This window comes from Aphelocoma coerulescens, chromosome 3 (assembly GCF_041296385.1).
Source record: "Aphelocoma coerulescens isolate FSJ_1873_10779 chromosome 3, UR_Acoe_1.0, whole genome shotgun sequence".
Taxonomy (NCBI): Eukaryota; Metazoa; Chordata; class Aves; order Passeriformes; family Corvidae; genus Aphelocoma; species Aphelocoma coerulescens.
This window is the reverse complement of record NC_091016.1, coordinates 101,316,670-101,388,589: the sequence shown is the minus strand read 5'-3', so window position 1 is coordinate 101,388,589 and position 71,920 is coordinate 101,316,670. Positions and strand designations below refer to the sequence as shown.

The window sequence follows — 71,920 nt, the reverse complement described above, 5'->3', positions numbered from 1 at the left end:
CTGCCTGTCCCTAATCCTGCAGATCACCTCCTGAAGCACAAGTGTTTATGTCTCCTATTAATTTCTTTTTCTGTCGTAGAGGTGGAGGTTTTTACAAATGTTGATCAAAGTTTCCTTCTTTGAGGTAATGATCTGAAAAATCATCATAAAGCATGCTGAGTTGGAATTAGTGTGGGAGAAACTCACTGACTAAAAAAAGTTTGGAGAGTTGACTTTCATGTACAATAGTACACTATTATTTTGTGATCTACATTTAGATTTTTTTCCACTTAAATCATTATGCACCCCATTTCACAAATTCCAGTAAACATTTTGAAATGCTCTATAAATACAATTCATTCTTGTCTTGTAAATGTCTCTGAACTACACCCTTCACCAGGAGAGTGGTTTCCCTAGCAACTAATCTATTCCAAAATCTTAAAAAAAGAAAAGAGAGAATTTAAAAGGGTAAAAAATAGCACCAAAAAAAAAAAAAAAAAGCATGGTAAGACTGAACCTATTTGATGAACACAAGATACATCCCATTCTGAGGTACTGTGAAGTTTTTATTGCCACTTGTTTTTTAATGCTGTCCTCCCAGACTCATCCCACTGAAAGGTTTATTTCTCCTCACATCTCTGGGGCATGACTTGCTCCCCAGGCAAGGCAGGGCATGGTTACAGCTGGGCAGCCGCTGGAGCCGAGGCTTTCTACCTTTGGTGGTTAAAGGAACCAGCCCTTACATGTGGCTCCATACATGACATCGCTCAGCTCTTCCTTGCAGCAGGGGTATGTGTCAGTGCCTGCCTCTGCAGGGGAGGTTGGTGGCCCCTGAAACCCAGTCCAGAGAGCAGCAGAGGCCAGTCATGCAGATTGCAGTTATGGGAAAAGGTAAAGGAGTCTTTGCCAAAGGTGTCTGAGCCACTAAGTTCAGGCAAGGAAATTCCTATTTGGCACCCTAGTTTTTTAAACAAATGTAGAGAACTGATGGGTTCTGCTGAAATACAGCTTATGGTAGGGGTCAGCAAAAGGGGTGATGTGTGGAATGGATGCTGAAGTTTTGTTTACAGTCTGCAATGAAAGAAATGAAAAGCAGCTGGAAAAAGCAGCAAGGCATCTTGAATATATACATGAAACTGGGCCCAGCCCTGCAGACAAGGACTTAGGCAGTTGGTGTATTGGACACAATCTGGCAGTGTGCATATGCAGCTCAGAAGGCCAACTTTATCCTGGCTGCATCAAAAGAAATGTGGCCACAGGTGGAGGAGGAGGATTCTTCCCATCTACTCCATTCTCATGAGATCCCATGTGAAGTGCTGCATCCAGCTCTATATAACACGTGTGCAAGGCTGGTGCAGTGGAGGGACTTAGGTCTGAAGAGGGACTGACTGAAGAAGCTGGAAGAGTGCAGAAGGTTGCACCATGAGGGTTGTGGTCCTTGAGGTCATCCATCTACACCTTCCGCAGTCCCACAGGCTTGAACAAGCTGTGTATCAAGGAGGGTTGAAATGCTACTAAACCAGAATGGCAGCGAGGCAATCTGCAAGAGGAGCTGATACCTTTTATTAGTTCCATGAAACAGTGGGGGGGAATATGACTGTTAAATAAAAAGGAACAAAGACAAGCCCCCCCTTCCTGGGGCCTGCAAGAGGAGCTAAAGCGAGACCTGTTGTGGTAGAACATTCACGTCTCTGTTGCCACAGGGATGGAGAACTGGACCCATTGCCAGAGGAAGGGCCAGCAGGGGTGTTTAAACCCAGTCACCGTAGTGGGTACAGGTTAAAAAACATGTCGTTGTTGCAGTAGTTGAGACACACTTGGTGGCCTCCCCCGCCTCTGTCTCCTTCGCTTCCCCTTGGAGGCACCGAGAGCTGTCGGTGGGGTTGTGCCTCGCTCGCCATGGGGCAGGGGCTGCCCTGAGGTGCGGGGTAGGGCGGCAGGGAGAGGCAGCTGCCACTGTAGGTCAGTGGGGATTTTTCCCCACAGGATCCATCTCCCAAAGGGCCCATGTTAGACCTGAAGGGGTTGTGGCCACCCTTTGTTATGGGCAGGATGTGCTGGGTGCTGAGGTGGGCGCACTGCTGAGGGGAAGGGCCTGTGCAGGGCACAGCAGGGACACTGCACAGCCTCTCGGCTCTGGGGGTCCTCCCGAGGGAAAGGCTTCGGCTCCAGGTTGGTGCCTCTCCGGAGGCCCCATCCTCCCTGGCTGTCCTTGGGTATGGCAGACGCCCAGAGCAGCTGCTCAGTGCTGGCTCCTGGAAGCTTTTGCTTAAATGTCCCGTGAAATTAGCAGGTGACATGTGAGCATCCAGCTTGGAAAGAACCAAAGGCAAAGCCTCCTGTGTCGGCACTGCACCTGTCAGAGACTTGGGAAAGCAAGGCATGGGTTAGTAAAACAAGGTGTGATGTAGCACCTCTTCTCTGTGAGATGCTTACAAAGGCACTCAACTAATGTGATGGTTGGACTTGATGATCTTAGACTCCTCTTCCAACCTTGACCATTCTGTGGTTCTAGGAACACAGGTAACAAAGCAGATGGCATAGCAGAACCTCCCCCACCATAGAGGGGGTGCCCATGGGCTGTAGGGGCAAACTAAACAAGGCTCCCAGCTCATGGCTCTGCATTTGTTTCACCAGTTTTTGCCCAAAGCCTGTTTTACACTGAAAGAATTGTTTAGACCTTGCATTGACAGCCCTTGGGATCCACTGCCAACATATACTGAAGAAGGACCTAAAAATGAAATTATGCCAATACATTAGACACCACAGAATTTATTTTTTTTCTATGGAGTTTGGAAAAGCTAAGTATGATTTTTTAAACTGATTGTTTTGAAGTGATCTTTTCACTACAATAATATTCTGCTTCAGCTTTTCTAGAGTCTATTTCTAACTAATAAATTTTCCTTTCTTTACATTTTTTACCCCAGACACAGAAATTTCATTCAGAGAGGGATCAGCACACAAGAATTATTCTTCTGGGTCTTTTGTTCTGGATATTTCACAACTTCTTTAATTGCCCCAATTATTGGATTATAATTATGGAAACATGAATTCCTTTCAGAACATTCATTTCTGATGAGCACCTGCAGGTCTCTCTTCTTTATAATTCTGTGTTTTCATCCATTTAATTATAGTGATTTTGCAGACTGCTGGAGCAGCAAACCTCCTTTCAGCTGTTCTCTGCTCACTATGAGAAAAAATTCCAGCAGTCTGGTGTAGGACCCAGCCCACCTTCAGCTACAGACCCGATGATGCTATAGAGAGAACTTCCTATATATCACTTGCTCTATTTTGGGCTCATACCTTTTTCTAAAGTTCTCCTCCCTCATCTTTCATGAGCACATTAAAACTGAATCTTTTCAGAATATATTTTTGCAGATTCAGCGACACAGGTTCTGTGTGACAAACCAGACTCCTGAGTTAGTTGTATCATAGCTAGTTTTGGCAAAACGCAAATATGATGCGTAATTCCCAAGGAAAACCGGCTGGAGAGCCATGAACTGGAAAGCCAGCTGTGGGTAAATGGTCTGACTGTACAGAGTCAGAACAGCCAAATTGCAGGCTCTACTATTAGACATTTGTGACATCTTTAGTCTGTTTCTACTCCCACACAACTGAAAGTGAAAGCCTCAGGAAGATGTTTTAGGAAGGGAAAGATGAAGGCATGTCTACAGGGGACTTGACCTAAGCAAGCAGGCTGACCAGGAGGCTGAGTTATACAAGAAACAAAGAAGCCAGTGGCTCAGTAATATTTCCTAGGTGAAAACTATTTCAGCGTTCATGGAGACAGAACTAAATGAGTTATAGGAAAAGCATTGTTGCTATATTTGTTAGACATTTAAACAGCTCAGCTATTTTTTGTTACGTTTTTGTTCCCATGCACTTGTGTCAAGATATTCTGGTTTTTAGTGTCCTCCTGAGTATTTCCAGTAGAAATAGCTGCAGCTTCTAAATTCACATTCTATTCAAATGGCTTTAACTTCCTGTGCACTTCCTATCTACTTTTTGGGTTCCCAGACCCCCTTGCTTCTCCATGTCATCCATTTAAGAAATCTGTCCCCACCCAGACCAATTATCCCTTCTGTCTGTGGCTGAAGGGGTGTGGATTACTGTCCCTAATACCGGGATGGTGGAATGCACCATATCAAAAGTCAAACTGCATGTGAATACTGGTGATGACAATTGAGTGTAACACAGCCTTTGCCAGTAAGGCCACTGGAGGCAGCCTCACCACTCAGCCTGATTTCCCCATCAGGCCTGCAGCAGTCCCAGGGATCTCTGGAGATGCTTTCACAAGTGTTTCCACACCCATCAGAGCTGATGTTTTAACATCAATGCTTCAAAAAGTCCTTCAAAGCACTCTTCTGCCTTCAAAGCCCTGCTGGACACCCAGGGAGCAAAGAGGGCAAACCAGGTATGGGTGATGCACCTTCCCCTTCTTAACCGTGGCAAAATGGAAGGGGAATAAACAGGGGCGGAGGATGCCTTCGTTTTTCTCGGTGGTGCCAAGAAATAGGACAAGAGGCAATGGGCAGAAACTGATGCACAGGAAGTTCCACATGCATGGTGATGAAACTTAGCCTGCCCTGCAGCCCTGCTTTGTTTACCAGCGTAGATGTAATCTCCTGCTGCCACCAGGCACAAATTTGCTCTGGAGAGGGGGTGCTGTGGATGACAGTGCTAAGGACAGCAGGATGCTCAGGACAGCCCTGGTCCTTCTTGTCTTGATCATGAGCATACAGAACGTGGAGATGTAAAGCCTGCTCCCATCCAGACCCAAAGCCCAGATAGCCTCCACCATGCCTTGAACCACATATTGTTTGACCAAAATTTCATTGACCAATAGCAAGGGTTACCTCAATCTCCTGGATTCTTTTTAATCTTAGAGAAGATGGAGAGAAAGCTGTCTTTGCTTTTTGGATTGATCTTCTTGCTTCTGCTTCTAGTTTTGTTTCTGGACGTGGGTGGTCATGAGCTCCTTTGGACTTCAGAAAGAATTATGATGTGTTAAAGGTAGAAGAAACCTTGTTAATAATCTTAAGGGAGCAGAATTTATAGCACAGGCCAAACCCCACACATTATTACCTAATTTAATGCTTTGTATTTAACAGGATTTAGTTACTGTGAACTCAAATAATGAACATATCCCAGATGACGTGGGATGGGGTAGGAACTCTCTGAAATCATAAAATCAGGGCCCCACATTTATTTGGAGAAGATGGTCCCCACAATAGAGCCCCAGCTGAAGCTATGAGGTCTTCTGCAGTTTGGCTACAGTGTCCCTGAAGTCACTTTCATTCTTCTCAGGGTTTAGATGTTTATCAGAACATTAATTTCCATTAGCTTCCACAGAGAATTAATTTTATTTAGCCTGCACGTAAGTAAAAGACTGGAAAGCAGGAAAGTGGTTATGTTACTAAACTAGGACTACAGCTTCCAGAAACAGTGCCCATTATTTAAACACTTGCATACACTGTGTTCCAGATTAAGTTACATATAATACACAGATGGCATTTTCCATAGACAGCCCCTATGGAGGAGAGGACATAACGTGGTATTTCTGACTTCTGAGGATTTGTTGGTTCCTATGTACCTGAGGCAAAATGCTTCAAAATCAACAGGTTTCACAGAAGCCTAAATAAAAAATATACTATGCTGTAAAATCACAGTAGCATAGGCTAACTGAGGCTGGAAGGGCCTTCTAGCTCAGCCTTCTGCTCAGGAAAGACTACCTTCAGAGTTAGATCAGGTTGCTAGGACCTTATGAAAATTTTTCTCCTTACAGTCATTTGACCTTGCCATATTCAATAACTCCTATTTGTTGGAAGAAAAAATTTGCTGAATAAAACTTAAAATATCCGTCTTTAAGATTAACTTGCATAACATTAGGTAATTTTATACCAACCTGGAAAAATATGAACTGGCCTTCATGCCTCCAGAAGTTGGTAACTGGGTAACCACCATGGCCTCGGCAGGAAAGGAGTCGCAGCGGTCCATTGCAGTTTGGACAGCATCTCCCTGGAGCAAAGATAGAGGGAAACATTTTCTGAGCAGCACTGATTAGATGAATCCCATGTGATACAATGGTTCATTGGTGGCAGATTGCCACTTCTGGTTTGGTGCTCAGAAATTACACTGAGCGAAACTTCATGCAGAAAACTTCCAAACATAAGCAAGTTCAATATAAACAAACTAATCATTGCCTTTATTCCGTCCATTATGAAATATAACTTTAAAAAATTATTTCTATTACAATGTTATTACAATTTTATCATTTATTATAATGGTCAGTTTTAGATTTTCTCTTGTCAGTGTTTGGAATGTCATATGTATACTCATCTTGACTTTTCTAGAGAACGTTGTTCTGGCCTCAGTGAGCGCTTGAGTAATACCTTTCTTTAGCCAGAATGTACATCAGATCCAGAAATCAGTATGTGCTAGCTCTACTGAGCAAGCACAATTGCTTGGAATGGTCTTGTTAAAAATGTGCCTGCAGCTCATGTTCTCTATTTGCATTGTCTTGCTCCAGTGACGTGACTAGAGGCAGATTTCCAGTCATCACAGTTTATGAGCAACTTCTTTCCTGCAAGACTTGCCTCCTGAGTTACTCTTGGGCCAGTGCAATATGAACGCTCAGGTGGGCAGAAACAGCAGGGCAGGAAGCTGCCTGCACTGCACAGCTTTCTCAGTACCCTCACTCATGGGCCCGAGAAGGCTGAGAACCCATCCCTAACCAGCAGAAACAGAGATGAAAAGATGATTAGGAAAAAAAAGAAAATAAACAAGCAGATGGCTGCATCCCAGCAGTAAGAAGTGTAAAATGCATTGTTCCAAATCAAGAGTTGCTTTGGAGTATAAGGAATGGCAGAAGGAAGGCTGGATAATCCAAAGGGTATCCTATACTTTGATTTCTGCTCTGTTGTGTTCACTTATGAACTGCCATATGATGAACTGCCATGTCTGTACTCACGCTGTTGTTTTTGCCTGGCTTTATCACATATGGCTGGTCTTAGGTAGATCTTCCTCCCGTCCAAGGTCGAGCAGTCGTTACCACAAACCACTACCCCAAGGCAGGACTTTTTTAAGATGCGAGAGTTGTGGTTGTTGGTGTTTCTCATTGCCCAGCTGCTGTGGTGCCTCTGAGCATTTTTATCCTCTGAGCTATAGATATGTTTTACATAGGAATCTGGCCATTCTTGAAACCAGTCTGTCTGGCTTACATGCTGTGGAAAGAACAAAGCAAGCCACATTTTAGGCTGGGGAAGAGAAGAGCTTGTCCAGGAGCTGAGCAGAGCTGGACCTCTGCTGGGTGTCCTCTAGCCTAGCTGACTCCAGGTGATGCTGGTTGTCAGGAGGGAGCAGTAGAGATAAGGCAGGGAAAACCCAGATCTCTGTGGCTCCCCATGAACACCAGAGCATCAAGAAGGCCTGGCCATGAGCTTGTTCTCACTCATCCAACCAAACAAACAAAAAGAATAAAAACCACCAAAAAACTCCCCCTAACAAGCACTAAACCTCAAGGACAGCACAGTAAGGAGCAATAAAAATAAAACTTGGAAAAAAACCCCAAAGGCCCAAGCACACATCACATCAGTACCTCAGCGTACATCAGTGGGTACAATCAATACAGTAAAATGTAGTAAGCTGTAAAGCATCTACCACACCCTATGATGGTTTTGAGGGAAAAGTTCTTGTAAGGCATACAGAAGCTCAGTAGAAATTTCCTTTAAATTGCTAATCCCAGGATGGAGAGCCATGACAGCACATCAACCAAGAAGAGAAAAACTCCCATGCCCCCCTGGTAGCCACTGGATAGTGTAGGGAAGGGTGTCAATGAAGCCTCCAAAATGAAATGCAGGTGAAGGGGACCTTGGGGTGAAGGGCAGGGAAGGGGACATCCTGGAACACAGAGGCTTTGGGCAAACAGCACTGTCACAGTAGGGAAGAGGCTGGGATCCAGTAATAAGGCAGGGTTGGGAGGTGAAAGGCAGAGCTGGATGCTGAAGGACTGCAGCAGGAGGAATCTGGCAGAACTATGCAGAGGTGAGGGACAGGGAGGTGACATTGGTGTGCGGGGTGTGTGGGCTTTCAGTGGACAGCATGGTTGAAACTTCTAGCTAAGAGAACTAGAAAAGCACAGAGGGAAGGGAAGATCACTGTTGTGCCTCTCAGCAAATCTGCAAACATGAAGTGAGGGAAATTTCCCTAGGTGCTCGTGAAAAGACTTGCCTCCATGTGGGAAGACAGCCCTGGAGCTGGAGCCCAATCTGCAGCAAGACTGAGCACCCACAGTTGCAAGGCAGTTGTGGGTGCTGCGCTCCCCTCTCATAAAGCACCACCCAGGGCAAAAAGCAATTCCTGGACAGCTCTAATTAAGTGCCTGTCACAGCAGGAGGCACCTTTTTTCCCTCTGCTTTCTCTGCACCTAATCCACCAGTGAAAACAATGCTTCTGAAATGTCAATATTTTCTCAACATTTTCTAGCAAAACACTCCCCCATAACTTGAGGTGACAAAGAGAATAAAGGCAAGGAGGCGCAGATGACTGAGAAAGCATTTAAGATCAGTGGTGGAGATGACTGGTCAGAACTAAAAGAATTTCTAAGATCCAGATACATACCTGGGGAAGTTTGATGTCATTGATATCCCAACTCGTCATTTCTCCATGTCGGGAAGCAGAGTCCTCCTGCTCCATAACAGATTCATCTGCACCTTTCAGCATTTTTGAATTCCTTCCCAAAGTTAGGAAGAAAGTCGCTCCTGGCTGCTTTTGAAGTTGCCTGGCTGTCAGCAGTCTGAAGCAGTTTACAACCAGGAAGCTGTTTCCTGAAGCTAAATGATAGAGAGGCTGCTTATTAAAGATAAAAATCAGTGTTCTTCTGCCAGAAAAACTTGTTCCATTAAAAGTTTTGCAAGCCAGCAAGGCAGTGGAAAATATAGCTTAGAGATAGCCTGTGATGTTACAGAGACATCTCTAACAGCAAGCAAATCGTGCTTGTGGCATCTGATTTGCTTTGCTCAATCTCCTCTCATACCAAGTTTATAGCCATGTAACTCTGCTCACAGGCTCTTTGTACATCTGATGCAACTCTGGCTCTATATTCCCAGAGCCAAAATGATTGAACAGCTCAGCAGCTGTTAAGGGGTCTTTGAGTTGCTGCTTACCCACTAGATATCTCTTGCTCTGCATGTAACAAAGGTGAGCAAAAGAGGGGTCTGCTCCATCACTTCAGAAGAAACGGTGCTCAGCCATTTCAAACATTGCTGGTATCTCTGAGAGCTTACCAGGTGCACCAGGGCAGTATAGAAAAGGAGGTTGGGCTATCTGCATTTTCCTGTCTCAATGGCAGGCTGAAGAAAAAAGACCCACCAAGGTACGTTTGTTAAAACCAATGGGTTTCCCCTGAAATCTTTTAAAGCATGTGGCTGCCCTACTCTGAATTTCAGTACCAGCCAAGCTTAATAAAATATTGTGTTGGTTTTGTCTGGGGTAGAGTTCATTTTCTTCACAGTGGCTGGTATGGGGCTGTTCTGGATTTATTCCAAACACAGGGTTGATAATATAGAGATTTTTTTGGGGTTGATCCTCAGTGAACCCATGCATGAAAAACTTTGTTCCCTTTGCTAAGGACAGAAAAGGTGAATCAGTTTTCTCTTCCAGGAAACCAGGAAGGTTTCAATGTTTTCAGGAAGGGCACTGTAGTTATGCCAGTTAAGGATTTATTAAAGACTACTGGGTTGTGAGAGAAGTAAAATCTACCTGATACTCTATTTCATAGACTTTCGAAAGCATAATATATTTCATTGTTATTTCTGGCTCTGTGTATATGTATGGCTCTTGTAAAGTGATTTAGCCTCCATGTCCTTAGTTTACTTATTTATAAAATACCTCTGATCTTAAATTCTCATGTTATATTTTCACCTCTAAAGGAAGAGTTTGTGGCTATTTGCAGAGCACTTGAGACATTTGGCTGCGTGGTGCTCTGGCTGCATAGCCAGAGCCCCACTGCCCCATGTTGTGACTCAGACTGTGAGGGAGAAAGAAGCAAAACATCCTCCATGGCAAAAGACCCCGACAGAGGGGTGCCTGGAAGTCAGCACCAGGGCTTTCAGGAATCTGAACTGAGGGCAGACTGTACTGGGAGGGCAACCAACAGGTTCAAATGAGATGTTGGACCAGAGAAGAAGGGAACACAATAAATCAGAAATAGAAACATCTGTAAGAAACGTCAGGTCTTCATGTATTTTCCTACTGTGCTACAATGAAAATGGAGATAGTAACGTCAGGACAAACGGAATACGAGCTGCATTAGAAAACTGAGCTGAATTTGCTAAACAAAACACCCTTGACTACTGTGTGCTCTAAAACATGAGGTTTGTCACACAATTCAAAATCATGGCCTCATTGCTTTTAAAATTTCTTTTATAAATCAGATGTCTTGGCAATTGATTTTTAATTTTCTTCATTAGAGAAAATGGAGTATTTTTCTTTATACTATATTAATAGAGCTAAAACAATAATTAAATAATAATGTAAAGATTAACAAAAGACACAGATAATTTCATAATAATACACGCAAAAAATGAAGTTTGAGAGAATCACACACAACTACTTGTAGGCAAAGCTTTGTACTACTTATTTCTCTATACTCTTGTGCTACAAGGGTGTTGCTGTGATATGTCATGAAAGTTGAACACTAGGCAAGACAAAATAAAAAACGTAGGAAAGAAATATTTCAAGATCTGCTATTTAATTCTTATTTCTATATAACATCTGACATATGTTACAATACATTTAGAAAGAGTTATTAAACCATATATTTTATGACTTAACTAGCAAGGATTTGGAAGATTTCTTCAATTTTCCGTACAAGTACTTGGTGTTAAACACTTAGGAAAAGATTATGGATTTTTAAAATATATTATGTATATTACCAATTTACGTGAGCCTATAGGTTAAATTAATTCAATTTCATCTGTGAGATTTATTTGGGAGGACAGTCTGGCAGACCATAACCACAGATATATTTTAGCAGTTCTTCAGCAGCCATCTACAACAAGAGATTGATGACTGGAAAAAGGCCTGGAGTTGTAAAAGGCATTTTGCATTCACGCTCCCTCTCTGGAGGAGGCTGAGCAAACCCTGCAGAGCCGCGCCGAGGAAAGCAGCAGTCCCTGCAGGGGTTGCCCACCACTGTCCAGCTGCCAGGCTCTGCTGCAGGGCGGTGGCTGGCAGCAGGATCACATTGGGCGTCCCCTGTCACCAGGGCAGGCTCCCTTCTTGTATTGTTTTACCAGCACACAAAGAAGGTGCTTTAGTCGGTGCTGCCATCAGTCTTCCTTTTGCTCTTTGGTGTCATCTTTCAATGACGACAACCTTTAAGTGATGTCAGGTGCAGTCAGTGGAGCTTTACATGGGCTGAGTTACCTGTCTCACCAATCTCCTATGTTGCACTATCTTCCATGGCTGCCTTTGTGCCTTGCCTCAAGTTCATGATTTTCTCTGACACTGAAAGTTTCACCTTGCTGGTGGGAGCTTTCCTGCCTCTCCTTCACTGCAGCTGTTTGCCTTTGCATGCTTCTCGTTCCACTTCTACTACCACAGAGTTTCATGGTGCTGCTCCACAGGAACCAAGGAACATGCGTGCTTATAGCAAGATGCTACTGATACTCCTCAAGGAATATTGCTCCAGATTGGCCTGACTTTTTTTTTTTTTTAAATACATTCTGTAAACTTAAAAATAACAACTTTATCATCCAGTTCAGCCTTTCTATTTGATAACCGTGGCAGTAGGATGAAGCAATATGATTATCTCCCAGATGCGGAGCATAAACTCACTGCAAATAGACAAGTCATTACAATGAGTTTCTGCCTGTGGAAAAATGTGCTGGGGATGCTGCTTATTTTCAATAAGCAATGAGACAAGCTTTTGTTCTCAGATTGTCCTGACAGATCCTCAAGTTGGCTGCCTCTATATTCAACATCATTTGAAATGCTTATGATGTCTTCACCTTTCAGTATCCAAAAGTGGAAGTTTCTCCCCTGTGGTCTGGGTCTTAGAAGGAAGATGGACATATTTTGAGATGGAAGTACTTTTAAATCCTTGGTTGGTTTTGTTTATCCTTTGTTTCTCTTTAATTATTTTCTCAAAACTTATTTTTATATCCCTTGAGATCTGAACCAGCTGATGAGCTCCTATTTTTGTTCAGTTACCGTCCTTCTGAATTCTGAACTGCTGTGGATAAGAAATCAGTTGTAGGTGGTGTAGTTCTCCCAGCTTTGCTGCTTCAGTCACATTCATTGAACAACTTTTTAAAAAATGCTTTTTAAAATAAGTTTTGTTTTCCTACCTTTTCCAAACATCCTCTTTCTAGAGCGCTGTGTCAGGTGACATAGTCTGCAGGGTTGTCCCATCGCATAACTCAGACATATCTACACCATAGATTGTACACCAGACAGATTAGCACAGAGTTCACCTCAAAGCTCAAACACTGGTTAATGTCTTGGCCTCTTTTTTCTCAGGCTACAAATATGTATCTTGCATCACTCCTGCCCTCATGGGCTGCGGCCACCACTCAGAACAGACGCTCAGGATGTCTCTGCCAGAGCGCCTGGGAGGTGCTGTGTATTCCTGCCTGTACTGCACAGACCGGGGGTGGACACACAGACCATCGAAGCACCTTACTGAAGGGATATTCAAACCCTGCTGTTGGGATGGTAATTTCTTGAACTGGTCTCACTCAACAGCCTGTAACCATCTCAGTTTTTCCTCTGTGTCAATGGAAGAGTCATTTGGCTGCAATATTCTCATTTTTCATTTTCTATTTTACTTTTCTGGCTATTTCCAGCAGAGAGATGCAGTTGTGGGCATGGTTTTTCAGAGACTCTGCCACATGAGGTTCATGTCCACACACTTGTATTGCATAGAGTAAATATTTTTGCCAGGCCTCTCAGTCCCTCTTCTTGAGAAAACTGATATTCATCCATGTCTGCATTAGCTCCCAAGCAGTGTTCTCAGCTGAGAGCCTGGTAGTTGAATGATTTACTATTGAACAGAATAGTACCAGTAATTGGTTAACTTTTTTTCCCTTTTCTCCAGGACAGTGTTTTAGTATCAAATGCTAGGAATGTGTCTTTTTCTGCCACGTTAAGAACATAGTACAAGTGAAAGTTTTGAGGCCTGAGCTCATTTTAATCATTGTTTGGAATGCTTGAGTGTATGCAAATACATATTTCACTTTATTTCTTGGTATCTCTATATTAAAGCTGTGAGCTGTAATTCTTTGCCAGTGAAGTCTAGGGTTTTTATTTACTTTATTGACGCTTTTGATTTTTTTTGTCATAACACATCAGACACTGCAAAACATGTGATGTTCTACCATCACATTAACTTCCTGGGGTAAAATTAATGGTAGTTATTCCACAGAAACAAAACCACCATGGCAATATAACAGTATTCATGTTGTGATGCTGTAAAAAACTTAGGTCTGGGTAAAATTTTCATTTAATTTGTTCATCTTTCTGACCATATAAACTATCCGTCCTGTTTTGTGGGGTTTGTTGGTTGGTTTGTTTGTTTTTGTGGCTTTTTTCACTAGGATCATAAATTCACATGCTTTAGCTGGAATCACTGGTTTCTATGGACTATCTAAAATTTTAGTTGGAATGCTTTTTGTATGTCATGTTTAAAAATTACAATCTCTTAGTGACAGTGTTATCATGCAATTTAAAAATTACTTTAGTTTATGGCCATTCTGCTTTCTTATTTCACTAGTTTTCAAAGCCTAAGGTATTCATTCCTTTTGTCTCTTGATCTGATATTCCATTTCTCATCTTGCCTTTGCATCTGGTACAAATACATTTAATTTTGCAGTTCTGCCTGGCGTGAACATCACGTGCATGCAAAATCTCATTTCATGGATTGACACTCACATATTGAATGTGGTGCTTTTCTTTTCCTTACAATTCCGTGATTTTCCCTTTTGTGATTTAAAGAATGTGTAATTGCTAAATGAGTTGTCTTTCATGTCCCTCTGCTTCAGAACAGGAATTTGGTATGTCACTATGATTGCTGTTTTCCTTGTTCCCACTCTGTTGCTGCAATACGCATTCTAATTTTTGTGTTGTTGGAAGTGACTCATTTCTGATATCTCTGACAGCACGCTCTGCTTTTCTCCATGGTCAGGTGGAGTATCCTATCTACAGAATCCATCCTCAGCTGCAGGTAATTCCAAAATAAATTCCTATCAGTTAACCATGCCCTAGCTTTGAACAGACAGTTTCTGGTATAATCAGCTGCTGTGGAGATCCTGTATGTGTTCCTCTTTCTACAGACTAGGATATCTTACAGATTCAAGTGTTCAGGCAGAACTGTAAAACTTTAACTAATTTGGTCGGCCATACTTTCAAGAATGAGAGGAACTTTTCCACAGCCTGGGCGCTGAAAGGAGCACTGTGTGGGGGAAACAGGACTTTGTTCTGGTCACTTGCTTTGCAACAGAGCATAGCTTGCTTTACTCCTGAGAAATCGTAGCTACTCTTCCTCTTGAGCTGGGCTCAGTACCCAGCAGGCTGGTGGAAATTTAAACAGTGACATAAGATCAGATCTTTTACAATTTGAGGAGTGCCAGATTACACTTGATTATCTATTTGATTCCAGGTTCTATCTGTTGATTTTAGGAAAGAAGAATCCTAGCTATAAGCCTAGGTTTGGCAGTCCGGTGTAGCATCCTGACATTGTTAGTCACACCTTGGAATTTCTCAGCACCCTCCATGCCATTGGTCTCATCTGCTGCAACCCAACAAAAGCTGCTCCAATACCCTCTACTCAAAAATTTTCTCCTTGGCCTTCATAGCAGTTCCCAGGAACTATTTCTGGAGGTCATTAGCAAAACTTGTGAAGGCCAGCTGCACTTTCGCCTTATGGAAACTGGCAACAAGCCAAATCCAGACAGATATGTCCACCCACATGGGCAGTCCCTGCCTGTACTGATCAGCTGATAATTATTGCATCTTTCTTTGTCAATATTATGGCCAGCATGCTCTTTTCTCATTTGGTGTACATCTATCACACTAGTGCACATCTAAGCTATTTCTTTCTCAAGATTGGCTTGAGAAAATCTCCCTTCTTATAAGTTTTGCCTGTCCTTGCTATTGTATCTGCTCCAGAGTTTCGTGGGCTTCCGAGCTGGTCTGACACCTACAATACCCCTGTGGGTGGGAATTCACCCCCATGTTTGCCTGTGCACCCTCCCTGTATTTCCTCCTGGTTCTATCTGTAGTAGCCACTTTGCAGACCTTGTTTCACTGGCAGCATGGATTCATCTTAGGACACCTGTAACTCCAGTAATGCAATCCAATGGCACAATGCAACACCTCGTTCTCTGAAAATACTGAGGACTCTCTACTGCAGCTAAGGTCCTCACATGCTAACAGATTAATTCCCTAGAAGTGGTGACATTGCTCCCCATGTCACATTCCTTTCCTCCCTTTCTCCGTTCACACTCACCTATCCCCCAGCTACGAGGAGAGTGCACAGTACAGTGTCTACAATACCTACAGATTTCCCACGTAGTTTTTCTGGTATAGAATAAGAGTCAGCAAAACGAGTAGCCCAGGATGCCTGGTTTGTTCTTTAGCTCTGAGGCTGACCTCCCCTCTTGCCTTGCTTGAATCATGTTTGCAGAATGACTCACTAACTTTTCAGGCACTCCTGCAACCCGATCCCCCACTTCACTGAAAGTGGGTATGCCTCCATAAAGCAAGGTAGCTGGCTAGGTACTGGAAGCTGTGCAGCTGCATTACCAGGTGGCTCTGTCAAGGATACTTAGCTCTGCTGGCTCTAGTTTTCATGTCTGGCACTGTATCATGACAGTAGAATTTCTTTCTGTCTCTGCCCAATTGGACAAATGTCAGGCCAGCCTTGCTATAAAAGCCCATCCACATGAGTGGCATGGCATTGCAGGTTGTTCTCAGACTGCTCCAAACACTGCCCTCTCAGAAGATGGACCATGCCTTTGAAACTAGACACAGTACAGTTTTCAGCATATCTAATAACATGATGCAGCAGTGTTCAGGTAATCTGATGACACACTCCAGTGATTGCCTACGGATCTGCTGTCGTGCTGTGGCACAAACGGCAGCAGGAGTCTGGTAGATACCACTGGGTTTCCTTACATCTCATGCTCCTCTCAGCACAGAAGCACAAGCCTGTCTTTCATTTTCTCTGCATTTTGCTTGTCCATTTGTCCTTCAGGAAGAAGAAGCCCAGAGCTTTTTCTGCACGGCATTGAGCGAAAGTCTCTGGACTTGTATCTGTGACCCAGCGAGGGAGGGCAATGTGGTGCTGGTGCCACAGACCCAGGGATCCTGGGTCAACATCCTGTTGATGCTACCGGCATCAACACGGAACAGCAGAGACCAAGGACAGAAGTTACACCATGGTGCACCTTGACCAAAAGCAAGTTGTCGTTGACTGTCCTGAAAAGCCAGACCTTGGATTTGTGGCACCACCAGAAGCAGGAAGGCAACAAATGAGAGGCAGCAGCAGACGGGGAACATGTGTGTTTGGGCAGAAGCCTGCAGGGACACCCACAGCCTATGGCAGGAACTCCTACATATTTTATGCTGTTGTTTATACATCTTAACCTTATGGAAACAACGGACCTGTGGTGCTGTACAGCTCTCTTCAAAGCACTGAGACCAAAATAATTTTACTGCTGTTTTCTGAATTACCTTTCTTCTAGCTGCCTTTTAGCAACTTGCTTCTCTGGGGATCATCTAATTTTCTGGCAAAAATTCCTGGTTTTAATTGTTGTTGATAAACAAGTGAAAATTGCTTTTTACACCCTTCCCCCTTCCCAACTACCTTCAAAGCTGCTAAGCAGAAGTTCTTGCAAAGTGAGAAAGACAAAGAAAGTCGTTATATTCTTGTTCATTCCTTCCACAGTTTGTGCATGACTCCAATTCACCTTGGCAAAGGCAGCAAATTGATCAGGAAATGTCCATATGAAGAACTACAACTTGAAGAGTGCTGCTAAAATAGTGTCCTAGTGCTCTAACTGGCAGCAGTTTTCACACCTTCTTCAAAAGCTCACTGCCTGCACCCTGCTCAGAAACAAATTCCCACTATCCCTTCCTCACCCTCTCTCCTTTCCAGATGTATTGTCTATTGTTTAGTCCTCTGGCTTTGCAAATGATGATTTCCGTTCTTAGTTGCTGTTTACACACTTAATTTTGCTGTTCCTCCTCATTTAAAATGTAAAATACTTGAAATATCTACATTTTAAGTAGGTACAAGCAAGAGATTCTCTTATAAATCACCTTGGAGATAAAAATGGTATCTTCTAACTTTGCTGCTATTGCGCATATTTGGGCACACAAAATTTCTAACATGTATTGATCCCTTAAGGCAGTCAAATCACAGAAATGAATCCCTAGAAGATTTTTTACAGAAATATAGAGAAAGGCAACATCAAAAAAAGGGGCAATACTGGCTACTGGCATTAAGACTTGGTCATGCAGCTTCTCTGAGGCACATGTGGAAAGTGAGGATTGGGTAACTTTAATGAGTGACCATCCCAGAGGCGGAGACTGCTGCTGTCAGAAATAGCTGAACTCACCAAGGCTTTTTTTTTAAGCCATACAATTCACTTATCTACATACAAAGAGCTTGTGCAAAGGGACTTTTTGGCCATGACTATAGCAACCATTACAACATCTATTAGTCACATAACAGCAGGAAAAAAAATAGAAACATGAAACTACTTGGAATGCAAAGCTGCCTCTTTCACTTCCATTCAGCAAACTCTTCAAAAGGAAAAAAAAATTGAATCAGTCATCTCATTCAGAACAAACAACTTCTTAGGGAAAATAATAAAATAAATGGCTGGATTTGGGATAAACATCTGTTTTTCATATCATACCCACCATGTTATGAAACACAGAGGGAAAACAGTGGACAAGATGGGAAAGGGCTTTGTGCAGGTGCAGGATGCACGACGTCCTTACACATTGCTCCTGCCCATTTTCTGTCCCTGTCTTTGACAAACTGTGGAAATGGTTCACAAAATAAAGAGACTTCTAGCCACCTTCGAACCCTTCCTTGGCTGAACAGCCTCAGTAAGTATCCCCAGCTAAAATGCTGTGGGGCAGTCAGCTGCCCCTGTCAGTTTCCCTGTGTGCATTTCTCAGTACTGGCTCTGCATTAGTATGAAGCCAGAGCTTTGCTGCAGTCTACAGACAGCAGAAGACTTGGCCTGGCTTTCAGAATATTGAGAAATCAGCAGTTTCTGTAGAGATGGAACAGAGAACCATCACCACAATGCTGCGGATGCTCCAGCATAGCTCCAGGAATCACCATGTCACCTGAGCTGCACAAAGAGCAAATTCCCATTTGAGTCGTGTGGGAACTTTAAGCAACAATTCCTAAGCACAGGTTTGAAAGGGACATGTATAAGGTGCTGAAATTGTTCTGTGGACAGGCCCTGTCTGCTTGTTCTGGATGTTACTAGCTCCCATTTCATGTGTTGTGCCTCCATATTTAGCACAGATGCATGAAATTTAAAAAATGTTCCAGAATTGTAAAGTTGGGAGTAACAAACTTTAAAAGTCACCTAAACTGACTGCTTGTCTGAATTGCTTCTTTCTGCTCCAAGCTGTGTGCAGTTTGTGCCCAAATGCACTGTGGTTTTCCAGTTTTGCCTTAGGGTGGATTTTTATTTTGTTAGAGGGAATTGCTATATAGTGACCTTAATAAATAAGAAATGGACACCTGTGTTACAAAAGGTCTCAAAAATCACATTGGAAAGTTAACACCACACAGCTAAAATACCTCTCATACTCTTCAGTGGTAACTGAGTACCAGCCCTAAAACGATTGGAAAATCTCAATAACAACTTGCCAGCTATTTTCAGAGTGCTGAAATGAGTTGTACATGCTGAGATCATTAACAAGACCAAGAAAAAATGTGTTCAGTGCAGTTTCCCATCTATTAGATTACTTTGCCTCTCCAGCAGCCTCCAGAGAAAGCCTCTGGCTGTTTCTTAAGGTCACTGAATCATTTCACTACAATAAATGATCTCTCTAGCTGGAAATGTTGGAGAGGCTCCCCCGTGTCTCAGCGTTGCCGTATCAGTGAGTCACTGCAAGCCCTGTGCTCATGGGTGAACACGCACCACACCCAACCCACCCCTCCCCTGGCCTTTTTCTTCTCTTTGTCCTCTTTAGTGTAGCTCTTATTTTCCTGGCATTATTAAACTGATAGAGATCAGTATATTTTACAGTCTCTGGACAGAAAGAGAGCACAGACCAAGAAAGAAAAAAAAGGCAAAACCCCACCAAACATGATCTGGGCTCCCCAGTTTTGGGAGTCTTTGACTTTGCCACGTGTAGGCAATTACAGGATGGAGTCAGCAATGTTCCCACGGGGCTCTGGCAGAGCAGGAGGACAGAGTGTCCCAGGGCAAAAGCTGTCTTCCGCACCACTTAAAGCCTGGAGACAGCAAGTATTGAGTCAGGACATTGAGAGGCGTGCCAGTGTAAGAGTAGTTGACATGCATGGTTTGGCACACCACGTAATCAGTAACAGAAGGAACTGTAGGTCCCATCAACCATGATCCTGTCACAAAGAGCAGCACCATCTCCCAGATGCAATCCAACATAGCACTGAGGAAGACCCAACATACCATTGACAAATGCCTTTATTTCCCTCAGCAGGAGGTAGCAGGCTGTTCCTTTAGTGAAACAAATTCCAAAAAAACATCACCTGCAAGCCCTTGGCAACATTTTCTCTCCTTATCCCCAAGTGTGCAATACATTTCTCTTCCAGCTTTGTTCTCTCCTTTATCCTTATTACTTGCCTTTCTGTAAGGCTCATTCCTTTATTGGACTGAATCCTTGTAGGAGAGAGGAACAAATAAGCACCACTGGGTTACTAATGGGTAGTTCAGTAGTGCTGGTGATAAACCAGGCTGTCTCTCAGTCACTCTTGGAGTTCATCTATGCAAAGTTCATACGCTACAAAGCAGTCACCAGCCTTCCACCCCAGCAACTCCTGTTCAGGCATGCTTGGCTTAGGCTGAGTCCAAGGCACTCCATTCCACTTTTTCAGAGTAGTGAATTTATCATGGTTGCTTTGCCCCTGTAAACTAGATCTCAGATGTCTGTCTCTGTCTCTCTGCACTGCCACAATCACAGAATATTTTGGGATAAAGGGTCCCTCTGGAGAATCACCTACCTCACAGCAAGGCTAATTTCAAAGTTACAGTAAGATGCTCAGGGCCTGACCAGTTGAATATCTCCAAGGATGGAGAACAGCCTCCCTGGAAAGCCTGCATCAATATTTGACTGCTCTCATTGTGAAGGATTTTTTTTCCATACATTTAATCTGAATTTCCTTTGCTGCAACTTATGCATTTGTCCTCTCATTGCACCTGTAGGTCTTCTGGGCCCTGCCAAGAGATCTCTACTCATCCTCCTCCTTATCACCCTCAGGCAGCTGAGAACAGCAGTGAGGTGTCCCCATCTTTACTCTGCAGTTCCCTGAATCTCAATGCTCTCTGGCAGACAGAGGACCCAGAAACACATTTGCTTTGCAAATAGGCATCCTCAAAAAGTGAGGACAATTGAAAGACTTCAGACATCTTAAGTACAGACAAGCCACTTCCAAATATCTCAAATTGCCTAAAAGCCCAGTGGAGTCAGTAAAAAAGGTCACCCTTACTAAACATTGGTGGGCGGGATACACAGACTCACTCAATTAAAAGTTAAACCTGGGATGCAACTTTACATATTCAGTTCTTACACTCCTAAAGATCCGGTCAGGATTTGATCTGGGATCTTCAGTTTCAAAGGACAAAAGAGTCAAGTCAGAGTGTCCTCTAATTTTGCATCCTGCAGACTTCTTCATTTCTCCACCAGATTACATTATTTTTAGAACATGTTCAGTCTCCTTATGACCTGGTTTCTTCACGTTATACCATGAATGATTAAGGTATAACCTTTCCCTTGAGAGGATCCTGCATCGCAACAGTCAGCAAAGTTATTACACTTCTGCAACAAAAGTGCACTTCTGGTCCAATCATAAATATGTTTCTGAGCATTATTCTGAGAAAAAGTTGCTTCACTGAAGTGATTTGCTCTTTCAGCAGCTGCTGGGACAAGGCTTGCTTTTATAGATGGCTGCTTTAGTATGACAAACATCAAGCAGGCTTCACTTAAGGCTGTGTGTTCTCTTTCAAGTTATGTTTCAGTACTGCTTGGGGGAGAGTATTTTTGTGTTGTGTTTTTCTATAAATCGCTTTGACAGAAATGGAGACATGTATTTTTTTCCATAGGGAAAAAACCCATGACATTTTCAACAAAATAACTGAAAAATACCAGCTGAAATAAAAAGCAAGGAAATGTTATCTTAGGACCTCAGTGACACCTGCTGTTCAGGCAATGGATACGGTATTCCCTGGGGGAGGGTTCCCAGGGAAGTTGCCAGACCAATGCAGTAAGAGCATCTGAAGGGATAGTATGTTACTGCAGGAGCATCAGCGAGGAGAGAGACTGAAAACTCGCTCCCAGACACTGGCCATCTTCACTTCCTCAGGGGACAATCCGGCACAGCCTAGTGCTGAGGACAGCCCCAGGAAGATCAGTGGGAATGAGGGGAGGTGGAAGCCCAGCAACCATTTTCCTTCCTCTTTCACTGCCCCCATACTGCACTGTATTTTCATTTTCCTGCAGGATTGGTCTCAGCTTGTGCTGAGCTCCCACTGCCCAGGACAGAGGCCAGGTGCCAGGAGAGAGGTGTTCCCACACAACCCACAAAGCTGCACTGCCTTAAAGGCATAAAGGGTTAACCTGGCCATGAAGATCTGTGGCACTTGTTTCAACACCACTATTGGGATGCTATTCATGCTTCTCCCATGTCAACCTATTTCTCCCTCTACAGATACTTTAAATGATTCTGCTCAACAAGAGCCACCAGGACTGGAGACAAGGGCTATGAAATGCAGAGGAGCTCTCAGTAAAGAAAAACATGATCAGGTAGTCCAGTCCAGAAGGTTCTTGTAGCAAACAGCAACATCACCATATGTGGTGGGAGTGCAGCCCGAGGATTCTGTGCAGACGAGAAGAGGAGGCACAGTGTGGTGGCCAGCAGACCTGGCAATCATTACACCCAGGCTGACGTCGTGACAAACAAATTCATGCCTAGATGGGGAGCGTGGTCTTCCAACATAAGGCCAAAGGAAGAAAGGAGTAAAGACAGGGAACACATTTCTGAATGCTGCTTGAGGGAAAGCTACCCTTGCTTCGAGGCCAAGCTGTGGCTGCTCTGCAGAGAGCAGGGATGGTTTTGGGTGTTCATCAAACACCTACTGCTGAGAGAGACAGTAACTGCAGCCAGTCAGAAAACTGATCTGGTGTCGTGTTCTCATCTGTGCATAATCTCCCTTGCCTTGCTGAAAATGAGAGCAATTCAGTTCATATTCTCCAGTTTCTCTTCCTGTTCCTCTTCTCAAAACTGCCAAGAGGGCATCCTTCTTTCTTGCCTGCTAGAGCCCTCTCCTCATTAGCTCTTTTTCCTGGCATTTTGTGTGTTTTCTGCTTCCAGTATATGTTTTCCTCTGAACTGTTTCCTCATTTTTTCCAAAGTAGCCTCCTGTTACTGAGGTGTCAGAGCAGGAAGGATGCTGTCTTCTGTAAAACAGAGAAGCTGCTGTCCTAGCATCACCCTTCATGGTCTTCTTCCAAGGCCAGACATTTTGAGGTTTGCTCACTAAATTCATCTAGTATAAAGCATGATAAATACTGAGTGCTATTAAATAATTATCAATCACTTGCACGTGCTGGACAGCTGGTGATGTATTATGTTAATAAACATTACAGGCTAAGCTTTAACGAGAAAATACATTTGATTTGAGATTTGGGCTGAGTTTAATGAATTTGTTCTTTTTTTTCTTCCCTGCTTAAACACACAAATTTCACCTATAAAGTGCTCTGAAATATTCCTGTGTAGCAGGATGCACAGATCAGTATTCTGGTAATTTAAAACAAAAGAGCTCCTGCTTTTCCATGAAAGCCAGAGTTCCCAAAGTTATTTGTGCAAGCAAGGTCAGGTGCATCACAAAAGCCATTATGTAGGATATGTTTTCTTTTAATCTCCTCTCCCTTTATGGCCCCTTTTTCAACACTAGGAAATGCTCTTGATTACAAAGTCTTTGCAACAGTGAAATAAAAGACAACTCAGTAGTTTATTCTTGTATGTGGTATTCAAAAGCAGTTATACTCTGATCATCTGTACTACTACCAGGAACTACTGTGCAGATGTTTCCAACACAGGTCAGGAAGTGTTTGTCTAACACTTCCCTCTCTGCCCAGTCCTCCTCTTTTAAGAAGGGGCTAAACATGGTCTTCAAAGAATGTACTACAGTGCAATTGCAAGGAAAAAGTCTCTGGCTGTGAAACCTGTATCAATGCAAATACTGATCTGCCATCCTTGCCCGTACTAAATGCTGGCATATTTGTCACTGGTGTCAACTGCATCTTTCTATGAAGTCCTCTTGGCTCCGGGGTGCAGGAGCAGCAGCGTGTCCCCAGCTGTCCCCTCACAGGTGTCGCCAGGAGAGGGCATCGGCTCCCAGCGCATCGGCTCGGGTGCGCAGCCCCCGGGCATCCCCCACTCCCCGCTTCTGGCCCTGGGTGCTCCCCTACTTACCGGGAGTAACTCCACTGCCCCCTCTCAGCCAGCCGGGCTGACACCAGCCTTGGGTTTAACCAGACCTGACTATTGGAGGACTTGGATTAAAACCTCCGTGCTTGCTTACACCATTCTTAAACCTCCTTAAAATCATCTTCATAAGACGTAAAACACCTCTGCAGATGCTGCTTAGACCTGCTCTCTCAAATTTTGAGGCCAGAAGACAAAACTGAGCATAGCTCTGTTTGGGTTTTTTGTTTGTTGGTTTAGTTTCAGTATTATTCTGGCAATAATACTAAGGTGGATGGGGTTTGTTTGTGAGAGGCTGTGGGTGGGTATTTGTCCAGTTCATTCTGGGACCTTTTTTACTTCAAAAAGCAGAATTTCACATTGACTATAATTTAAGTGTTCTGTACAGTGGAGCCAGGTAGTTGGCTCCATAATTCTGGAGGTTTCAGAAACCTTGTATGTTGCTCTTTCTGACCAAGAGAGAGTTAGTAGTTAATTATTCCCATTTTCCTATGTTGCAAGGAAACTTTTGGCAAATACTGCATATTGCAAAAATGCCAAGAAACCAAGCAGAGCATCCACCACCAAATAGCCTGGTCTGGTTTCAGGAGTTCCCACTCATTCAAAAATCTACTTTATAACAGTGGGACTGGGCAGCAATTCTTCACATCTACTTAGTATGGAAACCAGAGTGAGATGTAAAGACTACTTCTTAGCTTATTATTCAAACTTCTGAGGACAGAAGGGTCTTTTTTATGATGATTTGCAAAAATCTGTGCAATTTTAAATGGAAACACAGCTGATAATAGTTAGTTGATAATAGTTATGCTATCTATATGCATGGGACGTATTTCCTGGTCTTTTTGGCAAACTCATCACTATTCTACTGAGCAAAAGTGCATTTGCATCAAAGATGTCTCAAGTCCTTAACAGCCCAGCACACCAAGAGCTGCTCTCACACTCCCTTCCAAACCCCAAGTGTTGTGGGAAACAAAGCAACTTGAAAAATTAACAGAAGATCTTTCAGAGAGGCAATCCTTTCTAAATATACAGAAAGGTGTTAGACTTAGAAAGGCCCTGAAGCTTTGAGATGCCATTGATTTTAAAGGAAGAAAGGCACTTAGATAACTACAAGGCTACTCTTTTCTTTTTTCTTTTCTTTTCTTTTCTTTTCTTTTCTTTTCTTTTCTTTTCTTTTCTTTTCTTTTCTTTTCTTTTCTTTTCTTTTCTCTTCTCTTCTCTTCTCTTCTCTTCTCTTCTCTTCTCTTCTCTTTTTCTTTTCTTTTCTCTTTTTTTCTTTTTGATTTTTAAATTTCTATTTTTAATTTTATTTTCATAAAGCTCTTATTTCTGGTAGGTGAGCTGAAATTCTGATTTCCTACAACAGCTGGTAAAATTGAATTAGTAGCATTTAGTAAACATTTGGCTTCCAGTGGCAGACAGAACAGCTGACAAAGATATGCTTCCTGCTTGCTAGATGGGATGAGACACCGTATGTCTAATCAATCACACAACTTCCACAATACCTCGCTTCCGTATGTGTGGAAAAATTTTCACTTCCTTTCAGTGTAAATACTTTTACCAAGCAGTTTACCACCACATAATATTACCTCTGGTGCTGGCTAATCCTAGTGGAAACACTGTGAATATCTACTTAGACAAGTCCCAGGCAGTGAAAGTGCAGCTATGCCACAGGGGTTGTACATTCTGCATTACACCAGTGCAGGAGCAGCAAGTGCACAGGCGTAAACAACCCTATGGGACTGCATTTTTATGTCAACAGATTCAGTTCACTTGAAGTTTCACCTGCTCCCAAATGAAATGTGACAATGAGTACAATTTTACATTTCTTTTAGTCACATGGCTGGACCATCCCTGTTTGAGTGGAGTTCCAGGTGCCTCTGAAAGGCGTGAGGCAATTCCTTTCATGAGGAAATTCAGGACCTTTCTTCTGAACACAAGCTTCCTTCACATGTCGTGCCACTGCAGTACTTTCCATCAGCAAACAGGAGATTCCTCCACTGCCTTTAAAAACTTTCCAAGAATTATGGGCCAGATTCCTGGAAAAGGTGTTTCTTTAACATGTATTAGATCTGGAAAAAACAATACAAATCAAAAAACGAAACAAACAAACAAAAAACAAAAGCAAAGCAATTGGTTCACTCCAGGGAGCGTGTTTTCCCAGACTACATGACTTCCAGCTGTACCATGATGGCCTTCAGGCTTTCTGGTGCCTGGTACCTCGTGGCCTTTGGCAGATCTTCCCCATGATCAAGGAAGTTGCCTTCTGCCTGACCCGCTGATTTGTAAGAGGACAAAGCAGCCATGTGGCGTGGGGTGACCTTGGCCACCTGCCAGACACCCACCCAGATGCTCTCTCCCCCTCCTCAACAGGATTAGGGGCGGAAATAAGATGAAAAGCTTGAGGTTTGAGATAAATACAGGAAGGTCACTCAGCAATAATCATCATGGCCAAAATGGATTCTGGGAAAAATACTTTATTTCCAATTAAAATAGAGTTGAATGGTGAGACACAAAGAAAAAACTAAAACACCTTATCCTTACCCCCTTCTTCCAAGGCTGTTTCACTCCTTCATTCCCACCCCCTCTACCTCCTCCATGCTCCAAGTGGCATGGGGGTGGTTGTGGTCAGTCCACAGTAGCTCCCCTCTCCTTCCTACTCATGTTCCAGTGTGGGTCGTTCCCATGGGTTGAAGTCCCTCAGGATAAACTTGCAGCATGGCTCTCCACAGGCTGCAGTTCCTTCAGGGCATGTCCACCTGCTCCACCACGTGGTCCCCCATGGGCTGCAGTGTGGATATCTGCTTTGCCATGGGCTTCCCCACAGGCTGCAGGGGAATCTGCTCCAGCCTCACCTCCTCCCTCTCCTTCTTCTCCCACCCTGGTGTCTGCAGGGCTGTTTCTCACACTTTTGTCATCACTCCTGTCTCTGCTGGGCAGTGTTTTGACCTTTCTTAGGTATACTTTCACAGAGGCACCAACAGCTGCTTTTTGCCAGAATGCAGAGCAGCACGCCGGGGAGTCCCATGCCCCGCTCTTACCAGCTCTAAAGTGGCCAGTGCCCCATCTTCAAGCAATCCCCCAGCCCTTCACACTACTTCTATGGGAAAAATGCTCCAGAGGCAGATTCCACTAACAAAGGCACTCTCCCTATTTCCAGCCTAGGAAGACTCTTGGATAGCTTGTACCCATTTGATTTGCGTCACACACTTAAAATAGCTCACTGTCCTTCATGAAAATTTGAATCTACTGTTGTGATGTCTGTTTGGCTGTGGTCACATTCATTCTCAACACTAGTCTTGTTATACATCTGTTTTGCAGGACTTACTCCATTTCTCTGACCATCCCAGTAACTCTTCTGTACAGCAGATCTTTTAAAATCAGTTTTCTTGACAGCTGCTGTATTCATCAAAAGGAAGTCCCATCAGAGCCTCATCCTCCCACACTAGCACATTCCTCCTACTAAAAATGGACCAATTAGAAAAAAGCTTTTCCCCCCAGTTTTTTCATAGTAGCAGCTCTAAGTTGTTGAAGAGATGATATGCAATGTATCTTTCCTTCTCTCCTCTTCAGTCATGTCCAACTAGAACTCCCATGGAAACAGCTGAAATTCTGTTACTGGTGCCTAAGGGGGATTTACAGTAATCCCATTTTTTAATCCAGCCATTGAGGTAGTTGCTATAGGGGATGTAATCTTCCCTGGCACTGACAGTACTTTCTAATGTTGTCATCTCCAAACATTGCTGCAAATGGTCCCATTTTTTACACCAGTGTCTCTCCTAAAACATTACTAATGGGCTCTGTTCCAGCTGAAAGCATTGACACAAACCATCTGCTCATCAGTGTGACCTTGCTTATCCATGGATCCTGTTGCTGGTCACCACACCCTCTAGTTTACATAATAATTTCCAAGATTAAAAACACTACCTGTTACAGAGGGATGGAAGATGTATTTCCTTTGTCTACACAGTATTTTTTTATTAAAAACCAATATGGGTCAATCAGATTTAATTACTTCCAGAAAAGCTGAGTTACATTTTCTCCCATTTTCTTTTTACTTCCTTGTACACATTCTTCCCATTTATTCTGAAGCCTGTCATCATACTGAAATCAGACGATGAAATCCACCACCTACCAGAGACTTTTTACATTCCTCCTACAGAAAATATAGTATCTGCTATATATCATTGAAATACAAGACACATAAGTCTCTTTCCTCCTTCTCCACCTCCCAGTTTGACTGATTTAAACATAATACACTTAAACCTAATACACTTTTTTTTTTTTTTTAAACTGGACCTTTGTTGCTCTTTTTCCTCCTTTCTGTTGAAGATTATTTTAATACCTTTGACTTAAAAACTAATGCCTCTGCTACTGTCATGTCATGGGAGGCCCTGGGGACTCCAGCTTCCCCTGCTCATACCGAATGTGCTCTACTGAAATTGAGAAACACATGGACCTTGTCTTGTATATCCATCTATTTAAAGTAAATGGATTAAAAGTTGAAAATTGAATCAAAGTTTGCTTTATAAATCAGTTTGTGAAACATTCTGATGATTACAACTAATCACTTTTGTTGCTGCAGTAATTCTTGGCAAGAGGATGACAGTGACAATGTAAGTTAATCCTCTATACCAGTACAACTTAGAGCAGCATTGCTCTAACAGATCTCTATCTGTATTTCATCATTCCCTGCACTGCCTCAAAGGGGTTCCCTGCAGAACCCACACAGTCCAAGTAATTTGGCGTCCAATTTTATTTTACTCTCTTCAGCATCCATCTTACTTCTACATTTCTTTTTTTTGAATAATGCGTATGTTTTAACAATATACATTCCAGTCTCATACAAGAAACACACATTTTATCAACTTAAACTCAAGACAGCTACCAAATATCAAAGGCAGAGGCAACCCCCAGAACTGCTCTATATGAGGTTTGGGGTTTTTGTTACCCCAGTTTTGGGGATGTAAGTCCTATCATAAGCTCCACCACTTACTTAGGATCTCTCTTGCATCAAGTAAAATACACAATCAACCACACAGATTTCCAGAATTCTTCTCTGCTTTTCCTCTCCCTGCCAGCTTAGGAATCCCATTTCCTGAGTGATCCCAGTCCCAGGGGTGGCTTGCACACCCAGGACCCAGCACTCAGGGTCTTTGCACCAGGACTGCTGCTTTCTGGCATTTGAGTTTATATATCTCATTCACAGCTGAAGAACAGCTTAACATTTCTCTCCATCACTTGGGCTGTAGAGCCTGAGTGCAGGGAGGAATTTGGTCAGCTCATGAGCTGCACAAGATCTTAACCTAACAGTCTGTAGCTTGGTCATTCTCTCTGCAAAAAGGCACTGAACTCATTCTCCTCAGCCACCTTTACATGAAATCTCCCCATCCTCTTGGCAGCTGTTGGTCTTTTTTCACCTCTCCTACCTTTACAACACAGAGTCCTTTCTGAGGACTCTCTCATAGTCCCAAACACCAATCACAGCTACCAGGAAAACAACATGTGATCAGGGAACTGAGGCAATCCAAAGGCTGTTACTGTCTCAGGTCAAGTGACGCACTGGAAGCCGAGCCAGGTGGGCAGACCCAAGGCTCATGTCTTGGTCCATCAGTTACAGCAAGATGATGTCTGATCTAACCCATGCAGCTTTCAAGACACTTTTCCGTTGCTGCTGACACTGTAGAAGAGAACCCAGGAGCCACAGTTTTTGCCACGCAGGTGTGGACACTACTGATGTTCCCAAGATCACATCTGCTGCCACTTTCGGACAAAGTCACTGGGTTTTGTCACCAAGTGCCATTAACCTTGAAGGTGAGGTTTGCAGTGCAGCAGCCCCATCTCTGCTGGCTCACACAGGGAAGCCAGGTTGGTGCTGTGGCTTCTGCCTCCTAGGTCCTTCCTGTAGATTGGGCTTAACATCCAAAGAACTGCACCTTACTGAGCCTTGCTTAGAAACACACTCAATTTCATAGTTGAATAGGCATGTGAAGGAGAGGAAATTGTCTTAGCAACCACCTCAGGCATTCAGAGCACCCTCCCAGAGGAGACCAACATAGCATGAAACCTCTGAGCCTTTCACACCAAGTGTAAACCCATTTCCCTGGTCTAGGTTTTTTGTGTTAAGAGCCTGCAAGTGAGAAGACAAGACAGCTACATAAATAGCCCTGTTTTACCAAGTCCATCACCAGCCTGTCTGGGGTGTTGCAATGTACTGATTGAACACTCAAATCAGAGACGGTTCTGAAACAATCACCTAAGGACAAGGGGAGCTATAAGGAAATTGCAAAAGTGCTCCCAGTTCTGGAGAGAGGTATTATCCCCATTTTACAGACAGGACAGCTAAGGCAGAAAGTCCCTCTCAGTCACGTCAAGCTTTGCTCCTGGCACTCATCATTTCGAGCTACTGGGGATGCTCTGCATTCAGTGAGCCAGTAATCCCAGCAGGAGTTAAATCCATCACATGGACCAGTACTTCTACAGCCAGGCAAGGGAACAGTGTTTAGTAACAGCCTAAGCTTTCTGTAAAGAACTTTTTGCCAAATCTCTGGTATGCTACATCTCTGAATATCTGCAGCTGTTCTTCCATCATGGTGGCTCCTCCTTGGCCTGACACAGGATGGGGCAATGCACTAAATCTGTACAAACCCGCAAAATTCAGACAGAGATCATCAAAAGTGTTTTAATGATTAAACCATGTCAAACATTAACAATGAAGTATATTCAGATGAGCGAAGGGTTTATTTCTAGCACATTTAGACAGCCTATTTTGAACATTATAGCTGCTGTACTGAGCTATGTAAAGACTCTGCAAACCAGTACCTAGAAATGAAGACACACGCACAAGCTTTGATAATGTAAACAAAACAGACACTGTCTCCTTCAAAACAAGGAATGAAAACCCACAAGGCTAGTAAGAGAACTTATTAACTCCTTAAGAGATGTGCAAAAATTTTAAAAAAGATTTAAAAACAATTAAACGTGTTAAAACTGGCATTTATATAAATATCAAAAAAACAAATAGTTAAACTTGAGCAATGACCAGCAGAATGTCTTGCACAATTTAATTTTTCAGAGCTTATTGGACTCCACCGTGGCAGATCCCAGAATACCAGCAACAGATACTGGCTTTGCAACTGACTCCTCATATGTGCAAGACAGGATTTTACAAGAAGGAGTAACTTTAACCAGCACTCAAACCAAATCCTTAGATAACAAGCCAAAACATTACCAGTGATATACACAACTCACATTACAGAAACAGACATTTCCAGCACATTTCAGCAACATTTAAAAAACATTAGCTATGACTTAAACTGTATAACTTGCTTGTTTGGGGAAAAAAAACCATCTTTGTGTTAGGCACATTTTGAAAGTGTACGTATGCTACATGAAGAACAGTTCAGATACCAACTTAAATACAGACAATTCCATCAGAAAAGCATCTTTCTGCCTCCACTTTTAAATACGCTTTTGGATATGTCACACACTTAAACAGTAGCTCCTAAAATGTGGATATGGCTATGGTAATAACACTTGAAACTGCCAGTTTCATATTGGAAACCACTCTTCATTTAGCATTTAAGAATTCTCAGAAATAAGAAAGAAAAACCAGAAAAAAAGTAAAAAGAATAGATGGGTCCACCCTGTATATGCTCTAAACTTTAGAGACAATATTTAAATCTTACTTGACTGTGTAAGCGCCAATTACTTTTACGCTAGTGACGTACTTCAAATAAAAAAATAAGATCTATTAAAAAGGTAAAATGACTTTTCCATCTGTTTTGTGACTGTTGAGTCAACTAAAGCCAAATATACAAAACTAAATGCGCCATTTCCAATTTCACTGTATCAAGTAAGAGATACGTAGCATCGTGTATCACATACAGAACAGTAAAATGATCAATGGATTCTTCTAAATGACTTTTTAATAAAAAGTCAATCAACTGAAAAGCTGAAACATACCCTAATTTTTAAACCAGTAATAAGCTTTGGGCCCTGCTTTTTAATTTAAGGCATGTGTGTTTATCTACTGAAACCAGCATCATACAAATTACCTCTACAATCACATGCATGATCTATAGTTTAAAAAATGGAGGTTTAGATTACAGTGTTTTCAAATTGTGAATCATAATTCAGCACCTATCATATTGACTAGTAAGGCAACAGCAGTGTCGGATAATACGATAATACTCCCTTCCACAGTCTATAGCAGGGTCAGTGACAGCCCAGAATTATTTTTAAACTTTAACCTACTTTTTGTTCTGTATACAGTTTCTAGGGTGTTTGCACTGGTTAAGTCCTACATAAATCACACTATTCTAGGCAGGAATAGTTACAGTAGCCATTAGAATATTAGTGCACAACTCTCATTGTGCTTACAATCAGATGATTTTGTTGTTGGGGTTATCAAAATGGTTTTTCAGTTTGGTCTTCAATCCTTCCTTTGTTTCCTTTGTTTCACATTGTTCTCAAGGGAAGAAAAGCTGTTTGTGTACCCATTTGCAATGGCCGTGGAGCCGTTCTGATACTCTTTCCTCCTCGAGGATGCCTTCTTGTTGTAAGTCTAGAATACATGGAAAGACACGTGGTTTTGCTCAATTAGATATAAATAACCACTTCCTCACAGTAACTCTAGAAACACAGAAGTAAACTTGCATTCATCATTTTTAAAGACCTTGTGCTTGGTGGTTAGAGTCTAACAAGCTCTACCACTTCTTGTGTATGAGACTATACTACGCCTTTCATTCATCACAGTGAGAAGAGTAGTTCACTTGAAAAGAAAAAGGCTTGGCAGAATGATGGTAGTGTTATGTTAATAGGAAATTAGCAACAAGGGAAGCAATTTTATGAGCAGACTATGGCATAAGAATATACTCAAAACGACATGTGAGGAAGGAGGTTTGAGGCACCGCAAGTGACAGTACCTTGAACAAAGCCAGAACAAGAAGTAGGCAAACAATAACAATGAGGGAAGTTCAGAGATAGAAATGTGAAGGGAATTTCCATTGGCTAACACGAGAATCAAAAACTAACAGGATCAGGGAGACTATCTAAAAAAATTACAGACAGTGAAAAAATATACATTAATTTTTTTTTCTCAAAGGGGCTCAGCTGCCTGACAAAAGCATGTTTCCCCAAATTTCTGTGTCAAAGGAATTTAAATGGTTAAAAGTTCAAATATGAGCAAAACTGACAAAGAAAATCAAGTAATATCGGGAATATACTATCATGTTTAACTAGCATGTTCATATGCAGCAAGTGATAGAAATCATGGGACATAAGAAGTACCAGAAGAACAGCCAGGGAAGCCTGCTGTTTTTCCCCCCATGAATCATTCTCACCAGAACCAAAATGCCCAAATCTCTCAAATGACATTTGAAACATACAACAGAGTTTGCTTGTTTGGGGACAGCAGGCTGTGTTGGTCTGATTTTCTGCAGACAGTAGAACATAATTTTCTGTAGACAGTAGTACATCTTTGTACAGAGCCCAGTTATGAACTGCTCAGAACAACACATACCAAGTCTGGATCTTCTCAAACATTAAAACAGCTTTGTAGAAACACAACTAAACCCACTAATTTTCCATATGAAAATAAAAACAAATGCCTGTAAAAGTGAACCAAATCCAGATGTCTTCATGTTGTGAGGTTAGGAAGTTCCCCTGGACATAAAACAAGCATTTGCCCTTGTAAAAGCAGAAATGAACAATTCCTTCAGGTGCTTCACAGGTTCACATGCTGCTGGTTTATTTCAGACTAGAAATCTGTTCCTTATATAAAGCTCTTCCTCTCCCTTACCTGCAGTTAAAATTGCAATAGTAAGCCTTTTTTTTTTAAATCACTCTGGCTTACTAAAATTATGAAGCATTCTGAATTATGGGTACAAAACATCAGAAGATTTGAAAATAGAGGGTAGATCAAGTGCAGTACTTCAGGAACACATGCATGTTAGTGAAGGACAGCAAAAGGACATTTCAAGCATTTTCTGTAACAGTTTTCCAGTGAGATACAGCCAGCAGAATGTGAGAAAGAGTTGATGACTGTTACTTTTACCTGAATATAGAAATTTGTGAAGAGGATAATCAAAGAAATCATATAAGAAATCTGAAAATACAGCCACCCCTGAGGAAATGCACATGGCCAAACAACACCACAGCTGGTCTGGAAGATTGTCAAGACGAACTGAATCTGGGGAGAGAAAACAAAAAATAAGAGAAATGAAGCACATTAATGGAAGGAGGAAAAAATCCATTAGTGACCAAAATCTCAACAGTTATTTCCAAAACAAGTAAAAACAAAATTAATGTTGTGTGTTTGACAAGTATTTTCTCCATAAACTTGACTTAGCAGACATTCAGATCGTGGTATCCTGTTAAGCGTGTTTATTTGTATTTTTCCATTTTAGAACATTAGAGTAACCCATGCAGAATTGATATATAAGTGTCCCAAGGAGGAAAGACCACCTTCTTCCTAGTGAGAGTTCACTGGGATTTGACTCCACCATCCTAATGGAGATCTACATCTCGCTGCTTCAGCTGCAGAAGACCTGGGGTCACTTGGTCTACACGGGGACCCCTGCAATCCCTTCCCACAGCCAAGAACTGTCTGACATATGGCTCCAGTGGAAGAATTTTTGGGGTAAAGGCTGCAGGGAAGCTGGGGAGTCAGGGAGGAGGATCAGGGTCCAATTATCTTTAATTATCTCTTTTGGGAAAACAGAGTTTGGGCTTATGTGCTGCAGAGGGCCTTAGGCAAAATTCATCCTCACATGAAGGCTACCAGATTAGGGAATGTTTATTTTAAAAGGGAAAGACTGTTCTGCTCAGCTATTTTGCTGCTCTAACAGCTATGCATGCAGAGCAGGCAAGGAAGTGAAAGCAGCTATGACAATAGCCAGAGAGCAACCAAAGCACTTAGACGCTGCACACTGTAGCACTTGAACAACCAGGATGAAGAATAGAGCCTAAATCTGGAAGGAAAAACAAAAACAAACCTCAAACCAAAGCAACCCCCCATGCCTTCCATGAAAATAATGAGCCTACAGCTACAATACTTAGCCCTCCTTCAGAAAGGCAAGTGCTAAAAAAACATGTTGAGAATCAACACTGTGAATTGCTGGCAGTAAATGTTATTAATCATCACCAGCAAATGTTATTAAAACTATTCACAGCTCTGAGAGGGTACTGGGGGGGGGGCAGGGAAGAATGTAACAAAATAATTAATGTCTAGGTTTCAGTTTCCCCCCCCCAACAAAATGGGGAAGACAAAACACTGATGCACATTTCCTTGTGCTGTTCTGACATGCTGTACACATTGAAACCTGGTTCTCATGCAGTATCACTACAGCACGTGCTGTATTACTTAATTTCACTGCTCTTACCACCTCCAGCACACAGTGGTCAGCCTTCATCACCACGCACACTAGAAACAATGCAAGCGGACACAAGGAGTCCAACACAGAATTACAAGAGAAAAAATCTGCCCATTTAAAGTGCAGAAAGAGAGCAGAAATATTGAATAGTTTTTAATAAACCATTTGCAACTGCATGCAAAAGTAGGACAGAAAAGGTATTGTCCCAAAGGAGTAGAATGGCCCTTGTTAGCTGTGGACAGCATTGCACTCTGTTTCTGGTCTGTCCCAGCCTGACCAAGCAAGCACAGGGAAGAGCAGGCTAGTTCAAGCAGGCTTGGAAGAAAAGCCTCCTCCCTGGCTACTGAGTCCCAGAAATCCCAGCACTGCAACTCCCAAATACATCTAGCCACACAATATGGTGACCTCAGCACTGATTCATAGACCCCACCAGTCCCCAGCTGCCCACTGTCCTGATAACAGAGCAAATGGACAGGCAGAGGCTGGATTTCTAAGGTGATGTAGGTACTACAAGATGTAGAAGGTACCAGCTCTCATTCTCCCTTCTGCTATCCCCTGCCAAAATTTCCTAACTCGGTAAAGACAAGAGGACCTCCTCACAAATCCAAAAGCCTGCCGAAGCACTGAAGAGCAGATCACTCACCAGCTGCCCTTGAGTGATGTACTTCTTCCACCACAGATAAGGACGCATTGCTGGAACAGCGGACAATCCGTAGTAGGAGTACATGAGGACATGGATAAAGCTGTTCAGCGTGGCACCAAAGTAAGCTAAAAACAGGGCAAGGGAAAAAGAAAGTATGCTGCATTACAAAGAGAGAACATGCTGTTTCATGAAAGCTACAAAAATAACAAGTTCAAAATGTTTCTATTTAAAATATGATTTCTCTTAGAAGAAAAGCAAGAGGGGTTTTTTTTTAACCCTGTTTTTCATTCTGCTCACCCAATGGAGTAGCTGAGCTGCTTTGCAGCTTTTGTGCTTTACACCAGCCTTCTGGTTTTGCTTCCTCAGGTTACTCTTTATCACATCTGCATTGTAGCTTCTCAGAGGAACTGAGGAAGCTGATTGAAAGGAGGAATGTTCACATACCAATCAATCAATAGCTTCACCCATCTACTTTTAGGTTGATTTCACTTCCTTCCAGGTAGGAGCCAATTTTGTCATTTATAACCAAAAGCTTCAGATACCTTCAGAAACTGCATGTTAGCTACTTATTTGTCCTTGTTTACAGCACCTTTAGTCCTTAAAGGAACTTTTATGTTAACACTGAACTGCATAGAACTGTGACGACACAACAGAACATAAAGCTTGGAAGAAGAAACACACATGACTAGAAATAGCACCAAAGTGTTTTCAAGACCACAGGAACACAAGATAGATTCTAAGTATATCCAGTTTTGACTGCTGTATGAACAGGGATTGACTTCCTTGGAGGAGAATGCATTTCCAGATGCAGACTTTTTATAAGTTCAGTATTACTCACTGTTGTGCTGACAAGACAAAACAAATACGAGTTTCTATGTTGTTTGGCTCAGAGAACAGACTCCTGAGGAATGCAGCCTCTTGGTCTGCACTGACAGTAGGTCACATCCATTGGGTTTGAAAAGGTTTCTCTTGAATAGTGTTCAACAAAGCCAGTATCTATAAGCTGCACATCTAAACCACAACTAAGCCATGCTAATGCAGTTAGGAAGCTAGATGTCAGCTAAATGCAATGAAAGTAAAGAATCAAAGCCAGATTGCCAAAGGTTAGCAGGATTTAGACAAGAGAGACATGGAAATCTTCCACTTAAGATTCATTTGTTCATGTTCATTAGTGCTCAGGGGACAAGATTTTAATTGAAATCATTTGTTATGGCTAGTGGTATAACGAGATTAAATTAAGAAAGTCATATCTCAAGTGAACTTTACAGATACAAGGACAAGAGTCCCTCTTAGCTGTCTTTCAGCTGAAACAAGCTTCTGGCTTGACTTGGAAGAGAGTATTGTTTCATCAGAGGGTCTGTAACTACAGCAGAAATAGAGAAAGCAAGGTTGATGGGTATCTGACCTGGGCTACTGCACATGATAAATGTCACACTGTAACACAAATTCTTCAAACTACATAGACATTTCTTTCCTAGAGGCTGTGCTGGCAGCTTAATTCCTGCGACTATCTACAACAGTTACAATTCAGCAAAGCAGCTTAATATGGTACAGAGCAAATCCTGCAGCTGAAGGTACCGAAGATGTTTGGTTTGATCAAAAGACCACCAAAGTGAAGCCTCTGTTGCTGATGTTCCCCCACCATAATGAATTACTTACAGTGACCACAAGGCACCCAGTTCATAACAAACCACCAGATGTTCAGCATTGTTGCATGGTGGTAGACATGCAGAACAGTGATCTGATGATTATTTTTCCTCAAAATGAAAAAGAAGGTATCCATGAACTCAATGAGTTTGGAGAAATAGTACCACCAGAGGACACGTATGATCTGGAAAGAAGGAAGCAAGTTTTAGAAGCACTGCACACTGAGGGGGCTTTCAACTCTTATGCTATCTAAGTAATTAAAATCCAGATTCTGTGCTGCACTACTTGGATTGAAGACACTACTGGGATCTTCTGTAATACTTCTGCCTCAGGTTTCTCCATAGGAGATCGAGGTACAAACCTATAGCTACTGCTGAAAACAGGATGACAAAGACTGTTTTATGAGGCTACTGCTGTGCACCTGGGTTGTCCAGGGAGAAAAAAGAAAATACTTAACCAGAGCTGGTGCTGCAGTGCTCTCTGTAAGGGAGAGATCAGAAGTGGGACCAGAAGAAATCATCACCACATCTCAGAAAGAGAAGGGTAGTCACAACACAGAGTGGATGGATACAGTCTGAAGACCAGGTCCTCACTTTTTGATCTGAGAGCACTCGAAAATTTGCACATAATTACTCACAAAAATACCAACTGTGAATATATCATAGATTAACTATTATGTTTGACAGTGCATTGTCCATTGTATCACAAAAGGAGGAAGAAAGCTTAGAGTTTAAGCAAAATGTGCATAATCAATACTGTTCTGCTCTCCACTTAAGTGGACAATTTGAAACATTACCAGCTCTAAGTCTCGATTACGGTACCTTCATATCAGCCTCTCCTCCACTGTGTGTATCCTGACAGAAGAAATTGTATCCTCCTTCCAATACTCCCGTCACCAGCTGAGCAAATAAAAAAAATGAAGTGTTATTTGGGGAGAAGGCTGAACTCCATGGCACCTCCGCAGTGGCTCTGCCCAGACATCTGGTGTCAAGAGACTCCTGGGCACCTGAGAGTGGCATGAGGTTGAATTCAAGTTCCAAGCAGTGATCAAATCATAGTGAAGGGTGAATTAATAAGTTCTCCCAACCGGGGTATACCAGAATAAAAATAGGAGGTATCATTTTATCCCCACTTATCCCACACAGTGTGAGAATTTTCAGTCATATTCCAGACAGATTCTCATGAAATCTCCTTCCTTGCTGATGATCTCATTGTTGAAGAAAGTAAATAACCAAAGTTCAGTAAATACATTTTTCTTCTGATTACTTTTGGAAATTGTTATATCTTTAAGAAATTTTATACTCAAGATGTGACTACAATTTTTTCAACCATGTGACAGAGCGTATTTTCAGCTTTGCTACACTTAACAGCTCACAACAGATGTTTCACTGCATTGCCATTCTTCAAGATCTCTTCAAGCAATTCACTCATCCCAAGCACATTACATCCTTCCCAATGTAAGTGACTTCCTCTGCAGGATATGCTGTTGCCTGCCTGACTTCCTGGCAAAACAAATAATACCTCAAACATAATGAAATCACTATTAAGAGTAATGTCCAATGATTAGTCATGAAAGATGACAGGGCGCCCACTGTGGTGGGGCTGGCTGAAATCTCTAGAGAAACAAGATCCATGCTGGATGCTCACACCTCACCCTTTCACAGGTTGGAGATGGTAGGACAGGTTGAGGGTGGAATGGGAGGAGGGAGCACGTGCAAGGACATGAACAAGATCTCCTTTAATATCTCAACAGAAGGGATCATTGGACGTTGTCTAAAAAGATGTTTTTCCTCTTGGGAATAGCATGAGGAGAGGAGTAAAAACTTTAGGTGACTCCCAAGTGAAAAAAAAATAGAATTGTTAGGTATCTCAAAAAACATCTGAAAGGCAGAAGCAAGTTGTACGATTTTGGCCTTATCTACCTGCAGAATAAAAAACAGCTTTGCAAAGCCACATGGAAACTCCTTGTACTGTAAGTAATTTTAAACTATCATTTGATTAAAGGACTACAATAACTGGTATGACTAAATGCTGCTCAGAACTGTGAACAGGAAGCTAATTTTAAAAGGTTCAATAAAGATTATCACTTAAATTATCTACTTTTTCCCAATGTTATTTCTTTCATGCCTCATTTTCCCCCTAAATTAGCTTTTAAAATACTCAGTCAGCCTAGGTCATTATTTTTGACTATTGCTGCAATTTAGGGGAAAAAATGTACATCTAGTTATATCATAATATATAAAGCTGGAAGTATCTCATGTATTAGAGATAAATCAACAGCACCCTGCCACAGCAAGGGCAGGGCAGCCATGCACATCAGCAGCAGACCCAGGCACTTTCCCTACCCAAGCAACAAAGGCAAGGCAGCCATGGAAGGACTCCTGTCCTGGGTGCAGGGTTGTGCAGAGGACACCAGTTTAAAAGTGGTACCTTGCTAAAGGACCAGCTATGCCCCAGAGCAAGCTTTGCACCAAGACACTTTCAGGCCACTGAGGGAGACTGTGTGGCCTTGCAAGTACCCACCAGTCCCTCAGACAGAAGACCACATCGTGCTGTGACCACGTTAAGAGCTTACAAATGTTTTCATACAGTTCTTACAGTTCTAGGAATAGAAGCATAATCACATTGTTTATACTGTAATTAATCCAAACAACATCCATCATTAATGCTGCACTCCATAAACTCCCCAGTAAAGGCCGGCATAGTGAATCCACAGAGCTTTCCCTGCAAGTGGTACAGGTTCACCACCTAAGCATAATGAAGCCAAAGATGCCTCCATGGATCCCACCTCTCTAAAGGACAATGGCATCAGTGTAGCTATGAGCAGTGGCTTCAGCTCAACCTGAGTACTCCCTTGTTCACAAAAGAACATATTGTATGCTAGGAACTGTAATACTGTCACAGCCACAAACGATATAAGCAAAGCAACATTTGTAGGAAATGTTAGCATATCTTATCATACAAATAGTTAGTATAACTACAAAAATAATTTAATTGTCCACTTCCCAGAAGGAACTAATTGGTAAAAACCTGCTACAGCTGCCCACAAACTGCTGTTGCTGCCCACAAACCTTACTTGGTGCAACATATAACATGTAAATGATCTTTTTCCATTTAGCCAGCTGCTCCTTTTCCTGGCATCACTATTTTTTGCACCTACAATGCTTTCATCACATGCTGGAAGGCTTCAGAAAACAAAACCAATAGATCACTCTGCAACATGACCATGAATGGCTCCCAAATGGCTCCATTATGCATGGGTGTGCAGCCCCAGGAAGCTGCTTCCCTGCCACCACAAAAGCGATAAGGAGGGCTCAGAAATTGCCAGCAGTGCATTTAAGTCCTTGCTCACAGCTGTTGCAGTCTGCTCCCTGGATGGCCAGCACTTCCAAGCCCCCCTTACATCACTGTACAGTAGATCTGAAACTTGCCCAGAAACAGAGTGGTGGCTCCTCAGCCAACACAGCCTTGAGACAACACTTCCTTGCCCGCTGTCTCTAGGAAGTCCTTCATCTTCAGGCTGCCAGCAGTCCAGGCCTGCTGATGGCACTGCTGATGAACAACCACAGGCAAATCTTCTCTCAAGAAATTAACGTGTCCAGAAAAGGCCAATTATAACCATTTTCACTTGAGCAAACCACTTCATGTGGTTTCTAAACTGCACAAAAAGGCAGTTTCTTCATAAGCCAATTAAAATGGCACTCAGCGTTAAGTCCTTCAGCTCAGGGGGAAAACCTGCAGCTCAAGGTTGCATTTGTGCTGAAACAACCCACACTTTCTTCCCCTGCAATGAAGTTTTATTTTTTCATATTACTTTCATTTTGTTATTCTGTTGCTGAATTCTTTAAAATGTTGTGGCACATGCTTTTTTATCAACTCTGCTACCAAAATAAGCCAGGACACTAACACCAGTCTGACTGGGCTGGAGGAGAGGTGTTACTGGGGAGGATTTTGTTTTTTCTCATGATAAAACTGAAGTCTGAGACTCACTGGAGAGGGGCAGATAAGGGACCTAGCACTGCATCACACTGTCAAGGCATGATGGGTTTACAAGGTTCAAAACAGAGCTAGATTAGAGTGAAGAGAAACAGAAGCTGACATCTGATCAAAGAAAGCAAATGCCTGCAGAGATACAGAACTTTATCTTTACATGAATGCAGTCACCCCAGGGCAGAGATAAGGGCTTCAGGGTGGTGGATAAAGAAAGGGGAGAGGAAAGAGCAGCCTAGCTGCCACCCATGGCTCATGTGACACAGCACCTCTGCACAGAGTCCCCTACTTCCTAAAACTTTTCCTACAGCATATGCAACACCTCCCTCATCAGGAAAATCTATGACTTTTCTCAAGCAGATTCAGTAGCGAATTAATTTTTCAGATGAAGAAAAAAGACAGTAAAGAAATCACTTAACAAAGTGAGCCTTCAACATTGACCAGTTTTTCTAATGTAAGCCCAGGTGGTACAGAGCACTTGGTAGTTTTGCTAACGAACCCCCCCAAAATATCATAGCCTGTGCACTGTGTAACTGGGTACCTGGCGCTCTCCCTTCTTTGCTATATTACCCAGCTGAGACTCAAGCAGAGAGGCAAGGGCCCTATTCATCACTTGTGATCCCAGTGCAGAGCAGCAGCACAGGTGGAAGCAGTGCTGCTTCTGCTGTTCCAGCTGCTCCTGCAGCTCCTTCAGACACGGCTGTACCAGTCAGCAGGTGATCAGCCCCGCTCTATAACCCCTCTGCCAGCCCTGCTACACACCTCTTCCACCATGCAGGAAGCCACCCCTTGCTGCCCCTGCCCAAGACATAGGAGTGTTATTTCTCCCTGAAGTCCAAGCACTGTAGATTTTTACAGAATAAAAACACTGTTTGCCCCTGAAGAACATCCCGTCCTCCTGAAGGTATGTGACAAATCAACCTGCAGAAATCTCTCCAGTTCCCCTAGATCTGCCTTGCCTTTTATATTGTCTGGGACAAGTGCAGTCTGCTTCTCTGCGAGTACCAAAACCCAGCCAAGTCATTAAATATCCAAATAAAAAAGGTATAGCAAGCACAGACAGAAACTATTAGGAATTCCATATAAGAAGTCCAAGATTTCTAGTGATTTTAGACCGAAGTACACAATACCTAGAGTTACACAAATCCTATGATGCCAACTTCCCCCATGTTATTGCTTACAACCATTCAGACATAAAGGTCAGAAAACCAAGTAGGTCATCCTTTACATCCCAGTTGGGAGGATGCCTCACTTGAACTTGTTTTGGTCACATAATACGCAAACTGAGCTGTGATGCTATGAATCATGACCTGAATCACCAGAGCTATAACTCAGGAAAAACTTCAAAGTAGTGTTTCAGGTGTATTGTACACAAGCTATTAAAGCAACTTCTTTTCAGACACGCTACTAAACAAGTTCATAAATGGTGACATTTTATGATTTTCCTCGCAGTAGGACTGAAAAATTTTAATCCAACTGAAACTCAAAATGACAACAAGGAAAAGAACAGGGAGTTACACAAGTTTTTTGAATGCTGTTCTTCATCATTTTGTCTTAAAGCAAGTAAATGTACTATAAAGTGCTACTGATACATGGCTAATCCTTCAAAGGAAATTTCCAAGACTGATGAGAAATGAGCAAGGTTATCACATGCTGTGCACCAAGAGAGGTAATTGTACAGGTACTTCAGATAGAGAACATACCTGGAGGCGCAAGAACCCATTTTTTCCCTGTGCCCTTGGCTCTCTCTCTGCAAGCATCAAGCAGTGTGGTGTTATGTCAGCATGGCTCTCTGCTTTGCAGCATTTTTGTGGGATAAGTCCCGTGTGCAGAGCGTCACTTGCCCTCACATCCAGCTTGCTAGTGCTGCCAACCACATTTCATTGCAACTATCATGTGTTTAATAACCTTCATAATACTCTAGCTTTGTGTATGCCCATTTACAAGGAGAAGGTATATTTACAATATTAATGAACACTTCCATATGGATAATATTAGATTAGGAGCAACACTCACTTTAACATAAAGCATTTCATTATATAGGAAGGAGTGGTCTTAATATTCACTGTATTTTAGTTGTGTCATTGTGCCACAATATAAAAGCTATTTATCTGGTTACAAGTATGAGGACTTCTTCAGCATATAATGAACAGTCCTCTCTTGGTCACCAGTTTATTGTTAGTGAGAAAAAGGCATTCGTAGGATCAACAGTTCAGGTATTTTGTCTTGTTTAAATTTACCAGCAGGTTTTGTAACACAGCAGAATGTTACAGTAATTTAGAAACTGTGAGTATTATTCCAAGTATTCAAGGAAGAAAGATTGGCTATCCTGAGACTTTTATCCACACTTGGTACAACTGAAGGGAAGTCTGCACTTGTAAACTCTCAATAACATAACTGGCGGTTAAAACAATAGATCACTATATAACTGTAAATAATATCTGAAGAAAATAATGCAGATGTACACTGAAGTCAACATCAACACTACATTTACACAAATTAAACTGATCAATACACATTTTTTCTGGCTTGTAACACCCTGACAAGGAGATTAGAAATGTAAGCACATCAAGAACACAAGTAGTTCCCAGCACCTACTGAATCCAAAACTGCTCCCAATGGAACAATTAAGTATCAAAGTCCTTAATAACCCAACTCAGTAATTTCTGAGTAGACAATTCACTACACAAGAGAAATAACATTGAATTAAAATCACTTCATCTCTAAACACTCACCTTGTAAAACACTATAGAATTAACTACAAACTTAAAGGAAAATTGCAGCTTGTATACAATTCTAAGCACATGCAAAAAAAAAAAAAAGAGGTAGTAGTTTTAGTCCTACGTTGTATTTGAAAAGACTGTATTGAAAGAATTGAAAAGAGGATGTTGAAAATGAAATATCTCCTTACAGAAAGGAGAAATACTTTGGTCAAAAGCATGCCAGAATACTCTGTACATTAAAGCAAACCAGTAATTTTCTGACCACATTGTTATTTACACAACCGTAGTTCTTCATTTTCACTTGAACAAAAATACACAGTTCTGAGTAAAAGCAGCTGAAGAGCTCTCTGGAAAGTGGAAACTTTACACTGCCTAAATCTTTGGGTTTTTATGAAAGGAAATAAGTCCACAGAAAGTTCAATTCAGTTTGAAATATATTTGTATGCTTAGATTTTAAGTTCAAAGAAAGAGATGAATCACAATGGCATTGTTTCAGCAACGGTTTTTTTCCCAGCAAAACTAAGAGGATGCAAAGAACCTATTGCAAGCTTACAAAAATAGATGCAAGGAGTGTGTGCATGACTAAAGACAAGTAAACAAAACATGTTTTGCCCTCCAGATAAAGCCACAGTTTTGCCACAAAGTACTTTGTACAGTGCACCAGCACAATCACATTGAGCAAGGAGAAGTTACTGAAGGAGTAGCCAAGTTCATGCTGAAAGATCAGGCCTTCACTTGCAGTGACTGAGAAAAGTACATTTCAAACATTGCTAACCGAGGCCAGCAAGGATGTTTAAAGAAAGGTTTGTTTCACCCGATCCTTAGAGGTAACATTACAATCAGGGCTTTCTCCCCAGAGAAGTGACATTGAAAATGGTTGCAGATTGCTTCCCCAATTTAGGAGCACTGTGCTCAGAGATTATTTTCAACACGAGCCAATGTAATTAAAACAGACACTGCAAAATAAGCCTGACCAACCGTTTTTCTCTTACCTCATAAAACATATATAGAGAAAGCAGTGTAAGTCCAAGGTTGTAGATCACTAGAATGCCCCTGCATGAGAATGGCTGCTTATTCCGCATGTACTTTGGTCCTAGCCATACGATTATTAAGTACAAGACTGAGAAGATAAAGGTAGGTGTATAGTTCTCCAGAAGAAGCCATCCTTTTACTCTGGGGTCTGAAACAAACAAACAAAAACATACAAACACTAAGATTTTGTACGGAGAAGAATTCAACACATCTAAAAATAGCTGTACCCAAAATGCTTTGTGCTGGAATACCAAAGAAAGACAAAGGAAGTGCAGCAAGCCCTTTTATTAAGGGCCACAATGGTAATTACAAACAACAATATTTTATTTACATATTTGTTAAAGAAAGCAGAAATAATTATTTTCCTAAGGCAAAAATATTCTTATGTTATTACCACTATTATTTTAAAATACTCATTACCATTCAGAACTGTCACCCACTTGAATACCACAGATAAGCTTAAATTATAAAGAAATGCTTCAACAAATCTCTCCCCTTTATTTTCTCAAACCAACCCTTTCCGATGGTAGACACCTTATTTCCTAGAGTTAGCAAACCTAGGAATGAAGCAGACACCTCCGTAGTTATTGGTGGATAATCCTGATAATTATTTTCCAGTCAATACTAATACAATTAGAATTTTGTATGTGCTATTAGAAAGAACTAAATTTTGGAGTCCTTGTACGAGCAACGGAACACAGAGCAGTCAGTTCAGCAACCAGGCCAGCTGGCAACACATCAACTTCTTGGGAAAAGCACATAAACCACCCTGAACCAGAGAATTTTAGGGGAACACTTGGAACAATTGTGTGATCCTTTTGAACCACAACTGTGTTGTCCATACCTGGCAACAGCACACTATCTCACTCCTCTCACTAAAGTCAGCCCAAAGTACTGAAACCAAGTTAACCAAACTATAAATGAGCAATTCAAGTACTGCTGTCATTCACAGTCTTGACTTAATTTTAGAGGAGTCATACATGGAGCCTGAATGTAAGAAATGAGGACTTAAAACTGTAGGTTGGAAAGTAGGTAGCCAAGCCAGGGAATTGTTTGGATCTGCCACTTTTATGGTTCATTATTTTTCACACACAGCAAATAGAGACTGTATGCCAGCACACACAATATGTTATATCAGAACATCCAGGCTAATTTACACAGGCTTAGTATGAAGAGAGGGGCAACAAGGGCACTGAGATACTAATAAAAGCAAATGAAAACACACTTTGAAGAATGAGAGGCTTGTTCCACCTCCTGTGGACTTTGTCCTGTGAAGAAGGGGCACTATCACTGGATCTTCACTGGGACAGAGAAAAGGCATTACTGCAGCAGTCAGAGGAAGAAAGCACATGCCACTGACCAGCAGTGCTCTGCACACTTTGTGCAGGATGCAGTCATTTAATTCCCCTGGTCAGAACCACGGGGAACTAGACCATCCTACTCAAGCCCTCAGCATGAGGCCACTGCTTGTCCTGGTCCCATGGCCTCTCCCTCCCTCACACTGACCAGGATTGCAGTTCTCCACCTGCAGAGTTTTTCCCAGGGCAAAACCCACCAAAACTATTGCTTCTTAAAAAAAGAATAGTTTCAAAGAAGCCATGTTTTCCAAAAACTACAGATATTTTTAGTGAAAAATTCCATAGGAGCTCTAGTTATGAAGGCAAGAGTATTTTCATTTAATTAAATGCAAATTAAAGTGGCTATTTTGGAATAAAAGCTATTACTAAATTAACAAAAAAAAAAAGCAGCAAAGATCTGAGTGAGGTAAGTCACTCACTAAGACAAACACTGTGAGCTTAACTGATAGTAAGAAGAATGATCTCTTCAGGTCAAATGATCAGAAGCATTGAGTAGACTCCTATTTATTACACTGTCATACATTTTGATGCTTTGAAGAGCCTAAACAAAGTAGTCACCTGTCAATGTCAAGTTAGAGGAAAAATGTTTCTTATATTCTAGTAAGGTCAGTTTTATTTATGTGTTAACTTTTGAGAAATCTTACCTCTGGGTCCAAGCCAAACATCAAAGTAACTATTGATTGTTTTATCCACAAGTTCCATTCTACAACCTACTGAAATGGAAAGAAAAGGAGACAGTTAGTTCTTCTGCTCAGGAAAATAGTTTAATCATCTGAACACATTCTGTTAGGGTTAACAAAGAAAATACTAGTATGCAAAAATTCCAGCAAACATAATAGGCTTTCTCAGCATATAAAGCTGGGCTTTCTCAGTATATAAAGCTTATTCTATTCTCAGGGAGACATTGGTGTATGAGCTACACCTACCACCAAAGTATTTAATCATAGTTACAGATGCACAGAAGCTTAAAATAATGAGTTCAGATTAACCTGAAGTTCTTTCTAATTCTGTATTTTGTACATGCAAATAAAATATGGCATCTTGAAAGATCCCTCAATGAGGAGGAGGACTGGACTTTGAGAAAGCCAGCAACAGTGAAATTTTCAGATAAATACTATGAAGCTATTTTAACAAAGAGTCTCAAATAACTAGCAAGGCTAGCTAGGGAGGAAGAGGGAAGGAGAAAAAAAGTAAAAACTGGCTCTGCTATCACCTGCAGATAGGTGACTGATTACATCTGTGATTAACAGCCCATAAAACCAAGAGATCAACAATCACTGAGTGACAGAGAGGGCTGCAGAGGCCGGGGAGAAAACACAGCATCTTATGGCATGACCATCTCCAGTTTCAGAAACTGCTTACTGCTAAGCCATTCAGATAAAATTCATCCAACATCAGCAGACTGATTCAAATGTCACCTGTCAGCTCCTCACGTGGCCACTAGTTACTGGTAGCACCTGGTCTGCACACTGAGGAACCTCGCTACGGTTAAAGAAGGAAAGAAGCAGCAACACTGTCCACAAGCAGGGACAACTGGGCATGAAGCTGTTCTCAAGAGAAGAGGAAGTAATTTTCTTCTTGATTAAGAAAAAGCCCCCAACCCTTCCAATTTCCTCTTTTCTATCCAGAATTGTACTGAACTTTCACTAATAAAATTGTATCCACTTTTAATAGAATGGTTTTCACTTCTTGGTGTTTCTCCTTTCCTAAAGTACTAATATTAACAACAATTTTTAGTTAGGGGGAAATAACATAAGCAACACAAGCTGTCAGCATACCCACAGCACCAACCAAAACAATTACACAAGCTTTTATGCAGTTGCTAAGAAAAAAAAATTAGTATCTATTTTTATTTTTAGTTCTACCTAAAGAAACCTCTCCGGAAAACCCATGAAAACCCCAACTTCTCCAGGGGGTTTTTGATTTGAACAAGTTAAGCTAATCATATATCCTCTGGTTTTAGTTAGCTGAGACTGAAACCTCCATTTCTTCCAGGTCCAACAAGAAAAGCCAAGCAGGATGCAAATGACGCTTTCTCCCCAGTCCGAAGCGGGTCTGGGAGCCAGTGTTGGAAAGCCTGCAGGGGCTCTGACTTCCCATGGGACCAAGCAAATACAAGGCGCTTAGGTCATGCATTTCCATTCTGTGGTCTTCTAAATAAGCCCACATCCCTTGCACCAGCAGGGCCCCAGGCAGGAGGCCGACTGGCTCCCCAGGGACTTGTGCCTGCACCACCACCCACTGTTCCCTGCAGGCCTCTCAGGGACACACAGAAGAGACTTTCCCCTCCGTGTCATACCGCTTTGACCCACAGAAAGCCACAGAAACATCACTGGAATCTGGTCACCAGGCACAAAGAAAGGGGCTTGATCAAAATAACCAGAAGTGTTAAAAAGTATTTTGCAGCCCTGATTTATACTGGTTTTATTTTCTGACTTAAGAAGCCCAGCCCGAGTAAGGAAACACTTCAGAAGAAAGTGCATTTTTGGGATAAAACCTCACCAGCTACGGTACTGCAAGCGCTTGTGTGAATGGCCACAGCACTGGCACACTGGTGTCCTAGGAATAAGGAAACATAACTTGTGTCACCAGAAGTGTGAACAACAGGAAGGCTGTGAGAAATGAGTATATAATTACATGGAGAAAAAAAATATCTAGAGAAAGCACCTTTTTGTTACCCCATCTTTTTTTTTTAAATTTGTCAGCTATTAAATATTGCCACAAAACCCACTCCCTGGTGGAGGATTCATTTTGTTGTTTGAGATCCCCACTTAATCAATTTGTTGCTCTTTTGATCCAGTACTGATTGGTCTAGTTATGCAGCACTGCATCAGCCAAAAACCTGCATCTGACTTCAACTACCCTTTTCACAGGCAAAGGCTTCAGATGGGAGAGGCTGGTACAAAACCAAAGGTTTGTTACACAAAAATTTACAAAAAAGTTCAATCCAGAACTGACTTGCTACATACATACATTGTTACATTTGCTAGACACTAAAAATGCATGTATGTAAATGAAACAACTAAGAAACCAGAAACAAACTCTGCCTAGCTATAGCAAAGACAGCAAGAAATGAAAGTCCATGTTGAACCCCTCGATAAAACTGGAAGAAAAACTCATTCCCCAAGAGAAGGAGGCTTTCTGCAGAGGTCTCAGCCTTTCTGGGCTGGTACCCCAAAGCAGCTTTTTGTGCCAGCATTATCAGACAGCAGATTGTAAAAGACACAGCAAAGGAAAAACTACTCCTGGTGTCGATTTCCACAATTTGCAGAAAAAGAAATTTTTTCAAAGGGAACTCATTTGTGTAACAGAAAAACAGAAGGAAACAATCTGCTTTTGTTCCAGAGGGGGTCATGTGAAACTGCATCAAGTCTCCTGCCAACAGCCACACAACATTAAACACTGCTTCAACAGCAGCAACTACAAGGGTTCTTTTTAAATTAGAATAGTTTCCCAATTCAGAGAAACATCGACTCCCAGAAAAATTAAACGAGTGGCCATTTGAAACACTGCGATCGGCATATTTCCCAATACTGAAGGTAAGCAAATTCCGCAGCTGACCGCATACACGAGCAGATTAGCAGCAATGCTCCTTTACCTACAAGTCATCCCACAGCAAGGCACACTGTTCACAGAATCACAGAATGGTTTGGTTTGGAAAAGACCTTTGAAGATTATCTAGTCCAACTCCCCCACCATCTTCCACTCAAGCTGCTCAGAGCCTTATCCAACCTTGAAAGTTTTTGTGGATGGGGCGTCTACCACCTCTATGACAAAGCTGTTCCAGTGTTCTAATGCCCTCACTGAAAAAACTTCTTCCTTACATGTACAAGCCTTCCAGCATGTGATGAAAGCATTGTAGGGGCAAAAAATAGTGATGCCAGGAAAAGGAGCAGCTGGCTAAATGGGGGAAAAGATTATTTAAAAATCTGCCTTCTTCTAGTTCAAAACCATTATCCCCTGTCCTCACACTACAATCCCTATTAAAAAGTTTGTACCCATTTCTCTTGTAGGCCCCTTTTAGGTACTGGAAGGCCACAATAAGATCTCCCTGGAGCCTTCCCTTCTCCAGGCTGAGCAGCCCCAGGTCTCTTAGCCTGTCTCCATAGGGAGAGGTGCTCCAGCCCTCTGACCTACTCTGGATCCACTTTAATATGTCCATGTCTTTCCTGTGCTGAGGACCCCAGAGCTGGATGCAGCACTCCAGATGGGGTCTCACCAGAGAGGAGGGGCAGAATCCCCTCCCTCATCCTGGTGGCCCTGCTGCTTTTGATGCAGCCCAGGATACAACTGGCTTTCTTGGTTGCAAGCACACATTTGCCAGCTCTCCTCTACCAGCACCCCAAAGTCCTTCCCAGCAAGGCTGCTCTCAATCCCTTCATCCCCCCAACCATACTGATGCTGTGAACTTCCCCAGTCCAGGTATGGGACTGCATACTTGGCCTTGTTGAACCTCATGAGGCTCCCAAGGCCCACTTCTTGAGCCTGTCCAGGTCCCTTTGGATGGCACTCCAGGCATGTCAACCACACCACTCAGCTTGGTGTTGTTGGCAAACTTGCCGAGGGTGCACTCGATTCCCCTCTCCATGTCACTGATGGAGACATTAAGTAGTACTGGTCCCAGTACAGACCCCCATGGGACACCACTTTGTCCATCGGGACTCTTGAGTTGCTGACCACTACCCTCTGGATGTGATCATCCAACCAATTCCTTTTCCAGTGAACAATCCACCCATCAAATCCATACATCTCCAACTTAGAGAGAAGGATGTTGTGGGGGACTGTGTCAAAGGCCTTGTAGGAAGTGACCAACAACATCTGTAGCCTTATTCAGTACCTACAGTCAGAAAAAAAAAAAAAAAAAGACCCAATTAGGCCAGACACTGCTTTTTAAAACATGTACCTCTATATACAACAGTTATTTTTTCCTAACCTGCCTTTCTACAATGGAAAAAAAATTATCCTCTCTGCCACCAAATTTTACCAGTGCAGTAAGGCCCTTGACCAGGGCAAGTTGGATCAGAGTCTGGAAGCACTCAGACTTACAACCTGGAAGACATTTAACTCCTTCAAGTCCAAATATCTAATCCAGAAAAAAATCCTATCTGATGCTTTAAACAAGATTACTGGACTTTAATTCTGCAACACAAACGTAACAATGGGTAAACTTGCACCTTGCCCCAACAAGGTCAAGCAACATCATTAAGATATTACTTTTTTCAATAATCCTTTGGATTTTGACAAACAGGTTTTTCTGGACATCCACAGACCATTTGGCATCCTCGGTTCATTTCTGGCACTATGAGCTGAGACAAACACTACGTTCCAGAAGCCACCCAAATATCTGGGCAGAAGATGTGAAGCTCTGCCCTACCACTCAGGCCAGGCATGGATGGCCCCGGTGCTTCTTGGTGTGACAATCAAAAATACAGTTCAAAGCCTACACAGAAACATGCTTTTCTTGTAGTATATATTTTTTAAATTTACTTAGAGAAAGTGTTTCATACAGGCTACCAGCATTGACAACCTGCTCTTCTAATGCACATAACTACTTTCTGAGGAAAGGGCTACTACATACTGGAGGATTTCAACCAGCTCCTGCCCTTCAAAGGAAATTTTCTCCTGTGCTTTCCACAGAAAACACATTCTGGATGGTTTATGCTATGAAGTAATTTAAGAATTCTTGATCCCATTTTGATGGTGTTTCTTGAGTTTCTTCTTGGAGTAACTTTCCAGGTGTAAAGATGATGAACAAAAATATACAGGTCTGCTTTCTGTCCCATGACACTCTTTTTAAGCAAATCAAACAGCAGCAAAAAAACATTTTAAGCTGAAAGCTCAAAGCACTGGGAGCCTGCTCCCTTTCAGAAGGATCCTCCAGCTCTCACCCTGCTGCTCAAGAACTCCCTGAAACAGATCCCAGTTTTCACAGCTAAGTGCCTGAACTTGAGTTCCAAAAAAATCCCCAAAATAGGCATCTAAATAATTGTTCTGGCTTCTGAAAGAATGTGCTGTCAGGCCTGGCTGCTCAGCCTTTTTGGAAAACAGCCACTTTCTCTGTTCTTAAATTAGGACTTCAAAGCCTAATTTTAGCCACTTGCTTTTGGAAATCTTGATTTGTGCTTTCTTTTAAAGTAATGTTTTCCAGTCCCTGCCACTGCCGAGGTGACTCCTCTTTTTCCTCCTCCAAAAGTACAAACTATCCCTTCTCCAAAAACCCAATGATTACACTGCTGTTTGCTTTTGTAGATGTACTGGAACTGAAAACGCTCAGCTGCTGGAGAACTGGAAGACAGTACTGATAACCAAAGCTGTCAACTGTTTTCTGTCCATTTGCCACAGCTGCCCAGTTTCTCCTTTCTATTCCAAAGCCATAATGGCCCCTTGAATGTGTTCCCTTTGCCTTTCAACTTCCTGCCAACTCCAGATTACCCTTTTCTTCCCTTTCTGAAAACCCTCCTAGATACCAAGCATGCTTAATGTTAGCAATAAAAAGGACTTCAGAATAAACTGTAGTCCGTATTGATCTGAAAGTGTAGGTACATTTATTTTATGGGAAACCAGGTGAAGCACAAGTGTTGCGGATTTTGCACTTGAATTTTGTTAAAATACAAGAAACTATTTTTAAACTTTATTTTGCATCTCTATATTTAGCAAAGTGATGCAGATTTTTGGTCCCCTTGCATCAGCAGCAAACCCTCCAGCCTGCTGCTGACACATCAGGACCCACAATGCTGAGCTTTCACACTCACCAGCAGCACCAGCGTAAGGAAGTTTAGAAATAAATAATTTGTATAAAATTCAGGGAAGTGTAACAAATGTGGGTCAAAGGAGAGAAGCTAGTTTCAAACAGTTTAACCTCAGCGGGATTTCAAACCACTTGGAAATGCATGGGGTAAAGGACGATTTTGGCCAGGGCCATATATAGGGGGGTAATTTCATAACATTACTACTCCTGTCATTCCATTCCCTCAAGTCCTACAGTAAGGGTTACCTTAGTACATAAACAGAGATGTCGTAATTAAAATATTTTACAGAACAGAAATAAATACAAGAAAGGACACTGCAAAACAGAGTAACTAACTGCACTCAGTACACAATACCTCATTAAACCAGAATCTAATGATCTTCAGATAGGCAAGTTAAGAGAAATAATACGTCCTTGCAATTTTATTCACACCTTCAGCAGATCTAAACTAGCTTAAATTAGGATCTGACTGTCCTAAGATTAGGACATTCACACAGAATTCATCCCCTTGCACTCAACAGCTCTTGATATGGCATGGGATGACTTCAGGTAGAGGGAAAACACCAAGGGTGATGGCCAAGCAGGAAGAGCAAGTTGGAAGCAAGCACACAAACACACCCATGGAAGTACTAAGAATCAGAGGAAAATGGTTCATGACTGCCTCTCCATGCCAGAAGGATGCATTCAGCATCCATCTACAAACATGGACATTGCATGCTGCAAAGCCCCCTTAGCAGCAGCCAATCTGGCATCAATCAGCACCACGGTTTTCACAAGAGCATGCACTTTCCTGGAATAAAGTGTTCAAGAGGGTATATCCTGAGCCTGAACACTGCCCATACACCAGCACTGCGATACTGAAACCTCCTCACCACTGCTAGCTTACAGGCTGGTGCTGTGAGAGCAATACAGCAAGTCAATATTGCATTGACTTGCTGCATATTATTGAGAGCAATAAGTCAAAACTGCAGGAGTATTTACAAAAATAAAATGTGGAGGAAGAAGAGACAAAGCACACAGGTTTATTTCAACTGCTGTATTTGTAATACACAGCAATGACACTGCAGAGAACTTCTAGTTAGGGTTTAAGAACTGCTTTTTTTTTTTTTAAACGGAAACAGAATAGAGTTTCTGTAGCAAACTAGGTTAGACGGAAACAGGTAGAATATGTACATGGCACCACAGCAACAAACTGACTTTTTGTAAGGGAAGTCAAAGCACAGCATTTGCTAGATAGCATTGCTCTAAAGCCCCCCTCCCCAAGCACTATGGCAGTTTATTAACAGCTACTCTTTGAATCTGAAGTTCCATCTTTTTACAAAAGCTGTGCTGGTATTGCAGTTGGGAAGACAAGGGAACTTTGGGGGTCCTGGACAACTGCAAGTTGAACATGAGTCAGCAGTGCCCTGGCAGCCAGGAGGGCATCAGGCACAGCATTGCCAGCCGGGCAAGGGAGGGGATTGTCCCACTGTGCTCTGCACTGGGGCAGCCTCACCTCGAGTCCTGGGGGGTGTTTTGGGCACCACAACATAAAAAAAGATATTAAACTATTAGAGAGTGTCCAAAGGAGAGCAACAAAGATGTTGAAGGGCCTTGAAGGGAAGCCATATGAAGAGGGGCTGAGGTCACTTGGTCTGTTCAGCCTGGAGGAGACTGAGGGGAGACCCCATTGCAGTTACAGCTTCCTCATGAGGGGAAGAGGAGAGGCAAGCACTGATCTCTTCTCTGTGGTGACCAGTGACAGGACCTGAGGGAATGGCCTGAATCTGTGTCAGGGGAGGTTTAGGTTGGATATTAGACAAAGGTTCTTCACCCAGAGGGTGGCTGGGCACTGGAACGGGGTCCCCAGGGCAGTGGTCACAGCACCAAGCCCGACAGAGTTCAGGAAGGGTTTGGACAATGCTCTCAGGCACATGCTGTGACTCTTGGGGATGGTGCTGTGCAGGGCCAGGAACTGGACTTGATTATGCTTGTGGGTCCGTTTCACCTCAGCTTATTCTGTGACTGCAGCTCACAATGGAAAATTAGCCTCAGGAGGCCTGGGAAGCTAAGGGGGGTTGAGAAGATGAAGGGAAAAAAGCTAAGTCCAGAGGGCCATAAAGACTTTACCTTTCATTTCTGGTCTCGTTTCTTTTATTCAAAAGTCATCTGCAAGAAAGTCTGAAATTTTTTTCTCTAATTTAATAGTGGGATTCCTGTAATCTCTGTGTACTTCACTCAAATCAACTTTATGCTTCCACAGGAGAAAAATAAAGTCACAGTCCCCAAAGCCTATTTTAATGAGCCTTCTCGGTCAAAACCCTGCATTTTCTAACAGAGCCAGTGAGACTACAGCCAGCAGGACCAAGGATGGAGAAGCCCAGCCTTGCATGACCATTACATTCAAGAGCACTGTGTACCTTCCAGACAGTAAGCTTCAACTTACCTTTTCTTTAAATGCCCATGTCTCATAATGGCATAATAAAATTTAAAAAGCAAGAAGTAGAAAAAAAAAAGAGTGACAAGTGGGACTGTCCCTCCACATTAACCCTCATTTCCTCCAACACCCTGCAGCTGCAGCACCAAATCTGAGCACTGAGAACATCTGTCACCCACCTGCCCCCTCCTCCTGCCAAAATACTGCTGGCACCAAGCTCTGAACCCAGGGACATCTCAAGAATAAAACTCAAACTATGGAGATACATAATTCTTGGTTACTTTCTTTGCATTTAGTAGCTTGACATATGAAAGTCTGCCATCTAATCTATAAAAGTACTTAAAATTCTCCTGCACATGTGACACACTGTACAAAGCAAAAAATGGCTGTGTGCAGCTATCCTGTAAACAAGGTTTAGCTATATAAAGGTTATCTCAGGTTCACATGCTGAGTAGATACAGCAATCCAATAAAAAGTGGAGGAATTAGAAGACCATGAAAGCTGAGCGTGACAGTCACAAAGGTAATGCTATACCATGCAAATCTGACTTGTACAGGGATAAGAGTGCACATAAAACCTGAATTAAGATGCCCTGCTAAGATGTGAAACTACAACCCCTGTGTTCGGGTGGATAACTGACACCTTTTGGAGGACCATTTGTGTTTTAGAAACCAGATCACACTGAAAAAGCACACAAACAAGTCACCCTTAGGCAAGTTACAGTATGTTAAGTATTTATTTGTGTGCTTACTCTATTTCCAATGCTTGTGGGGTAGTACCTGGAGTGCTGTGGAAGAAGTGAAATTCTCTGATGAGCCCTAGCATATAAAATTACATGCAATACACTGAATTAGTTACATTCTTCAATACAAGTGAATTTCTATACTTTTACCTAAAGGAAGAAAGGATGCATACTGGCACTGTAATGCACCCCAGTGCTTGCCTTGCTGCCATTTCATTATACAGTCAGCCATGCTAGGAGAAGTCAATCTTAAAACGTTCCTGTGTTCATGCTGTACTCCTGAAAGACCATGTGTGGCTGCAGCTGTACCAATACTTGGTACCTTCATTTTAAGATGCTAAACATCATGCCAGACTGTACCATCATACATAAGTAAACAGTCCTAACAGAGGTCAGGCAAGTATGAATGATGGCTAGCTTTAAACAGAAGAAGGTACCAAAAATTTTTCCTTTTCCCACCATTCTTAGAATTAAAAGAAGAAAAAACATTACTTTAGGTACAAGTGTTATGCCATGGCATGTGCTGCTCAGGATAGAATCCTAACCACTACGTGCCCTGTTAAACCCCCTGCCTTCAAACAGTGCAAAAATAACTAGGCTCATTATTCTGAAAATCAACTACCTTTAAGATTCTGCTTTTCTAAAGGATAAAGGTGCTAACACTATATAAAGCAAGTTTTTGACCTTGTTCCTGCCTAGGATTCACAAGGAGTACTGAAAGTGAAGACAACATATCCTGGCATAGGGACAGAAAACAAGAAGACAGGAGACTTCTTACAGATGCATTTGTCAGATCATTCTCCCACACCTTTCCCTTCTTGTGCAACACTTCACACATCTGCAAATTGTTATTACTGCCATAACCATGCAGCCAGCTGATGGCATTTCTGTTACATAACTCAGGGCTGAAAAGCCTGGTGAATCCTGAGGAGTTGAACATCCTTGCCTGCACCAGACCCACGTCAAACCAACTTTTCCTGAGAATCAGAAAGTTTTGTGGTACCAAATCATTGCTGTAACAAAGGCCCCTGAAAGATGATTGACTCCTGGAGTAGTTAGAAAACATTTGTACCTGCACATTTCCTTTGTTTGATTTTGGCAGCACTTTCCAAAATGTTACTTCATCAAAAGACCCTACTCCAGGAGGTAAGTAGCGTGGTTTCTTGTATTTCATTATTTGTTTTAAGGGTAGAAAGACCAGCCAACCAATTAAAAGGAAATTCTGTAATCGTACAGCTGCGTGTGATCTTATCACTGACTCTTTCTATGAACTTTAAATAGACTACTGGAGGAAAAAACTCCACGTATCTGGCAACTTCCAAGCTGTTTTCTGCAAACTTGTAACATAAAAGCTTCAGTTACCTGCAGAAGTCAGGCAGTGAATTCCAGGAAAATAAGTCCCTTTCCTCCAAAGTTTTGCCACAATTTTCTTTCAATAAGAGGTATCAAATTCTTGGTGCAGTGAGAGCCCTGCTGCCATTAAAATCTGTTCCAAGGAAGAACACAGCTAAACTGAAGCCCCAGCTCCAGCACCAAGATGCAGAAGGTTTTGCTACATTTGCTTCATACTTTCACAAGCACTGGAGCAACGGCAGGGTTAGTACTGTAACTTAATGTAATATATCTGCTTTAAATACAGGGACAAAGCAATATCCACCCAAACAGCAGGCAATAGGTTTCTTTACCAACCCTGTAGCTACCCCACTCTCAGCAGAGCAGCAGTTCCCTGGAAAAGGGGGCACCAGACGTGGCTCCTCTGCCTTACTGCGTGTCCAGAGTCTCTTAAACAACATCTTCAGCAACTTACTCATTCCTAAAGATAAGCATCTCCATCCATCCAGTTGTGGTACCAGTCCATGCCTACCAGCAACCCTCAGGCTCCAACTTCTCCATTCAGCCTGGTCCACTATATAACCATATAACCATGTATATAGCCATACCCAGGGCGTGTGCAGCAAAGAGGAACAGACAGCAACAGTTTTGACACTGCTGCAAGGCTGCTTTCTTTCCTTCCCTACTCTCCACCCCGCCTGGGTGGAAGGAACCTGGAAAACCTGAGGTAGCCCCAAAGAAGCCAATCAAGCAAGATCAGCTTTCAGCCGGGTCCATCGCACTGCTGATTTACTGCAGCAGAAGCAGTAGCACAAGGTGGATGTGGGTGACGAAGAGGTCTCATGCAGCTGAAGCTGAGCAAAGCCATCACACTGCACCCAGCAAGGAACCATAGCAAAAAGAAAGGTAAATGAAACAGATGGACAAAATGGAAGATGCAGTATGTCTAATGCAGAACTCTAAAATACTATTAAGAGGAGGCCAAAATAAAATGCATTGCACAATCATCATTTTACATATAAGAATGGTTCTAGTGAAAAGTACAAAAACTGCAGAAAAAAGAAAGCACGAAATAACAAAAGGTCAGACAGGATATGCCATGCAGAGCTAACTACAAGATTTCTTAAATATAATTGTAGCAGCATGATCTGACAGATTATTGCACTGCAAAAAGCAAACAACAACAAAAAACCCAACCTTGACATGTTCAAACTATGAAAGAGGCAGATTTTAGGATGCATTACCCTGTTTCTGTCTTGAAAACTGCAGAACTAAGGATGGTCTCAAGGCAGGTCAGACAGGGGAAGGGGGAAAATGTTAACTATCTAGAAATCAAACACATGAAGAACCAACGACACGTTTCTTTCAAGAAAAGACAACCTGAATGTATTATTCAGTCTAAACACAGGAAAAGTATTCCAAAAGAAACAGAGCTAATAGAAATAAATACACAGAAAAGGACTGAAATAAAAAGACAGACAGTGAATATGACCAAAACCTCTTGCTACACCCTGGCCAGCTGCAGCGGAGGGCCATGAGGACAGAGGGAAAAAATCTCCTTTAATTTTCAGTCTTGTATGTTATACTGTAAAAAAAAAAACAAACAACAACCTTACTAGTGATTTGAGACACATCTTGAACACAGTAGTCCAAGACTAAATTTCAATGGGAAGTTTGATTTTCTAATAACACCAAATATTTTTTACTTGATGCCCAAAGCTTATTATTAAATTCATTATATGAGAAAAACACATTGCTATGCAACTTAGTGATTTACACATAGGAAACAATGCTGACTGCAGCAAAGTGCAAACCTAACTTACAGTGTATTTTATAAATGCTCATATTCTGCCAGGAGTGAAAGGACAGAGTTAAGCGTTGTTTCATCAGCAACACTTTTAAAGAAACTCTTTAAACTCTGGGCAAAAGATATTCTCTTCAGCCTCTATATTAAGACTCTGCACATTAATTATAAAAATGTCAACACATTCAAAGTTGCTCAGCAGGTAAGCCCTGTACATTCTGAGTGTACCTATTTTATACATGTTTCGTACAGACTGTACAGGATACAGAATAATGCTTCAGGCAATTAAATTGCTCATTCATGTCAGCAGCTCTCTGAAAGTCTTCCCCTCTGGAATCTCACCACCAATACATCCCTATTTTTACTGTACGCTAAAAGCAAAACACGCTTTTGTGCAAAAAACTCTTTCATTAACCAATTTTTCAAGTATGAAAACACCATTCCTGTAGTTGCAGGTTATTTTTCCACAATGTTTTTATCTCTGTGTAATACAAACCCTCCACATAGATGTGTCACCTCTAAATCAAACAGCAGCAAAAGGACTCTTCAATTAAACAGACCTGTTATTCTTGACGAGCGAGTTAAATGCTCAAGTTCATATTCCCACACTGGAACCGGTATGTGGTAGAGGAATAAGGGTAGGGAAAAAACCAAAAAAACACCAAAAAATCAGACTTTGTTAATATTCTACTCTCACGCTAATGACTGACAGCTTAGGTGGGAATTTGGTAAGGATCTTAGAAGAGCGATGATGCTGTACGGGAGGATGTGTCTGAACCACCAATGGCAGACTAGAGCTTCTCCATCAGTTCGGTGCAAAACCCAGCCCTGCTCCTCTGTTCTGCAAAACAACCTTTCAAGGTGTTGGGTGAGTAAGGTTTTAAAAAACAAAGACTGAAAAACAGATACAGACAGAAATATGAAAGTGTGAAAAGGTGCAGCAACAAAAAATGAAGTAAGAAGAGGGGTGGAAAACTACATAACTTCTCTGCTAGGCTTCTTCACACATGCAGTTGGCCACTCACAGTCACTGCAGGTTCAAAGATGGTCATCTCCTCCCAAGGCCATGCATCTCTCCTTTGAAGGCAACACAACACTAAAGGATGTAAATAAAACACATCCAAGACGATGGTTTTTCATACACTGTAAAGTGCAGTTAAAAACTGGCAACACTACTGTGTTCTCACAGAGAAATATCTCCGTTTCTCGTCCTTCAGGATGCAAAACTGTATTTTAACAGCTTCCTAAATGCCTATTTTAAGACACAAAGTCAATCCCACAAATGCTTAGAAAACTGCACTGTGCTATACGCAACTGATACCTGAGCTGATGCATCGTTTGAGCCTGACGCGTTTTGTGAAACCAAGAAGCATCCAGTCTGCACAACTGGAAATTCATCATACCTCTGCAATTGTTCAACTAGAGTTTAGATCTGAGTCTCTGATCTAAACAAGCCCAGCACTGAATTTAGAAAGTATGAGCCAATTAAGACAGACTTTAAAAAAAGAGAGAAAAACATTTGAAAACAACATTAGCAGTCCCTTCCTGCACCATAATGCAACCACTTAGCAGTGGTGATAGAACAAGAAATCAATACAAAGAAGTACCAAAGGATATTATTTTTATTCTGCAAGGCATGACCAGACTTGCAGCCTGCTTTTGTGTGCTTCAAAGGGAGAAGATGATGGTTTTGAAAGGTCTAAGAAAAAGGTAGAGAAGTTAGACGTTCCGGGAACCTGTCACGTAAAAGTGGAGGATCGGGTGGATATGGCCTCTGCAGAATTACTTGGGAACCTAATGACAGCTGCAAAACCAGAGGATGACAGAGTGTCATGATTTGACTCCAGCTGGCAACTAACACCCCACAGCTGCTTGCTCACCCCTCTGCAGACCTGGTGGAACAGGAGAGAGAACTGGAAAAAGGTAAAGCCTGTGGGTTAAGATAAGAATAGTCTAATAAATGAACTAAAATTAACAATTACAATAACAACAATAATAATAATGAAAACACAAATAACAAAAAGAGAGAAGGAGGAATAAAATCCAAGAAACACAAGTGAAGCACAGTAGAATTGCTCACCACTCACTGACCAATGCCCAGCCCATCCCTGAACAGCAGTTGGAGCCTCCCAGCCAACTCCCCTCAGTTTATACACTGACCATGATATTCTGCAGTAAGGAATATCCCTTTGGCCAGTTTGGGTCAGCTGTCCTAATTGTGCTTCCTCCCAGCTTCTTATGCACCTGCTCACTGGCAGAGCATGGAACACTGAAAAGTCCTTGATTTAGAGTACACCCTGCTCAGCAACAATTAAAACATCAGTGTGTTATCAACACTATTCTCATACTAAACCCAAAATACATCACTGTACCAGCTAAGAAGAAAATTAACTCTATTCCAGATGAAACTAGGACACAGAGCTACTACTATTTAAACTCACATGACAAGTGGTCTGACACCATCAACTCTAAAAATGGCTTACAGCCATGCACAATTTTTACCTATAAGCAAGTATAGGCAGCAGCAACAACTCATGCATTAGCAGAGCAATGATCAAACTGAAACACAGTAGCCTTTCAGTGATTACCTTTATTACTATGATTTTATTCCTCATTTTTAACTGAACAAACAAATGCAGTACTCCTTACTGACTTGCTCAGTGCAATCTCTCTCAAACTCTATGTAAGGATCTGCCACCCTGTATATTGCTGGTGTTCCCTTGTACTTGTGTTCTCCTCTAGTCCTTACACTGTGTTTCAAGCTCTTGCAGGTGATGGAGACATTCACACAAAATTTCCCAGCCCATGGTTGAATCTAGTGGCTGGCAAACACAGCCACTCCTTCTACAGCCAGAGCAAATGAGGCTGCAGAGGCAACCATGGTCTCAGCTGCATCTTCTGAGTGGCAAACAAGTCAGAATTTAAAAAAAAAACCATAAAAAACCCTGCTCAAATCTTTTGCAAGAGGCTTTTCTGCTTAGGCAGAGGCCACTACAGAGGCAGAGAAAAAAATCCACAGGTAACCAGGCCTTCTGGACTGGCAACTTACTTTCTGTCACTATATCACATATGTTAATAAAAGAAGAACATTCTGCACCGTATTGTACAAATGCAGGTATTTTCCCCTTTAATGAGGCTTTATGCATGCACTAAGTCAAGCTCACAAGATTAATGCAAACCTTAACAACATGCCAAAAGGCCACTGTACACCAAGTGAATCGAGGGATAAATGTATGATGCAAGTGATAAATGCATGACCTTAATTTAGGACAACCAGCTGAATTTGCACTAGTTTACAGGGTCTGTGATCAGCTAAGAGCAACCTCTCCATGTCAGTACTGCAAAACAGAAATGAACCACCAAACCACAATCACTCACCATAGGCATCTGCTGCCCTGCAATCCACAGAAGCACATACATAAAATGCAAAACTTTCACTGCGTCCTTCAAAGCCAAATCCAGATTCGTGTGCAAGGCCTGTGACTACCACACAAGCCCTTCCTCAAAAGCATGCGAGCAGCCATGTGAATGAACTGACCCCACACATGGTTTCCGGCAAGCACACAGGCCATGCACCCGAAGTAACATGACATTTGACCTTCAACATGCAGGAAGGTTTCTCAAGTTTCTTTTTCTAAAGGGCAGGGTGATGTTAAACATTGAAGAATGTCATCCTCCTAACTGGTTAAAGGTTTAATTATTGTTATTTAAGTCAAAGGTTCTCCCTACTGTTTGGCAAGGAGATGATTCTCAAAATGATGATTCAAAACACTAGTATTTTTAAAAGTAACCCAAGAGCACGAATATTCCTTCAGGAAAAGACTAACTGAAGCTTTCTGATTCAATTATGTGCATAGAAACAGCACATCTAAAGGGAAGCCTACACAGATTAAGGCAATAAAGGTCTATAGCTTCCCAAGTCTTCACTGTCTCAAGTGAACCCAAACCCGAGAACCCGGGATCAGCTCAAGGACTAGACCTCTATGTTCAGACCACTACGTTGACAATGATACAGTAGTGGCAAATATAAGAGTAGATTTCTTTTGCTCATTTCTAAGAGCTTCAAGATCTCTACTTAAATATATGTGTCATGGTTTTAACTCAGCAGAGGAACTGCTGCTCCTCCACAAAGTTGTGGTCTGCTCCAAACCTTAACTGTATGGCGTCTAAGGGAACAAGGCATTTTCTCTCAACTAGCACTTGCTAAGGGCTCTTTAGTCCACATGGGCACAGCATAAATACTGCTTTAACCCGAAATGCTTCCCAGCAAACTTTTAACAGCAAGAAGTAAAGTGAAGGGGGGAAAAAAAAGAAAAAAAGACATCAATTTGCCTGCTTATGAATTAACTACCTAAACATATAAGGTGTATTTGGTTTAATAAGGTAAACAACATTGTTCTGCAAATTAATACTTGTTAGTTTATATCTAACCCTGGTAACATCCATAAGATGACACCAACAAAAACACCCATTGGCATACAGAAAAGTTGGAGTGTTATCTAAATCAAGACTACATCCTTTATGAAATCGAGTATATGTTTTACAGCAGAGAGCCCGAACATGCACATCGGAAGAAAGCAATTACCCTCCAGTCACTGCAAAGACAGCTGGCAAGAAGAGAAACAGTTTTCTCAAGGTCAAGAGGGAGAGGAGCACTTCCAAGCGATAACAAAAGAGGAACAGTCGGTTTGTTCAAATCGCTGACCCAGAGTCTCAAAGAGGACGGTTAAGTAGGGATCAAAGCACAGGGCACAATTTGAAAATGCAGGAAAAAGGTTTATTCCACATTTGCTGTATTGCACAAGCAAGTTTTATCTCCTGTAAATATTAGGGCAACTCAGCATATTTAGTCACTACCCAAAGCATATCACTTGGCAGGCAAATGTTTGATACAAAGTTTTGACTTAGAGGTCAATTAAATACAGACAACTTTAGCTTAAATACAAGTTCATGAAATGTCTGTATATTTTTACTTGCTCAGTATGCCACTGGTCATTAACAAAGTTATGATTAATGAAGCACAACCTCTACAGTTAATAAAGTTTTAATAAGGGCATGAAAAATACCCAGTTGCAACGGGATGCCAAGACCAATTCAACTCATGGCACTGAGCTCATCATAAGTAGCATGATTAATTTGTTCATGGAGAAGTGGCAATTGCACTTAGCAGCATGCATTTTTTGTAAAATCTCTGCACCTGGTAAGGAGGTTTATTCCTGTTTCACACAAGTCAACTATTTCACCAAGAAAATTAAATAATTCTCCACTGCATCCAATACAGCAGGAAAGCATTTACCAACCCCATACTTCAGACAAGTTTGCTCTTGTGCTCTTATTTGCCCTGTAAAATAATGTGTTCTAAATGCCAAAACACAAACAGAGAAACCAAGGCAATAAATTTCAGGAGATTAATTTCATTACATAGATATAAGGAGACCCAATGCATACACAGTCAACAGCAACTCTGCAAGTTATTTCCATAATAAGATTGAAGGTAGCATTTATGTGATTTGTCAGTCAAAAAAATCAATTCATGTCACTGTTTGTTAAACAAACATCTAACTGCTGTTCTGTCAGATGATGGGGACAGGTTTCAGTGGCCTCAGAAACCCAGATATAAATTACTTTTACCAATCAGCACTTAGGAACTGCAGGGATATTAGCCTAAGCAATGCCCTCTTAACCATATTGCTGCAATACCAAATTTAAACAGCCTTAGGAAAGGTCATAGCAAAGCAATCTGACCTGGAAATAAGTTTTTAAACAGACCAACATATATGTAATTAATTGACTATCCTTTTCATTTGTCCTTGTGTGTTCTTCCATTTAAGGCAAAAAGCATTTTCAATGCTAGTATGCACAAACTGCAGGAATATTCTGCATTTTTAACACATTTAAGAATCACAAAACAAATTAGCAACTACATTACAAGGATTATTGTCAGTTTTGTGAAGTGTCTGGATGCACATGGAGAAGTGTTCTCTGTCATGCAGAAAGCATCCACTTCTTCAGTCTATTATATAGCAAAACAGCTTTGAAAAGCTTATGCTGCGGCCTGGAAGAATGTAGTTTTGTACACTGTAAAAACAGGAAAACAAAAGCATTACTGCAAGAGCTGAGGCCAACAGCCCCCATAGTATTCCCATGTCTAAACAGTTTTATAGATCTCACCCCCACACAATTAATTCAGGACATGGTAACAACAGAAGGTAACAAAAGAAGACTGACATTAAGACGTCAAAATGAATGAGTTGTTCAGTTATGCAGGGGAGGTTATAGTAAACAGCATAATTACCTATACATGCCTTCACACCCTAAAGGAAGAGCTGCCACATCTAAGTGGAGCTTTTGTAGATGTGAAGAGACATTTTGCTTGTGATCCATCTTAAGACACCATGCCACTCCTGGGAGTAAAACAACATGCCAAGAAAGAATAGGTAGAGGTATTTGTGGCTCTGCTCTTCAGTGATGAAATAGCACCCCTGCCTCTTTCTGTTCAAAGTCAGAGAACAAAACCTCCATGTCTGAAATAAAAAAAACCAAACACGCCACCAAGAGCACATTTGCTCCAAAGGGCTTTCTCAGTCCAAAAGAGCCTTCCTGGCATGAGCTGTCACAGGGAACAACTCTGCACAGTAGAGGCGCTCTGGCTTCCTGCTGCTGTGGTGGGAACCCAGACCCAGAGAGCTAAGTCACCCACCATGTGGGTAGCAGGGTGACACCTGACATGGCCCTGAGCCCACCTTTCCATCCAGTCACTGCTCCACACCACCACACCCTCCTGCCCTGCCTGTTGGGCAGGCAGCAGTGACAATGAGCACTCACTGGTAACCTCCTTTTAGCACTAGCTCCAAGAGGGCCAGAGGGAACAATAGTACACAGAGGCATGACACTGTTTTAACAGTGTAGACAACTGCTGTTTCTCTCCCAGTTTAACTCAGGTGGGATACAGACAGCATGAATTGGGAGATTCGTTTTGTCTACCACCGAGTGAGCGTTGCTGAGATCACCAGAAGAAGGCAAAAGACAAGTATTTTAACCTTGTGCTTCATCTGGGTGTCTTTTTTTTCTGAGCTCAGCAGAAACAGAAGCTTTTGATGTTGCAAAGTTTACTGCCCCAAAAATGAGGAAGGTGAAGGAATGAGGTCAGCTCAGTACTTGAGAGCATTTAACCCATTACCAGCTGAATGTCACTTATAAGGAACATGCTTCCCAAGCAGCTCTGGACCACGCTCAGCATTGGGCTCTCCATCTGTGGCTGCTGGACTTGAGCACCAGGTCAGCCTGAAATCCTAAAATATTGTCAGTTCCACCATCATTCCCAAAAATCTGAATCTTCAAACATATTTCCAAAAGCCTGCTCCTAGCAAGTTGCAAAAGAAAGCACAATTAAAGAAACTGTCCAGAGGCGTGATTGATCTACAGTACTATTTCAAATTTACTTTTTTTTTGTTCTGTTAACTTCTCTAAGTTAATTCCTTTTATAAACAACACAAAATGAAAGTCAGCAGGGAAAGATGAGATTAGGCCAGAGAATTCAAAATATTTTATTTCAATTCTGGCTGTACTAAGAAGACAAAGAATGCAACAAGAAGAATTCATGCTGAGAAATTTAGGAACAACATCAACTTACTAAAAATACTGCAATAAGTAAAGCCAGGGACTGGTCAGACAGCACATAAACTGAATACCATTAATGATGCTATATTTAAGTACCAAATATGCATGAGTTTTAATCAAAGATAGTCCATCTGATCGGCTGCTGCTAGGTAAAAGGCAATAATTCACAAAGTGCAGCTGTTTTTTAAAAAGCAGCATGAAGCACTAGCCAGATCCTTTGCCAGCTTGCAAGACAAACCCACACTGCATATTCATTTCACTGCTGCTCTCCCTGGTTGCATTTGAATGCTAAAATACAGGAGACTTAGGTAAGAACACATTATAAACTTAGCTACGTATGAATAAAAAATACAAAGAAGAGCTTCCAGCACACATTATACATGTAATATATGCCTTGTACAAAATGCAGTAATATCAAGCATAATTCTGGCATGTCTTTTAGTGCTCTTGACTAATGTCAGCTGGCAACAGCAACCGTGAGGGCAAATCCACTCTTAACTTCAGAAAACCGCACTGTGGTCCTTTTCATTTGCTCCTAAATTCACACAATGCTGGAAAGAGATCTCCACCCCAGCTATCTCCAAATACCACAAGTTTCAGGTGAAATCCTCCCTCTGTGTGCAAATACAGCTACCCTAAGGCAGAGTACCTGTGTTGGCTACTTGGTGCTTTGAAAGCAGACTATGTCGAGTGCACCACAAATACATAAATACTTACATAAAAAACTCCAGCTTTTACTGCTAAACAGCATCAGACGATCACGTGTGCCACAGGCTGACTCTCCCCGACAGAGCTTCAGCTGCTGTTAGCAGCGGTGAGTCTGCACCAGTACTTATCTCTAGCTATGGAGTATTTGAACAGCAGAGGAAAATCTCCGGCTGTGACTGCACCGAAGGAGCAGGAAGCGCTTAGAGTGAAATACATCGCAAAACTCCTCACCGTTATTCGCAAGTTCTTATTTAAACCAAAAAAATCACCTCCCTCTACGCTAGCAGCTTAACACTGATGCAGCAACACCATTAGCCCGCATGTACAAAAACTTCGCAGCCGCAAACCCTCCACCCACCGCGGCCGCCGGCGATAATTTCAGCCGGCGGTTTACGGCAGGCCCGCAGCTGCCAGGTCCTGGCAGGGAGCTGCTCTGGCAGAGATAACCTCACCCTGGAAGCAACCTGGCCCAAAACTTCGGCGAAAGGCTGTGCCGCCACCGGAGACGCCTGAACGCTCGTCCGCCTCTAGTTTCAGCTGCAGAGCGTGTTTCCATTTGTACAGAGCGGTTTTGGAGACTTCCTGATGGGAAGCATCCCAACTGCAGCCATGCCCCTGCCTTGTTTTCCCCCGCCATCGCTAGGAGCCGGCTGAGCTCTTTGCTGGAGTTTTCTGTCACAGCCACGAGAACTCTGCCATGGCACTGAATCCCACAGCATCAGAGATCATCCGAAGCAGTGAGAATACAAATGAGCCGTACGGGGCACTGCCGTTCAGCCGCGGCTGGGACACGGAGCGCGCAGTGCACCCAGCTGCCGGAGGGAGAAACGCCTCTTGTCGTCTGCCAGGAGCCCTCCTTGCTGAGCGAGCCAAGGTGCTTCTATTCCTGCCCAGGTCTGCAAAACTGGCCTTTTGTCTGCAGACTCACAGTTCAGATTGATACCGGAAAGCTCTCTGGAGCGGGATCTTCAGATGGTGCATCCCTTGGAATCAGGGCAAAGAAATGAGGGCAGAAAAGCAGCAAACGCAGGCAGGAAAGGAGAAAACACTATTGCCCAAGACAATACCTCACATAACCCCGGGCACTGCCGACTTCTAATGCTGCTGGTGCCCGAGGGCTTCCAGGAGATGAAGAGATAAAAGCAAAGTCATAAAGTTTTTAAGGAAGTCCCTGCACAGGCATCTGACACACTGACACATTTCTGTCGTTTGCCCTTCCTTTTCTGCTCATTTCCTAATGCATGTACTCTTTAAACATCTAGGTTTCAAAACGGGCCGGCCCCTTTCAGAAGCACCGCACATCTCCAGGGCGCTGGTTTAACGCGGCGTCTGCCCTGTCCCACACAGACCCGGGAACTACCGTGCCAGCAGCTCCAGTTCTAAACCAGTACGGCGGTCAGGGGCGCTGGGCAAGAGTTCAGGGAAGAAGAAGTAGTAACAGCATTCCCTTCCAAGCCCGACGAGCCCTTTCCGCTGACACCCTGCCTCTCTCCGCCGGGCTGCTCCCCCGGCCGGCAGCAGCCGCCTCAGCGAGGCCGGGCCGGCGGGATGCACACCCCAGACACCCGCCACGGCGGAAAAAAACGGATCAGAGTTTCTGGAACCGTGGCAGCGCTCAGCCCTCCGGGAGCTCCCCGGGCAGGCAGCTGCGGCCAAGGATGGGGGCTGAGGTGCGGGGTCTCCTCCCTTCCCGCCCCTGTTATTTCACCCCACTCCGTGCCCCGCACGGCGGAAGGCGCTGCCGCCGCCGCCCGGGATGCAGTATCCATGGCAATGCGGGATTGCATCATGCTCTTGACTAAACTGCACCGGGGAAAAGACGCTCCCGGCGAGAGCCCCGTCCCTTCCGCCGCCCCGTCCCCTCCCTCCACGGCCGGCCTGCCCGCCACTGCCGGCCCCGTCCCCGGCCGCAGCCCTGCCGCTCCTCGCCGGGAGCCGAGCCCCCCTTTCGCTCCGCGCACCGCCGGCGCTGCCGCCGCACTTGTTGCGCGCCCCGCGGAGCGGCGCCCCCCGCCCACCGTGGCCCCCACCCCCCTCGTCCTCCGCATCCTCCTCCGGGCCCGGGCGGCCGCGCCGCATCCCGTCTCCGGGCGGGGAGCCCCGGCGCTGCGCTCCCTCCCGGCCGGGAACGCGGCCCTACCTGGCGGCGGCGGCGGCACTGGGGGCGGCGGGCGGCACCGGCCGGTCTGTCCCGCTGCGAGCCGCGGGGCGGGGCCGAGAGGCGGGCACGGAGCGGCGGGCCCCGCCCCCCCGCCGGCCGTGGGCTGACGGTGACGTCAGAGTGGTGCGGGGGGCTCACGGGCGGCGGCGGAGGGGCGCTATGACGTCACGGGCGCAGAGAGCCAATCCGGCGGCGGGGAGCGGCTCGTGCGGGGCTCCCGCCGGCGCGGGGGTCGGAGCCGCCGAGTCCAACAGGTCCGGCCCGCGCCCGCTCCGGGCAACAGAGAGCGGCTCCTCGGGCCCTGAGGGCTCTCAGCCCGGGCCGTGGGAGCGGAGGGCCCCTGTGAAAAACAATATGGGACCATGTAATTAAAGACTGTCATAATGAGATGAGCCGCAGGCCTGCATTAAAGGTCCCGGGCAGATGTAGTTGATGCTTCCGGTGTTTTGAAGTAACGGGCTTTGCAACGTGACAGCATTTTTGAATGTAAGCTCTAGCTGCAATTAAGTAGGTGGTATTTTAACTTGGTCATATAATAAAACCGCTGGTTTTGTGTAATTTACATGCATATGCTGAGCCGGTCCCCACAGTGTCAGGTGTCTGAGGAAGGAATCTCAAAGCATCTCCTTTGGCTCCTTTCCAGTTGCAGGGATGCTCAACAGAGGAAGGAAAGTTCTGTCCATGCTCTCCAGACACTGCATTACCTCCACAGGATCCTAACGGGGCAATAGTGAGGATGCCTTGGCGTTATCATGGCCAACAGGAAGAAACCAGTTTGTTTCTTTCCCTCTCTCACATATTCCCTCGTGATGGAAGATGACCTTTTAATTTTTTCCCCCTCCTAAGAGTTTGTTCCATCTCTTTGTTAATTAAATGAAAATGTTACGTAAATAAAGAGCAGCTTTGCTTTGCAAAGGAGAGGAATCAAGAAGCAATTTGCATGGGGTTTATTCAAGATCAAGTATCTCCACTCTATGGGAAGCAGTTAGCAATTTTAGAAAGCTGCAGCAAAAAGGTTTTCCTGGAGCTTTCCCTGAGCTGTAGAAGACAGCTGATTGGTTGAACCCATCAAAACTGGCTATGCCAACCCAGCATCCAATAGCTTCTCCTGGGCAGTGATACTATGTCCATGGTCATTTAGCTGAAGCAATGTATTGCAGCCTCACCTCACCTGATTGAAACTCCATGTGCAAACAGTCCCCAGAGGTCATGCTGGGCTGTAAATAGTCAAAAACAGGTCCCGGGAGGGTCAGCTGTGTCCTGGGGTGCATCAGGCACAGCATCACCAGCTGGTCAAGGGAGGGGATTGTCCCACTCTGCTCTGCTCTGGGGCAGCCTCACCTCGAGTCCCGTGTGCTGTTTTGGTCACCACAATATAAAAAGGACATTAAGCTATTTGAGAGCATCAAAAGGAGGGCCACGAGGATATGAAGGGCCTTGAGGGGAAGCTGTATGAGGAGCAGCTGAGATCACTTGGTCTGTTCAGTCTGGAGAAGAGGAGACCAAGGAGAGACCTCATTGCGCTTTTCAACATTGTCAAGAGGGATAGTGGAGGGACAGGCACTGATCTCTTGACTCTTGTGACCAGAGGCAAGACTCAAGGAAACAACATGGCGCTGAGTCAGGGGAGGTTTAGGTTGGATATCAGGAAAGAGGTTCTTCACCCAGAGGGTGGTTGGGCACTGGAACAGGCTCCCCAGGGAAGTGGTCACGGCACCAAGCCTGACAGAATTTAAGAAGTGTTTGGACAGTGATCTCGGGCACATGCTGTGACTCTTGGGGTGTCCTGTGCAGGGCCAGGAGTTGGACTCAATGATCCTGGGGAGTCCCTCCAACTCAGCATATTCTATGATTCTATGAGTACAATAATGGAGTGTTTCCCAGTGGGATCTGAAATTACTTTCCTTAAGCTCTTACTGGGAC

At 42.8% G+C, this 71,920-nt stretch overlaps 2 protein-coding genes across 4 annotated transcripts; both read right to left on the bottom strand.

Moving 5' to 3' along the window:
- Nucleotides 1–1,729: 1,729 nt before the first annotated feature.
- On the bottom strand, nt 1,730–8,700 carry GCM1 (glial cells missing transcription factor 1). The gene is made up of 6 exons (XM_069008624.1): nt 8,599–8,700; nt 6,950–7,202; nt 5,885–5,997; nt 4,836–4,964; nt 2,030–2,345; nt 1,730–1,857 (listed from the first exon to the last, which is right to left on the bottom strand). Exons 1-6 carry the CDS (start codon nt 8,698–8,700, stop codon nt 1,730–1,732), a joined length of 1,041 nt encoding a protein of 346 aa, XP_068864725.1.
- Nucleotides 8,701–30,366: 21,666 nt separating this feature from the next.
- ELOVL5 (ELOVL fatty acid elongase 5) lies at nt 30,367–70,050 on the bottom strand. 3 transcript variants are annotated; one of them, XM_069011433.1, is made up of 8 exons: nt 69,977–70,050; nt 47,111–47,179; nt 45,069–45,256; nt 38,185–38,262; nt 37,376–37,547; nt 35,717–35,841; nt 33,756–33,890; nt 30,367–32,264 (listed from the first exon to the last, which is right to left on the bottom strand). In XM_069011433.1, the coding sequence occupies exons 2-8, from the start codon at nt 47,166–47,168 to the stop codon at nt 32,133–32,135; spliced, it is 888 nt and encodes a 295-aa protein (XP_068867534.1). In that variant the 5' UTR covers nt 47,169–47,179; nt 69,977–70,050; the 3' UTR covers nt 30,367–32,132. The 3 variants fall into 3 exon arrangements, with proteins under 3 accessions (XP_068867534.1, XP_068867535.1, XP_068867533.1); XM_069011434.1 differs by lacking the exon at nt 69,977–70,050 and adding an exon at nt 61,589–61,601; XM_069011432.1 differs by lacking the exon at nt 69,977–70,050 and adding an exon at nt 48,969–48,992.
- Nucleotides 70,051–71,920: the final 1,870 nt, after the last annotated feature.

Bases quoted from the DNA above. Each gene is read 5' to 3' on its own strand.
- GCM1 (XM_069008624.1), bottom strand. From the start codon at position 8,700: ATGCTGAAAGGTGCAGATGAATCTGTTATGGAGCAGGAGGACTCTGCT. The intron at 7,203-8,598 runs GTATGTATCTGG...TTCTTTCCACAG, and splicing joins ATGACATCAAACTTCCCCAG to CATGTAAGCCAGACAGACTG. The intron at 1,858-2,029 runs TGCCCATAACAA...GGCACAACCCCA, and splicing joins CCTCAGCACCCAGCACATCC to CCGACAGCTCTCGGTGCCTC.
- ELOVL5 (XM_069011433.1), bottom strand. From the start codon at position 47,168: ATGGAACTTGTGGATAAAACAATCAATAGTTACTTTGATGTTTGGCTT. The intron at 45,257-47,110 runs GTAAGATTTCTC...TGTTTGTTTCAG, and splicing joins TGTTTGGCTTGGACCCAGAG to ACCCCAGAGTAAAAGGATGG. The intron at 35,842-37,375 runs GTAAGTAATTCA...CCCTGTTTTTAG, and splicing joins CTGGGTGCCTTGTGGTCACT to CTTACTTTGGTGCCACGCTG.